Raw genomic sequence first — 72,089 nt, 5'->3', positions numbered from 1 at the left:
AATCTAATGTGAAAAAAAAGTCTCCTATTTTATAACTACCTCATTTTCCATTTGTCCTTTTTTTCTTTTTTCTAAACTAATGATATTTCTTTTTTCATTTCTGATATACCTTTCCTGGACTTTTCTTTCCAGAAAACAATAGCAGATAATGACTATCATCTGTTACACATTGATTCTATTCCTGACTTACTTTGGGATTTGGTTCCTTCCTTTTTTCAGTCTTGACATCGCTGTGGTCTTTCAAGTATAAAAAAAACTTTTTATTCTTTACTCGTTTTGCCTTCTTATGAACTATTTCATTTTGAAAGTAGACTTGCTCAAGTCTCTATGTTTTTATTGTTTATTTTTTTATGAATATTTTTTTTAAAATTCTTTATTCTTATTTGTATTGCTCTCCTTTGCTCTCTCTCATAGTTAAATGTTATCAAACATAGATCTATGTTTGACATTATCAAAAAGTATGAAAGAGAGCACTAAAACATAGAGACTTGAGCAAGTCTATTTTGAAAATAAAGGTCCAAGAAATAAGTGAAAAATTTTGACCTTAACTCATGTACAATATACAACGTATCAGACCTAGAAATTTCCATTTTTTCAATATGTTTTCAGACAACCGTGTGCTGGATGCGAGGCTATCAAATCTGCAAGGTTTAGTTTTTATTTTACCTAGATTTTTAAAAAAAAAACATGGTTTTAAGGATATAGTCACAATATGATCAAATTAACATATAAATCAGCTAGGGGGTGCATAATCTTTTAAAACCAAGTACATATATAGATATTTTAATGGTTTTAAAATCAAGTTTTTAAATGATTATATACTTTTTGACTACATGTTGTTAGATTTTTTTCGGTTTTAGACCAATTGTTGGAATGTGAGCAAAAAACCAAATACACCGGTTAAGTAGATAATTTTAAAAGATTTAATTCTATTAACTGATATGTAGTAACATACAAATAAGGAAGGAGCTTAAGAATATATTCACATTTTTTTTATGTTTTATACAATAAAGAACAAAGGACTGTAATAATGTGCGGGGCCGATGATGGAGAAATCCGATGTGAAAACTCCAAAACTCTAACTATTTTGTCTGCCAACTATGGACGCACCGAGCCTACAGCTCAAGTTTGTGTGTGTGTGGGGGGGGGGTTAGAGGGGCCGTCTAAGTCAGCTAAGATGGATGATACCAACTGCAGATTAGATGTGCTCAACAAGGTGTCTCAAGATTGCAACGGTAAAACACGATGTGCTGTTCCAACTAGACTGCATAACTTTGGAGGTCGCAGGGTCAACCCCTGTCCTTAAACCTATAAATATACAGAAGTTCAGTACACTTGTGTTCGTAATATGTTTTTTTTCACTTGTTTTTGTTTTCCATTTTCCCTAGCCATGGGTTTTTTTGCATGGGTTTTTCCATTATTTCTCTTTTCATCATATAGTATTTATTTTCTACTCCCCAGAAACCCTAGGCTAGCTAATTGATCACATATATTTGATGCTTTTTGTGTTGGAAAATGTGCAGAATTTAAATTAAAATGTTCTTAATAAACTGAATATTGCGAGATTGCAAAGGATTTTTTCCTACTTTCTCGCTTTCAACATTGATTCGATTTTACTTCTAACTTAGCATTTCAAATATATAAGCATTTCTTTAAGTACTAACAGAAGACTAATATATTCTGAAATTTGTTTTCATCTGTAAACTTTTGCTGAGTAAGATTTGTCTATATTTGTTATTTTATTGAAGTACATGTATTAATAAATATTTTCCAAGTCTATTTCATTTTCCAAGACTAAGGAGAAAATAATCAAGGAATTATTCACTTTTCTAAGCCTGTGAGATGATATTAAGTCTTTCAAAGAAAAAAGTTTTTCTCATCTGTCCTTAAAAGAATTTTTCAGTTGAAAAAATTATCAGATGATTTTATGTTTATGCAAGATAAAGTTTGACCAAGAAAAACAATCAATCATTGAAATAATCACTGTATAGAACCTGTCAATTCAAGATATATTGGTACACGGGATACATGTAATAGACTACAGCTGTAGAATATTGACTTTGATCAACAAAACCAACACTCACACTTTACACAATACAGTAAAGCATGATTATGGAGATAAGGAACAGTATTCAAGATCAAAAGACTGTAAAACAATACAAAATAGGAACAGAGCATACATGTACTCTATAACATCAAATGTGGGATCAGGTGCCATGGAGTAGTGAGCATCCCCTGCTGACCGGTCACACCACTTGAAAACCTTTAAATATTCCAATGTAGAATATACCTGACACGAGACCTCAATTTCCCGACGAAACATAGGGATATATTACAATTACCTTCCTTTGACTTCTGTCCGTTTTTTGCACATATTTACATCTTTTAAAGAAAGTTTACATCTTTACAGGTATCAATCAAGCGAGTGCTTCGTTCTGCTCTCATGGTTTTACCAGAATGATTCTGTCTTTAAGCTTTAAGAGGAACCAGATATTACTTAATTACAGGTATAAGAAGTTTATAGGTTGGGACGTAATGTCCTAATAAAACATAATATATTATTTCTAATATCTGCATTCATAATTGAATAGCGATAAAAACTGTTCTCATTGTTCTTGTGAATTGTTGAGCAAAAAGCGACTTTTAACTTATCATAACATTTCTATTTTATTTCCAATATGTCTACTTCAAGATTTCTAACATCATATGTCAGGTCATAACAGAATTTGTAAGAACGAGGGCGCTTTTGATTGGCATTCGGCAGGAATCTGGGCGTAATTGAAAAGTAAAAATTTTATCGACATGTCACATGAAATTTTATAATTCTTTTTATTTATTGGGTTTCTGTGCAACAGGAAAGGAAAATATTTTCCCGAAATTGAGCTTTAATTTACTAAAAATTAACTTGAAAATTGGCCAGATCAGACATTTGGTACAAAATAGTACATTTTTAAACACGTTTTTCTAAAATTTTTCCTTCTCTGGGTCTTCTCTCCATGATTTTGAAACGTTATTTGTGTGTATTTTAATTCAAAGAAACGAATACACATTTTTAAAAAATGGAGAGAAGACCCAGAGACCACAAAAATGTACTTTTCCCCAAAAAATCCAAATGTGTGAATGTGGTGCTTCTTTATCCTTTTTAAATCATCTGTAGACGTGCAGCGGTGATAGCTCAGTAAGTAGGGCTACATGTTCAGTGCTATCGTAGCGAAAAGGTTTTGGTTCGAGCCTGGCATGGGGCGTTAATTTTTTTATTCATGCAAACAACCATTTATTTTGTCAGTTTCCTTTTATGTCCAGATGTATTAAAATTTTAAATTAAATAAATTTTGGTTCACTTTGGTTCTCGAGCGAAATCAATCCAGTCTTCTATTCAGTCTGTAATGTACATGTTCACGTATCATGCATCTATGCATTAAATATTTTAGGTGTTTATTTTTTGTGAAATATTACTATGTTAATGTACCCCTAGGAGAAACAGGTATAGATGTTACAATATCACAAGTTATTTCAAACTAAATGAAAAAGAAACCTATGGACGTGTTTGTAAATTCTGACCAGCTATGTTCAGCCAACCAAATCATGGACATTTAAACCAAAAATGTTTCGTACAAATGATTCCTGCAGATCACACGCCAAATGCGCCCATCTTCTTTATAGTAAATTGACAGCAGTGCTTATTTTTATAGTATTTGCTTCGAATTTTGTCATAGAATATTTGTAAACCTTATCATCATAGAAAATATTACAAAAGGATGTTTTCAGTATAGTGTTTCTTAAATTGCCTACGACAAATTTTATTCTCCATATCATTGTATATCATAAAATGGTTTGAAAGTAACAGAAAAAAATGACGAAAGCGACACAAGTTTATGTAATTTATCCATTATACACAAATGTGGTTTTCATTTTTTTAAAAAACATCTACAAGTATTTGGTTTAACAAAGTACTCAAAGGATCTCACCTTTTGGCAAAATCTAAAGCATCTTATTAACGTTTACACTCTTGCAGTGATATATTTCTAATTTGAATTACATAAGCATGTAAAAATATTGCTTATTACGCTTTTTCAAGTGTCACAATGTGTGAATGATTGTTCATTTTGTCCCTATTCTTGCTGATTGATCCAACGTAAAGATGACAATATTCAAAGATGAAATGAAATATATTTACTACAATTATAAACATTTATAAATGTTTATGCCAGGTCACGAATTTTTTTTTTTATGATGCAAAATAACTTACTTGTTATAGAGCTCCTTCTAAAATCATTTGTCATGTTTATTGCTCGACACAAAATATACCTGATAGATTGAAGTGATCGGCATCTTCACATTCAAAGAAAAAAGACCCCGTAAATGTCATTATAAATTTTTTTTTCATTGGCGTCATATACCATTTTCTTAAAATGGTTCTGTCATTTTTGAGCCAATTAAGTTTAAAAGGAATGAAACATATGGAGATAACGAACGCTATTCAAGATCAAAAATTCATTTAAAAAATAGGAGCAGAGCAAACAAGGACCTCCAAAACAACAGAGGTGGGATCAGGTGCCATGAAGAAGTGAGCATTCCCTGCCGACCGGTCACACTCGCCTTGTGGACCTTGTTATGATAGGGAAATAACGGGAAAATTCGTCGTCAATTCAGTGTGTAAGCAGTGGACTTACAATTAGTATGAAAAACGTCAGTCAGCATTTGACTCAGTGATAAACTGTATTTGCTGACAGTCATTGTATCGACCTTAGAACTTACGAAATGATTACTTTAAACGAGACTGTTTGTTCCATCAGTCAATAATTTACCTAGTTTTAGAAATTTTTCATATTTAGGGCATGCTCTTGCGTAATGAAACAACTGAGTTATAATAACTCCGTATGCAGGTTGTAAGGTATTTTGTTGCACAAGCAAGTGATATCGACGATAGTTAACTTAAAGTCATCACGTTTATCATAGAGCTTGATTGTTAGATTACAATTAATGTCTTTTTTAAATAAAATATCCAAATATGAAACAAATGTGGCAGTCTATGTGGTATCTTTTATATCAAGCTCACCAGGAAACTGCAGTATATCGTATCGACATGAGAATGTATGTTACCATTGTTAATTGACAGTACGTCGTCTATATACCTAAATGTCGAGTTGAAGGGCATAGCAAGTGTTTCCTTCTTTTCACGTATAAGATTTTGATCAATTTCAGTAAAATTAAGGAAGCAAAGGACATTGATCCAATCAAATGACACACATGTACATTAAAGCATTATTCTACGAAAATCGTCTTTACAACAAAAAATTGCATAAGATTCTTAATTTTGAGAGTTTCGTTAAAATGCTTAGGTTGGTATTGCATAATTTAGATAAGCAAATGTCATTTGCAGTACATGAAGGCGTCCCTTTTCATCCAAGTGTTAATATTAAGTAAGTGATTGCACAAACCACTCTCAAATACTCAGCTGATGTTTCTTCTTATGGAGCATTATATAACCGAGTTAACTTTGTTAACAAACAAAGGGTTTGAAAAAAAGTGTCATTTATTAATTTTCTTTAATGATTTAAAATGATTATTCGACAAATCATGCAATAATTTTAACTTCAGAGAGAAAATAAATATATAAATATAACAAGCACCAAAAGATTTGCATGCATATTAAAAACTGCAAAACAGCACAGAATTAGTCATCGTCTAAATGTACCTTTAGTTAATGCAATTAATTAATGTTTTTCATCATGATGTCCACGAAAAACAGTGATTTTCAGCTTTAAGTTCTCCGATAGCCTTGATTTGTTTGAAACATTATATAAATGAAAACTGATTACAATACATGTACATTGCTTATTAAGTCTTTTTACTTCAGATTTTCAGTTTTTTTTCCTTTTCATGTACAACTAATTATTAATTCCGTTGTATATTGAAATTAACATCAAAAATCAATATTATATAAATATCTTAATTAATTATAGAACTAATATGGTTACTTAACTGGTCGTTTTTATGATCATTCATTAATATTAAGTTTAAAAGGAATCCTTGAAGTCATACTAAGTAATTTTCTTTATTGTAACAAAACAAAATATCGTTTGTTCTTTGACACAGAAGTTATGTCATCTGTTTCACTGACTGTACAATTTGAGGCTTGATTTCGACGACTCAGAATTGAATTAATCGACGAATCTACAGTGATTTCCGCCGAGATGATTTTCCTCTGTCGTCGAACTACAAACAGAACCCGCAGATAACACCCGAACAGCAGGAAGAAGGAACCGTGGTGACCCACAATTCCTATTACGATAACCATTTCTTGGTTCAACAACGGGTCCCAAATACAGGTGTCGTCTGCTACGTAATTCTGTACACGGTCCAGTACACACGGGGGTAACCATAACACCAATGAAAACAACCTGTTAACATAACTTAAGACATAAATATTTTCAAAATAACCTATCTGTAAAATTTTATGCTTTTTGTACAATTGCGTAAAATAAGATAATAATAATAATGATAATAAAGCAATTAAAAAAAGAAATTTTACAAATAATGATAATACAGCGAGATGTTTGGAGATAACAAAAAGTTTTAAAGTTCAAAAGCTCATAAAACAATTCAAAACATGAACAGAGCAAACATGGACCTCCGAAACATCAGAGGTGGGTCAGGTGTCATGGAGGAGTAAGCATACCCTTCCGACCGGTCACACCCGCCGTGTATTCCTTGTCATGATCGGGAAATAACGGGAAAAGTCCAATGTCATTACAGGGTGTAAAAATTGAATTAACAATTAGTATGAAAAACGTCAGTATTTGACTCAGTGATAAATTTTATTTGCTAACAAGGTCATTGTATCGACCATTGAACTTACGAAATGATGACTTTAAACGAGACTGCTGATATTCTTCTTTCATCAACTTTTTTGTCTATAATTTACCTCGTTTTAGAAATTGGACAAACGTATATCAAGCTTTTGTGTATCGAATCATATATAAACCCCTAATGCAGGTGATGAAGGTATATTGCTGCATAGGTAAGGGAAGTTGACGATTGTAAAGTGAAAGTCATCACGTTTATTTTAGAGGTTGATTGTTCGATTTCCATTAACTTCTTTTTCAAGTAAAATATCCAAATATTAAACAGGTGTCTCAGATTCTGTGGTATCTTTTATCTCAAGCTTACCAGGATAGATGGTATCGACATGAGAAAATACGTCGTCGATATATCCAAATGTAGAGTTGGAGGCCACAGCAAGTGTTTTCTTCTTTTCACGCATAAGATTTTGCACAATTTCTACTTCATATGATTACTTAAGTTTTTAAGCAGTTCATTTTGGTAAAATCTTGTGATGTGTGTAAATGTATAACTTTTGTATCAAGGAAACTTAAAATGTGTTCCCTGAATCAAATTCTTGCAAAATTAAAACCATTGTGTTACTTACAATTCGTCATGAATAAAAAATGAATTTTTGGTATATTTGTCTTAAATAAATAATCACTTTACTGTAAATTTATATATTATGTCTGCGAACTTTTACAAGAAACGATAAGTTTTTTGTTTACGTATGTTTGTAGAGTGTGTTAATATGGGATTCTTAAGAAACACTTAAAGTTCCTATTTCATGTAGAAAAAATAGATATGATAATATGTAGAATTTAATCGTGCAATTCTATAGATTTTAAACATCGAGTATTCCATGATCGAAAATAACATTAAATCACATGAACTTTTAAATCAAAAAAAAATGTTTGAATACTACTCGTATTACTGAAAGAAAAACTTGATAATGCAAATCTACCGGAAAGTTTTTCATCTTTAACAGGCATGTCAAAAAGTATTTTTTTAGACGTCAATAGTATTTTGTTTTAGTAATCACCATGTTAGCAAGCAATATCTTAGCGATTGAAGAAGTCATGAAATAAAAGATTTGTTAGGGTGTAACCCTTTAAAAAGTCCAAAACATGGTAATGTACATTGTTTTTGAGCGAATAGTTACTTTGTTTTTCAAAGCAAAAAATGATTAATTTGGAATATCGCTGTTTATAAATTTTGATAATTCAAATATATCACGTACTGCACCCATATAAAATTCTTGCAATGTAAAAAGTTACTAGTTTTAATTTTTTGCATGAAAACTTTTTGAGTGATTTTTTTAACATAATGAATTGATAATTTTACATGTTTTCCATTCAAAACCACTTACAGTTATCCCCAGCAAAGAGTCTAGCCTAAACCATTTTCAAAGTGGAAAAACGAACTGTTTCGATTTTCAAAAGGAGAAGTAGACAGTTATGTCTGGTTGAAATTGTAATTAGTAGAACACCATTATGGACACTTCCTGATAATCATTGATGATTGTTCTTGAAGAGAAATACTTTGATGAACACAGACATCAGAATTAAGCTAAGTTATTTGGTTTTGGACATTTTACCTTCAATGCAGAACGATTTTTTCTGAAAGAATAAAACTATTAAACACATCAAATGGAATTTAAAGTTCTTTGATTCATAACTCATAATTTTTAAATATTGTATAAATGCCCTTTTCACACGGATAATGTGAAGTAAGCTAAAGCGAATTAAATTTTATCTTTACAGTAAGGATACTACGATGTCAACTCATGCAGAGCAGATCTATTTAACATAATGTCATGGTGTCTGTTCACATTTAAGTGGTTTTCATAATTGTATTAGATTTTCACTCAATAAAGTATAGGTACCTAAGTTTGACCACCAAAATGTAGCATGTGACTTACACATATGCGTCAAAATTTAATTTTAATAGGTTTCGCTTAGCATTCACATGGATCGATGCAAAGTAATTTAATGCGAAGAAAACTAATTCGATTTAAATGAATTTGCATTTAATTCTTCGCGTGAACGACGTCATCAGGGGATGCTTTCTTCTATATGACGCCTGCTCCACCTCTGATATATTTGGACCTTAGTATATCCATACGGTTTTTCTTAACTTATTTTAGATATTATTGGATATTCATATGATGCATTCATTTACAGCAAACTTTTAACTCTAAAGCATCTAATTTGGATATTTTTTTCTCTTTCCTTGAAAGAATACAAAAAAAAAACCACAGAAAATAATTAAGATCTACTATCAACCTTTCAATGCTGAAATCATTATTTAATAAGGATGTCTTAAAGATCAATGAAATGAAATGTTGGTGTGGCATTCCTCCTCAAATGAATTCTGATGAAATAAAATATCTGCTCAATACAATAATTTTTTTTCCCAGATCTTATTTTGCTTACTTATCTATATATAGTTGCAACACCTATACCTTGTAAGTTAGTAGGAGAGATATATGGTACTGAAGGAGATAATGTATATGTGTGGTGTAGATTTTTGGCATGAAACCCAACGCTATTCCACATATAAATATCCACTGTATGCTTCTTGGAGACATTTGGAGATAATGAACACTAAAGACCATAAAACAATACAAAATAGGAGCAGAGCAAACACGAACCTCCAAAACATCAGAGTTGCGATCAGATGTCATATGAAACGAATACACTTTCAGATGCGGTAATTTTAGAGATTGCTTGGATGAGGTGGAACTTCAATACATGTATAACTGAATCCTGATTTGAAGACCAAACATGTATGTAGATTTTTTTAAACAAAATACATGTATGCTTCAAATGCATATTAAAGCAGATGTCCTAAGAACAGAACATAAGAAGTGCCAGTCGGAATTCCAACTGGTTTCTGGTGATTTTTAATTTTCTAGAGGTTCTTTAGACTTTTTAGAGTCCATATGTGATTTACACCACGTTCAGCATATTTTGTAGCACAGTATATGCATATGTGACGTTTCTGTATTAAAGAAGTGAATATATTTGTAAAATTAAATCGAATGGCGAATATTATTTACTACTTCCTAACTATATTTCTTTGCAAGAGGAAGCGATTCATAATTTATACAAACTTCAAATTCCTTCATTATGGACGTGTTTGACAAGTTTGGCTGAAATGCATCAGTGAATCTTGAAAAGTCGAAAATATAAAAAAAGTTTACGTACAACAAAGGACAGTTTTCGATCGGAATTGCAAATTAAATATAGCCCTTGGGTCTGGAATATGTACTTAACAACCTCTGCCATTCACGGTTTTTGGTCGATTATAAATGCTTTGATTTGTTTTCAAAATTAAATTTTTGCTGCATCTTAGTATTAAAAGTTTAATTTAAGAAATGTACGTTTAAAAGTCTTTTGTCATCGTAAAATTTACGGATTTTTTTTCTCGCAATTTTTTGATTGCCTCATCTCAATCTTTATTGCCTCTTTCATCATACTAGTACTTTCAATTCACTAATAATTTAATATTTATTGTATGGATTTATTGTATTAGAGCCAGATTTAAAAAGAGCACTTTCATAAGGGAATACCATAAGGTTGTTACATCTGTTTATTGTTGGAGGATAAGCTCGGAATGAAAGACAGCAGATAAAGTTAAAATTGTTCTTTTTTTCAAAGGGTGTATTCGCTTTGACAAAAGAATATATAAGAGAAAAATTTCCAAAAAGTTTTAAATATTAATCGTTGTTTTCTAGTTTAAATTTTTCAAATTTGTTTTTTATATCTTACATTTAAGTTGGAATTTTGTCCGTTAAAGCATTTTTGCAAGGTTGTAACATCTGTTTATTGTTGAAGGATACAAAAAATAAGGAAACCTGATTTTGAAAATCTGCCTCAAATTTATACCTATCATTTTTATAGACGGACTAGCTCATTTGATTTATGAGTTGGTTTTACACCGTAAAATGTTTCTTTTTAAAGATAAAGTTTTAAAGTTTTCAAAGACTATTTTAATTGTTTTATAAACTTGTGTATTTTCCTTCAATTATCTATCCTTGTTTCCTTCAATTATCTATCCTTGATACAAGAAAAACTAAAGAGATGTCAAATTGTAACAATCAAATGTACAGTTGGCAGTCAGGCGGAACAAACCTCAGAATAAACACACTTTCTCCGAGGACAAGGATAACTCACTATGTGTTCTATCAATTCTTGGAAGTGAATATAAATTTAATCACAATGCTTATATCAGTAACTGTACTCCCTTGGTTTTCATTTAGGCCTAATAATTTGCACACATTAATGATTTTTATTAATTAAATAGCCTAGACATTTTTTTTTTTATGCACAATGAGAAATAAAGACTTCAATTATTACGTTTAGAGATGACAAACTCAGAAACTCAATGGGGTACTCACTAAAATAAGATGGAAAAAACAAATTGTTAAATGTATTCAGCCTAATGTAATTAATCGGAACGGAAATCGACAAGCTTTTTGTAGAAAAAAAACCAAGCCCGGTCCTATAGGTCAAATCCCTCTTTGTAATGAAGTGATCCTTTAAAAGGTATGTTTTACTTCTCTACGGCGAATGTTTCTATCAAATGAAATAAAATGTTTTTGTGCAGTAAGACTAGCATTATTAATTGTGTGTGTGTTTTTTTTTTGTTTTTTTTTTCTTATACAATTTTGTGTTTCAACAGATTTTAAGATATATCGTACATTTTTTCAAACATTCGAAATAATGTCTTCCGATAGTATGGTAGATGAACACGTCGAGCGGGGTAGGCACTAGTTTTGTAGATTGATTTTGAAATTAGCAATCAAGTAAAAAAAAACTGTCGTCACATCGAATAAATCTAAAAATCGTACACAAAAAATAACTAAATGCTTCGTTTTCATCTCAATCGCATGGATTTTATGAAATGAATACTATTAATTTTATTTTCTGATTTATGCAAAAAAAATCGTAAAACCTATTGAAATGATTTTCTTTATCAAAAGTACAGAAGTCTGCATTACATAAACCATCAGTTTTAATATATTTCCATTTCTAATTTTTCTCTCTGTGATAACTCTTTGAAAGTTAGCGGAGTTGATATCTTCATAATTCTACCGGAATGTAAATTACGCAGGTCGATAGGTCAGGAGCTAAGGAGGCCTATCATGCATTCAAATCTCGTGCGCATCAGTCTTTGTGTCTGATGCTAGGGAGGCCAAATATGCATGTAAATGCGTCTGCCTTTGTGCTTGACGTCAGTGGACGAGGACTATTAAAATTGGCATCGGGGTCCTCGAGTAATTTAAATCTATGTCTACATTTTTAAAATCTAAATTTAAAATGTTTTTCACAATGAAATGGAAATATAAGGAATCACTGTCTAGTTAGCATAGTATGCCAGGGACATCAACGATAGTGGGAAACAAGGGATAATTTATGCAAAACGTTCTTCGCATACTATACTAAGTAGACAGTGATTCCTAAAATCATTCTTCACAGAGACTTGTTTAACAGAGCAAGCGCTCGCGAACATTTCTATTGCAGGTATAAGGAATTTTGGAGAGAGCTCGCGAACGTTCGCTCTGTTGAACAGGTTCACTCATGTACTGTGATTTCCTCAATTTTCATTGCCATTATTTTTTGTGGATTTTGTAAAAGAGACGTTTTCGAAGATACGTAATTTCCTGGAAAAACATTGCCTATACAAATGAATAATATATTTCTTAATTCAATGAACATTTAAATTCGTTAATCTGCTCAACAACGAAATCCTTGAAAACTGGTGCCCAACGAAAACTGATGAAATTACAGTATATATTTGAACTAGGTGAAGTGAGTTTGAATGCATGCTGGAATGCGAAAGAGAAAGATTGTTTTAATATTTCTTGGAGTATTGCTGACACCGAGCATTGCAGCTTAAATAGCGATTTTGGTCCTATACTTGACAGGTGGGATATTTGCTCGTTAATTTCATTGATTTAGATTTGATAACTTTTAACTAAAAATAAAACTGATTGTATGTATTTTAAATGGGATGGACTATAAGGTATTTTAAAAAGCTTATTTTGATGAATATAAATACTGTACAATTTTTGTGAGGTAAAATTTTCTTTTTTTGAGGGAAAACTATTGGTTCATTGGGATTTGATGTCTTTGATGAAGAATTTTGGGGCGAGTATGAAATTTTACATTTCGTGGTTGACGAATGAATATTTCGAAAACAACGATAATTAACACCCCCCACCCAACCCCGAAGAATAATTACTTTCACAATAGAATTTAACTTGGCATAACAACTGTTTTGCTTTTAAAGGCGCATTGAGCAAGTTTGAAAATATTGTAAAAATTGATTTTTGCATCATTGGTATTTTTAGTCTCTATGAAGATGGTTGAGTTACTACATGTATCTCAATCTTATACAGGTGGCTAACCGTTGATGTGAATAATTCTACGTAAATAATCAGTTCCTTTAATTATTCAATTAATTAGCAAATTACTTTTTTTGAAACCTTTGGTGTGAAAGATATGAAAATGACTGACAAGAGTTAAACATTATTGGCATTATATTTCATCTAAATTCAATAAAATATATATAGTTTTGTTGATTTTTTTTCTCATTAATGGTAAACAACGAATGTTTGCACAAGCTGACATTCTGTTTATTTCGATTTTTTTTTCTTTCTGCACCATTTTTTTATGAAATATTAAACTGCAAGACATGTTTTATGTTTAATTAAAGAAGCTTCTCCAACACCTGAAAATATCAGAGGTGGGATCAGGTGTTTATGGAGGATTAGTCGTCCACTCCCACGAAGTCGGATTGTATAATGCATCAGTTGTCGCTTTATTTCATAAAGAAATATTTCTCGTAGATAGGCAGGGTAAATGTTTAAACTTGATTTTGGATGTCTGTTTTTGGTGTTTTATGAAGTATTTTCTTCATAATAATTAACATTTATTTAACTTTCTTGAAAACTTTCTTATTCAGAATGCATTTTTATCTCACAAAAAACTAACAACAAGCTGGAAAAATTTTACCGACCCAAAATGATGCTGGAATATTGAAAAAGGAAGTGCAACCAAAGCGCCCCCAGGTGTTTTTATTAAAAGGGGCAATAATCAAATAAAATATTTGACAAGAACGATAATCACTAGGAATAAGTACTGAGATTTAGGTAACATAAGGCGGTTATGCACTCCCTTCGATAAAAGCAGCTAATTCAATTCAGTGAATTAGCTTTGAATAATATTCATGTGAAATATTGAATATTGAATTCACATTAAGTCATGAGATGTTTCGTGCATGTATAAGACACTTATTAAATTCCATGTATATTTCAATAGATTTAAGACTGAATAACCTTTTTTGGTTTGATGTTTTTGCCTGTTTGATCAGTATTTGTTTGTCAAACGTCCCTTAAGGATATATGATACAAACAAACTTATGTCCAAAAAATTGAAAATAACAACTTGGGTCATGTTTAATTGACTAAAATGAATAAGTTTCACCACGTAGTTTTTAATTTTTTATTCAAAATTTCACAAAATTGGGATTTGAAATGAAAAATATTTGTATAGATTAATAAGAATGGTTTCAGAAGGATAGACTTTTGAACTTCACAGAAGGTTTACAATTTCTTTATCTTCTAGAAATTTAGTATTTGCATCATTTGCAATGAAATTAGGCCAAAAAATGTATACCTATCCAGGCATCCATTTTTTGTTAGTATCATGTGTCCTTAAGAAAAATTCACATATATACTGAGAGGTAGCCACTTGCCGTTGTGTGGATTCAAATTGATACCTGTACACTGGCACTTAAGGCTAATGAACAATGGTGGATCTTTTTTTCGTGCCAACACTTACTACGATGATTGATCTCGGTTTAAATTCACATCATCCAAGGATCGGTCTCAACGTCCCGCAATAATTGGATCCAGAGATGTACCGGAAAAATCAACTTCTTACCTCGCGACTGTAGAACAAACACTCTAACCACTACGTTACAAAGACATCTGATGAAATTTGAAATACAGGTATTTCCGTTTTGAATTAATAATTTTGAACACCGGTCTTATAAGTGATGTGATCGCTGATGCGAGGTATCGTGAGGTCACACGTCCTGCAGCGTTCAGAATAGTTACATTTGCCATACTTTATTTACGTTACATTTTCATTTGCCTATAACATGTATAAAAAGGTGTGGAAATTTATGGCATTCAAAAGACCATAAACACGGAAAACGGGCCAAAAGGTTAAAGCATGCTTTTTATTTTGAAGTCACAAACGTGTAGCAGTGACGGAGAACAACGTCTTAAGCGAAAAAAAATAACGCTCACGTTGACAAGAAGCTGTTACATTGGCTCTTCTATTAAAAGTGGCTTACTCGAAAGATAATATATGGAATTTAAAATGTAAATCACATTGGCAGTCAAGGCATAGAGTTTTAAAAATGTAAATATAAGCAATGAATCATTATTTTAGAAAGATAGTCTCAACACAGCAACGGTGTGCTCAAACAAATTTTCATAACGCGCTGATGCGCGTTACTCGATTTGTTTGCACAAACCGGTGCGGTTATGAGACTGTTTCTTTCAAAATTTAATGAATCATTGCTTAAATGTACATTGGATATGGTAAATGTTTCGCACAAAAAAAAACCTGAAAAGAAATCCTTTCATGCTTCTTATTTGAACCGAATCTGCTTACTAGTCAAAAATCCCTTTAGGTATTAGCCTATAGGCCATTACAGTCAATGTCAAGACAGAACTACCACATTTTTCTTCGTACGAGACGAAAGATTGTTTAATCGGTGAGAAGGAACGTTTTATAGGTTACCCTAGGGAAGTGTACTTTTACGGGACCCTCAACAAGGTAAACAATTTATTCATTGCGACATATTTATTATATTCAACATCGATGTAATTAATGTGTATGTTAAAAAAAATGTCCTAACTACTCTTTATTTTTCCCCTAACTCCTTCCACACGGCTTTGGCATTATATCTTGAAATTGTGACATGAATGTATATCTCTACATGGTGCGTATATGATTTAAGAAAACGAACAATTTTTAAAGGATGGTACTCATGGTACCTGAGGCACAGATTTTTATTTATCCAGAAACTTCGTGTGACAGGCTGATTCACATAAAGAAGACCATATAGTAGATTCAGTAACCTGTATGTCAACAAATGAAATTAAACTAATTTGAAAAATGAAAAAAAAAATCATTCATACAAGGGACTTTTATTTCTGTGCTTTGATCGAACTTTTATAATCATTTTACGATCTTATCATTCCTAGCTGCAGAATCTAATATATAAAAACTTTAGAATAATTTCCATTTTCTTGTATTTCGTCACCATTTCCTCTTCCCATTTGTCTTTTTTCTAAACTAATGGGATTCCTTTTTTTCATTTCTTGTATACCTTTTTTTTCCCTGAACTTTTCTTTACAGAAAACAATGGCAGATAACGACTATCTGTTACCCAGTGATTCCATTCATGAATTACTTTTGGATTCGGGTCCTTCCTTTTTTCCAATCGGAATCGTTGTGGTTCTTGGAGCTTTGGTCTTGTCAAGTATAAGAAAATTTTACATTTTTTACTCTTTTTGCCTTCTTGATATGTGCTATTTAATTTTGAAAATAGAGGTCCAAGTAATAAGTGCAAGAAATTTGACCTTAACTCATGTACAATATACAACCTATCAGACCTAGAAAATTTCATTTTTTAAATATGTTTCAGACAACCGTGTGCAGGATGCGAGGCTATCAAATCTGCAAGGTTTATTTTTCATTTTACCTAGACTTTTAAAGAGAAAAACATGGTTATTAGTTTAGTCACTATAATCAAATTAAAATCATGTAGGGGTGCATAATCTTTTAAAACAAACTACAAAGGTATTGTTAGTGTATTTAAAAAAACTTTTTTAAAAATGATAATATAACATTTTGATTTGACTAGTTAGATTTTTTTTTGGTTTTAGACCAATTGTTGGAATGTGAACAAAGAGCAAACACACCGGGTAAGTAGATAATATTCCAAAAATTAAATTCTATCAAAAGATATGAAGTAACATACAAATAAGAAGTAACAGTCAAATCAGGAAGGGGATTAAGAATATATTCACATTTTTTTATTCTTTATACAATAAAGAACAAAGGACTGTAATAATGTGCGGGGCCGATGATGGAGAAATCCGGTGTGAAAACTCCAAAACTCTAACTATTGTGTCTGCCAACTATGGACGAACCGAGCCTACAGCCCAGGTCTGTCCGTCTACATCAGCTTCAATGGATGATACCAACTGTAGACTAGATGTTCTCAACAAGCTGTCTCAAGATTGTAATGGTAAAACACGGTGTGCTGTTCCAACTAGATTGAATGACTTCGGAGGTTCCAGTGTCAATCCGTGTCCCAGCACCTATAAATATACAGAAGTTCAATATACTTGTTCGTAATATATGCTTTGTTTTCACTTGTTTTTGTTTTCCATTTTCGCTCGTCAAGGGTCTTCGGTCCAAGTCACACCCTAAAAACCTTCGACTAGATAATATGTTTTATGTATTGAAAAATGTGCAAAACTGAAAATAAAATGTTTTTATGTACTGAATATTGAGAGAATGCAAAGGAATTACGTGATTTTTGTCGTACTTTCTCCCTTTCAACATATATGTTTTCGATTTTAGTTATAACTTACCATTTCAATATATAAGCATTTTCTTTTAGTTCTTTTGAAGGGTTACTAAATTATAACTAGAAATTGACCGATTTAGAGAAAAACGAAACAAAATGGTTATTTTCAGAGCGATGGATAAGGTCGTTGCACAAATTTGTACATTTAAAAAATATTTCTGTCAAAAAGAAAATAGCAGATGATTTTATGTTTAATGCAAGATAAAGATTGACCGTGAAAAAGAATCGATCTTTGAAATAATAACTGTACAGAATCTGGATAAACTGGTACAAGAGATAAAAGATTAGTATGAGTACTGACTTTGACAAAACCAACATTTACACTTTACTCAAAAAAATACTTATAAATATTCCAATGTACAGTATACTGTCATGAGACCTTCCATTATTTCCCGATCATGATAAGGAGCACACGTCGCGTGTGATCAGTCAGCAGGGGATGCTCACTCTTCTATAGTACCTTATCCCATCTCTGCTGTGTTGAAGGTCCGTGCTTCCTCTGCTCCTCTTTTATACTGTTTTATGAACTTTTGATCTTAAATACTGTTCGTTATCTCCATATGTTTCATCTCAATTTCCCCCCCCCCCCCGAAACGAAGGGATAAATTATACTCAACAAAAAAAAGAAACGCATATTCAGATTAAACTTTTCAGTTTAAACCTTAATTTTTAAAAGTGATTTTAGAGTGAGTGCGTTGTGATAAAAATCAAATAAGTTGTATGCTCCAAATTGAAAAGTTAAACTGATGTCATTGACGTCGCCTTCAAATTCTAGAGGCATACGTCTTTGCCAATCCATACGTCCTTTGCAACCTCTCAGCGCTAGTGGATTTCCAATGTACGTCGTGCACGAATACCAGCTCCTCTCAGTCTTTTACGAACAATTTGTGCACTTTATGCTGATTTCAGCAGTTTTTACAGCAGTTCCCAGTCAATTGCGCAGGTGCTGATTGAGGATCTGACGGCCCTTTCTGGGTGTGGTAACCCGCGAACGGCGGATTCTAGGTCTGCCATCTGTGTTCCTAACTGGTGGAGACGTGCGTTTAACTGCTGCAAAGCCGACCGATGTACACCAAATGCAGTTGCAACTTTCAGTTGCGTAGTTCCGGTTATAGTCTGGTCCTGATTTTTAAAAAGAAGGCTAGAAATGACTTCTAACGGCAAATAATTATTATTTGGTCCAGCAAATTTTTTAAACCTATTTCGAGTGTGTTGAATCCGAAAAAATATGCTGGCCTTCATGAAAATGACGTTAAAGAGGTCAAAAGGGTGATTCAAAATGGCGGACATCCAATTTTTCTAATTTTCTCTTAATGTCGTTCAAAATGAACAACTAATGAGTGAATATCTAACTGAGTATAACAAAACTATAAAAAAAATATAATAGAATGCTAAGTTTAACTTAGTTTAACTTATAAAATTTAATCTTTTCTACACTTAATTCGAATTTTCTCTGATTTATTTGTCTTTTGTTCCTTTATTCTTCTTTGTTCAGGATTTTACATTTGCAAACATCCGTACACTGCAGATTTGTATTTTTTCCTCGACATCTCACTATTCTACAATTGAATGATGGTGCAGCTGTAAGTTGAAATTCAAAATGGCGATTCAAAATGGCGCATATTCCTTTTTTTTAAAAATTATTTCTTAAATTTATTTACATTGGAGAGAGGATTTGTGAATATCTTATTGATCGAAGTACAACTATGCAAAATTCCAATAGAACACTAATATGATCACTTTAAATCAGGAAATTTTATTTGTTTAAATTTAAAATGTGTTATTTAGCTCAAAATGGCAATTCAAATGACGTTTTATACACTCGATTTTGTAAAATACCCAAACTGCTTAATTCTGACTCGTTTAGCAGATTTTGAAAATAAATCGCAGTTTTTTATATATTCCTGAAATAATGTTTAAATATGTAATGAAAGTTGGAGGATATTTTTGATGACTTATCAAAGAGAGACTTATAAAGATAAATTTTTACGACTATTCCGAAGACATTTTACCTATTATCCGTCTTATCATGCTTCTTCATATTAAAAGTTAATAATATCATACAATAATTGCTGTTTTTAGGACAATATGAAAATTAAGCTACCCAAGAGCAGTATTCCCCAAGCATTAAGGCGAGTGAACATTGTAGTTCGAGGGTTGCTAAATCATCTCAGTTGTTAAAAATTCTTGATCTATTTTTAGTCCAGTGTAGAAAAAAATAAATGTTTATGTTCATGTGGAAGGTCTAGTGCAACATAACTTAGTATGATTTTTAAAATGTTGAACCAATTAGAGGGCTAGTAATTGTTACATCATATAAATCTGAATACATTATAATATCCAAATATAAACATATTTATTAAGAATTATCAGTATAATATACGTAAACCATAAATTTTCTTGATTGTCCAGCTCTGATTCTGTGTCCCTACATTTGCATTTTGTTATTCTCAGTTAAAAATTCAACTGTATTCTCAAATATTTCATGTTGTGAACGGTCCTCCTCCACCAATTTTGTATTTAACAGTGTATATAGATTTAAAAATTTTGAAATTTACAAAATCTGAAAGAAGAAATGTTTGTGATCAATCCTCCATCGACTCTTGATACAACCTTACACTATCCTAACAAAGAAGTGTGGATCAAGTTGCCTTGTAAAGTTCTTGGAGTGTTCGACAAGAAAATTTTGTTGTCAAGAGAAGTGTTGACTAGATCGAAGTCAAGAATGGCTTAGGCCTATTGGTACGAAAGCTTATAAGTGATAGGAATCACGAGGAATCTGCAGGCGCACTTAAATTGCATAATTATACAACTTTTCTAACCAAAATATACACACAATTTGATTCCAGATGATAAAGTTTGAGAATTTTCTTGTTTATAGAATGACCTTTCTACCCTAAAAGACAACAAATATATACGCGGTCACGAAATAAAGAGCTACATGTCTTGAATATCAGAGATTTTTTATAACCCCCCCTCCCCCCCGCTTGAAAAGCGGGAGGATATAAAGTAATAGGTATATCCGTCCTTACGTCTTTTACGTTTTGGGATACCCATCTCTTATCCACAACTCCTCTCATACCACTGGATGAAACTTGATAAACTTTCACAGAATCTTTATTACATATTTTTGATCTAACGCATATTTTGGGTTTCACCTAGCAAAACATGGACACTGTCATTATTATATTCATATGGGAGACAGGGGGTATCATTTAGTGAGCTCACAGTACCTCTACTTCATTTTGCATAAGGTTTTGGAAAACAAAATAGACTTTTAACATTTGAACATAAATGTGTTGTTCCTTGAGTGTTGATTGATTGATTGTATGTTGTTTAACGCCGAATCGGCAATTTTCAGCCATGTTTCAGCGGACTATCAGTTTAAATAATCGGTTTTTGAAGGATGTTGGTTTCTCTGGCGGCCCCCAATGAGCTTACTCTTTTTCGAACTCCAGAGAAACGATCTTTTACGTGCCAAGTGGGTTGTCATCCTTGACACGGGGCACCATTTCTTGAGTGTTGAAAATACCAAAATTCCGAAGACAGACTGAAACATATAACAAATACAGTTGGAATAGAAGAAGTTAGGGGATAATACTAAGTTCTTATAAGTGCTAAAAAGCTAAACCAAAGTATTCGATGAAATCGGACAAGAATTTCTGTATATTTGATGGTGTGCTGGGGATGTTGAGGTAGAAATGCGAGTTGATAAACACAGGGTTCAGGAGTGATTTTAGGTGGATGGGGGCTCAAAGGCTTTGGAACAATCGGTCAATTACGAGGTGGAAAATTTGGAAACTTTTGAGTCGAGTTTGATTTAACTATTTCCAGAAAAAAATGAATCTTTTCTAGTATTCTTTGTTTTTTCATATTTAATGGACTAATCAATATACTATATATGTATAAAAGAAACTGTAATTTATTTTCTGCAAAACAACTCAAAATTAAGCAGTTTGACTGTTTTACGAAATTCGAGTTAATATGAGTCATTTTGAATTGCCATTTTGAGCTAAATAACACATTTTAAATTTAAACAACTAAATTTTCCGATTTAAAGTGATCATATTAGTGTTTTAATAGAATTCTACATAGTTAATTGTACTCGCTCAGTAAGATATTCACAAATCCTTTCTCCTAATATGTAAACGACATTAAGAAATAATTTGAAAAAAAGGAATATTCACCATTTTGAATCGCATCCAGCTGCACCATCATTCAATTGTAGAATAGTGAGATGCAGAGGGAAAAAATACAAATCTGCAGTGTATGGATGTTTGCAAATGTAAAATCCTAAACAAAGCAGAATATAGAACAATAGACAAATAAAACAGAGAAAATTCGGATTAATGTTAGAAACGACTAAATTTTCTGAGTTAAACTAATAATGTTAGCATTCTTATATCATTTTTATAGTTTTATTATACTCAGTAAGATATTCACACATTATTTCTCCTTTTTGAACGATATTGAGAGAAAATTAGAAAAATTGGATGTCCGCCATTTTGAATCGCCATTTTGACCGCTTTCCCGCCATTTTCATGAAAGCCAGCATATTTTTTCGGATTCAGCATACCCTAAATAGGTTAAAAAACTATGCTGGACCAAATAATAATTATTTGTCGATAGAAGTATTTTTTTCTATAAATCGGACCAGACTATTAGAATCATTGTTAGAGCTTCATTGCGTTCATCTTTGTTTAGGCGTGGCATTGCAGCATCAACATTGTAATCAAAGCAAAAATGTGGGTTTAATAGGAGTGTTTATTGTTTCTCTAAATCCAAAATTTCATTGAAAATAGACCCCCGATTTACAAGAAATCATACAAAACACTATTTTCATAAACATTATTAATCAATTTTAGGGAAATAATTCAATAATTTGGGTTTAAAAGCCCATGGTGTACTTTAAATAGGTCACAGGTATTTAATGGTTAAAAAGATAGTTGTTCCATATACTTTTTCAAAATTTCTTTGATGAGTTAAAATTATGCGTTTCTTTTTTTTTTTTTTTTTTGGTTGAATATATAATTAAGTTCCGTTGGATTCTGTCCGGTTTTTTTTATACCCCTCTGTCTTTTTTGTTAGAGTAGCTGTTTTACTTGGTTTCTGCAATTTTTTTTTTTCATAGTTACATGTACATCTTGTAAAAAATAAGTAAAAAAAGTAAAAAACAAAAAGAGTAAAGTACATCTTTATGAGGTATCGATCAAGTGAATGCTTCGTTCTGCTCTCATGGGTTTTACCAGAATTATTCTGTCTTTAATCTTTAGATTAGGAACCAGAAAATATAAAGACCCTTATAGGTCGGGACCCAATACAACATAAATATTTTATTTCTAATATTTCTAATATCTGCATTCATTATTGAATATCGATACAAACTATTCTCATTGTTCTTCTGAACTGTTGAACAAAAAAGCGTTTTCAACTCATCATAACGTTTCTTTTTTTATTTTCATTACACTCATTGTATTCTACAAGATTTTTAACAATATGAATTTTAATCTGAATTATATTTTTCAGCCTTTTAGCATGATGTTATCTAATCCGACAGGAAGACTATTTTGATGGATTAGAAAGCGGACTTTCCCTACGTTTGCGTAATGTTACATTTTTGATACTAACAACAGGAAAATGCCAAATATATGTGTAAAATACAGATCATATGTCAGGTCATAACAGAATTTGTCATTTATAGCAAACTGACAGCAGTGCCTATTTTTATAGCATTTGCTTCATATTTTATCATAGAATTTTTGTACACCTTATTGTAAAAGAAAATATTACACAAGGATTTTTTTCAATATAGTGTTTCTTAGATTGCCTACGACACTCTCCATATAATTGTATATCATCAAATGGTTTGAAAGTAACAGAAAGAAATGACGAAGGCTGCAAGTTTAAGTTATTTATCCATTATACACGAATGTCGTTTTTATTATTTTTTTAATAGATCTACATGTATTCGGTTTAACAAAATACTCAAAGGATCTCAATTGCAACCTGTGGGAAAATTTACAGCATGTCATTAGCGTTTACACTCTTGCGGTGATACATTTCTAATTTGAATTACATAAACGTGTAAAAATATTGTTTATTAAGCTTTTTCAAAGTTTTACAATGTGTGAATGGTTGTTCATTTTGTCCCTATTCTTGCTGATTGATCCAACGTAAAGGTGACAATATTCAAAGATGAAATGAAATATATTTGCTACAATTACATACATGTATAACTGTTTATTCCAGGTCATGAATTTTACATTTTATGATTCAAAATAACATACTTGTTATAGAGCTCATCTTAAAATCATTTGTCGTGCTTATTGCTCGACAAAACATATACCCGATGGATTGATGTGATCGGGATCTTTATATTCAAAGAAAAATACCAGGTAAAGGTCATTGTAAATCTTTTTTTCATTGGCATCATATACCATTTTCTTAAAATGGTTCTGTCATTTTTGTGCTAAGTAATTTTAAAAGGAATGAAACATAAGGCGATAACGAACAGTATTCAAAATCAAAAGTCCATAAAACAATACAAAATAGGAGTAGAGCAAACACGGACCTCCGAAACATCAGAGATTGGATCAAAGGCCATTAAGGAGTGAGCATACCCTGCTGACCGGTCATATCCACCGTGTGTTCCCTGTCATGATCGGAAAATAACGGGAAAATTCGTAGACTGTTCAGTGTATAAGCAATGGAATTACAATTAGTATGAAAAACGTCAGTCAGCATTTGACTCTATGATGAACTGTATTTGCTGACAGTCATTGTATCGACCATAGAACTTACGAAATGATGACTTGAAACGAGACTCTGATATTTTTGTTCATGGACTTGTTTGTCAATGATTTACCTCGTTTTAGAAATTGTTCATATTTAGAGCATGCTCTTGCGTAACGAATTAACTGAGTTTGTTAACAATCAAAGGGTTTGGAAAAAGTGTCATTTATTAATTTTCTTTGTTGATTTAAAATGATTATTCGACAAATCATGCAATAATTTTAACTTCACAATGAAAATAAATATATAAATAAAACAATCACCAAAAGATTTGCACGCATATTAAAAATTGAAAAACAGCACATATTTTTTTTTTTTTTTGATTTATTGTTTTTCAATGGTTTTACAAAAGGAAAAATGAGAGAGAGAATAAATTCATCCAATACTTCCAGTCCTCATCAAATTTTTCTTGTTCATTGTTTTTCTTTGCTATTATTTTATTAGTGTCATATAATATTTTTATAAAGGACATCAACCCATTCAAAGAGAGAGTATTGTAGGCACATCTCATTATCTAAACAGTTCTTGAGATAATATATCTAGGTATCTAAACTTTGATAAGGGCTTCTTTATTTTTTTTTATCCACTCTCTTACAACTGCCAAGACTGCATTATATTCAAGAAAATGAACTTTCATATCATATGTTTTATTAAAAGCAATCAAGTTCATACAGGAGCCATCTTTGTTCAATAAATCATTAACACAATAAATATTATTCTCAAACCATTTTCTATAAAAAATAGGTTTTCTATCTATTATGAAATTAGTGTTGTAAAAAATTGGTTCCATAGCTACATTATATGTTGAATCTGAGTTTTTCTGAAAAATAAGCCCATGATTCCAACACATCTTTCCAAAACAAATTTTTAATAAGTTTTAGTTTTCCTTTTACATATTCTGTACCACATAATGTTAATTTTTTCACCTCTAAGTCTAAAAGTGAATGTATATTGCTCTTTTGCATCATAATTTTCTTCACCCAGATTAGTTTTAAAGACATAATAAATTCCTTGATGCTAACCATTTTTATACCACAGTCTTTGTAATTTTTGATGTATATTAATGTTTTCACTCTGTAGTTATTTTTCCCATAACAAAAGTAAAAAAAGTATTTTCTAATTCCTTTAACTGTGCTTTAAAAGGATTTGGAAGTGAAGCAAAAAAGTGGTTTAATTGTGGTAGTAGAAGGATTTTCAACACTGTTAAACGCCCTAGTGGGGTGAGATTTCTGCGATTCCAGTTTATCATAGTTGTTTGAATTTTTTTCAAACTTTTGTTTAAAGTTTAAATCAACAATTTTCTGTAAATCAACATCAAAATCAATAACAAGTAATCTAAAAGTGTGTTTTTTCCCCATTCTAAATCTTCACCTACATCCAAGATGTGATTGCTATGTTTCATACTTCCAATCCATATGACTTGTGTTTTACTGTAATTGATGTGAAGTCCTGATATTTTAGCAAAATACTTCAAAGTTTTTAAACTTAATTGTAGAGACTGTGCACTACCATCCAATATAAGGGATGTATCGTCTGCTAACATACCAGGTAGTTATCTTATATTCTTTATCTGATACCTCGATTCCTTTTATATTTTTATTATTCCTTATTAAAATTGCTAATATTTCAGCACAAATCAAAAATAAATAGGGGGATAGTGGATCACCTTGGCGACACCAAGTAAGAAGAAGGTCTCAGAAATATGTCCACCTTGATTAACTGCTGCTGAAATATTTGTGTAAAATAATTTTACCCACTTCTGAATAGAGTTACCAATTGAAATTAAAAAAATTGGAGTGACTTTTGGATGATTGACCAGGATATTGAATCGAAAGTCTCCTCAAAGTCAATTAGAAGAAGCAGCCCTGGAATATTTTCCTCTTCTGTATATTGCATAATATCATAGATGGTTCGAATATTTTCTGATATATTTCTACCTTTTATAAAAGCTGTTTGATCAGAATGAATTATTTTGTCTAAATGTTTTTTTAATTCTATTTGCAATTATACCAGATGCAATTTCATAAACCAAGAAGTTTCCAAAACATTTTTAAAAATTCTGATGTGAAACCATCTGAGCCTGGTGATTTATTAGACTTTATTTTATACAATGTTTCCCCTGCTTCTTCTAATGTGATATGACCCTCTATAGATTTGGATTCTGCCTCTGAGAGTTTAACAATGTCTATATATTTAACCTCCTCCTCCAAATTAACATTTTGTATAGAGTCATCAATGTTTCGATATAACTTTTGATAAAAATGTTTTGTTTCTTTTAAAATATCAAACTGATTATAAAAAATGTCTCCGTTATCCAATTCTACTCTTCGGATAATTTTATTGAGGAAATTTCTGGATTCTAAACTACAAAAATATTGTGTTGGTTTTTCACCTTCTTCCACCCATCTTGCTCTAGACCGAATATAGACACCAGCCATTTTTTGTTTTCTTATATTTTCTAATTCTTTCTTTTTACTATCAAGTGCATCTACATCTAATGCAGTTGGTTCACACCTCACAAGATTTTGGATTTCTTCTAAGTGATTTTCCTCTTTTTTTATTCTAGATTTTTTTAAAGGATGAATAAGAAATATATTTACCCCTAATTTCCATAAGGAGAGTCTCAAGAGGGAATTGTTGAACTTCCATAACCCTTTACCTTTTTTGAAGTCATTAAAAATTAAATTTAGATTAATCATTGAATGGTCAGACCTATAACTAGGTTCTATGGAGCTTGATCTGACACTAGATAATAAGTTTCCTGATATAAGAGAGAAATCCAATCTACTTTGTTTCAATGGAGATTTCTTTCTCCAAGTATATCTTAAGGTATCTGGATGAAATTCTCTATATACATCTATATAGTTATTATCTTCAATGAGTTCGATAATCTTTTGTCTTGCATTTGGGTTATTCACGTTTTTATAATTAAAACAGTCTAATTCAGGTTTTAATACTAGATTAAAATCACCACATATTACAATATTCTCAGATTGAAAATCTTCAATATATTCTTGAAGTTTAGAATTGAAAGCTGAGTTATCATTGTTTGGTCCATAAACACAACACAGTAGTAATATCTATTTGATTTTTCTGTTTCTAAGCAGAAGGGTGATAGTGATGGAAATTACCTTTTATTAGAATTTACCACAGATGAAACAGCACATAATTAGTCATCGTCTAAATGTGCCTTTAGTAAATGCAATTAATTAATGTTTTTCATCATGATGTCTATGAAAAACAGTGATTTTACAGCTTTAAGTTCTCCGATAACCTTTATTTGTTTTAGACATTATAAAAATGAAAACTGATTAATTAGACACGTGTTGGTTAGCTTTTATGACTTCTGATGATAGGTCCAATATAAATGATGCACCGGCCATTGTATTTTCCTCGGTAATACATGCACATTGCTATTTAAGTCTTTTTACTTTAGATTTTCAGGGTTTTTTTTATCTTTTCATGTACAACTAATTAAGTCCGCTGTATATTGAAATTAACATCAAAAATCAATATTATATAAATATCTCAATTAATTATAGAACTAATATGTTTACTTAACTGATCGTTTTTATAATCATTTTTAATATTAAGTTTAAAAGAAATCATTGAAGTCATACTAAGCAATTTTTTTATCGTAACAAAACAAAATATACTTTGTTCTTTGAATTCAGAGATGAAATATGTGGAGATATCGAACAGTATTCGAGCTTAAAAATCTATCAAACATTACAAAATAGGAGCGGAGAAATCATGGATCTCAAAACATCAGAGGCGGGATCAGGTGCCATGGAAGAGTGATCATCCCCTACTGTTTTTAAACTGGAATTTTTCCAAGTACATTTTGTTCTCTCGTAATTCTAACGAAAGATTTAGAGAATGAATCACCGATAAAGAGGAAAAAAGGTCTGATAACCAACTCTTTGATTCGACACCATGCACATGTAAAGTATATCAACATGTCTGGCCACTAATCGGTGAAAAAAAATTCAAAAAATACTACAAAAATATATACTTTTTTATGTTTTATATGGTGTACGGTAAGTTTTATTGCATCGGACAGAAAACCACATGACTAGTACTCTTCATAATCTTTTGATTTCTTTTTGAATAAAAAATATATTCCTGGAATTGAAAATAATTAAATCACATTTAGTCCCACATTACTCAGTATCTTCTTTTAGTTATGAAAATGTATTTAAGTTGTTTTGTTTTTTTTTTATGAAGAAAATGATAATGTACAAATTGAGTGGATAGGATTTCCTAAATCCAAATGACTAGTACACTTCATTAACTTTTTTTATTTAATAAAATGTATTTCTGGATCTGAAAATAATTAGATCACATTCAGTCCAAAATTATCTTCCTCTAGCTAAGAAAAGGTATTTAAGATGCATATTTTTATAAATCATAAGAAAATAATAACGTGCAAACGGATACAATTTTAATGAATGTTAAATTTGAGTTTTAAGAAAAGTGGACATTTTTGCAAAGCTCAGTTAAGATTCTTACTTGTTTCTCTTCAACAAAATTGAAAGCTAATACAAAAATTCTAAATATAACAGTATTATTTGTAATTTCATTTTTGGTAGGATTTGAATTACATATGTTTTCCACGTAGTATTTCACGAAAGGCTGATCGGAATTCTGGACTTCCGAAATTGTAGAGAAATGGATTCAATGTAGAATTTATGTAGGTCAACCAGAATGTTATAGAATACATTGTTTCCGACACTAAATCTGGGCGAATTGCTGTGATGTCATAGACAACATGAAATGGTACCCAGCAAATGATGTATCCAACAATGATGTAGGTCAAGGTTATAAAAACTTTGGAATCTTTTATGGCTTTAGAGCCTGTTCTTGTTTCTTTGATTTGATTTTCAGCTCTTCGATGGTTATTGTTACTGCTTCTAGATTCTGAATTTGTTGAGTTTGCCTTGTAGAAATTGGGAATTTGAAGATGATTATTGTCCTTTTTGTTGCAGATTACCGACACAGAAGGTATGTCATCTGTTTCACTGACTGTACAATTTGAAACTTGATTTCGACGACTCAGAATTGAATTATTCGATAAGTCTGGAGTGATTTCCGCCGAAATAATTTTCCTTTGCCGTCGTACTACAAAAAGAACCCGGAGATAACACCCGAACAGCAGGAAGAACGAACCATGGTGACCGACAACTCCTATAACGATAACCATTTCTTGGTTCAATGACGGGTCCCAAATACAGGTGTCGTCTGCAATATAATTCTGTACACGGTCCAGTACACACGGGGGTAACCATAACACCAATGTAAACAACCTGTTAACATAACGTAAGAAATATAAATTTAAAAAAAAAAAACAAATCTGTAAAATGTTATGCTTTTTCTACAATTGCGTTAAATAAAATAATAAACGAAAATATGACAATCAAAAGCAATTAGAAAAAAGAAATTTTAAAAATAATGATAATACAGTGAGATGTGTGGAGATAACAAACAGTTTTAAAGTTCAAAAACTCATAAACAATTCAAAACAGGGACAGAGCAAACATGGACCTCCGAAACATCAGAGGTGGGTTAGGTGCCATGAAGGAGCGAGTATACCCTGCCGACCGGTCACACCCGCCGTGTATTCCCTGTCATGATCGAGAAATAATGGGAAAAGTCCGTTGTCATTACAAGGTGTAAATAATGGACCAACAATTAATATGAAAAACGTCAGTCAGCATTTGACTCAATGATTAATTGTAATTGCTGTCAATGTCATTGTATCGACCATTGAACTTACGAAATGATGAATTTAAACGAGACTGCTGAAATTCTTCTTTCATCAACTTGTTTGTCTATAATCTACCTCGTTTTAGAAATTGGACATACGTATGGCATGCACCTACGTATCGAATCGTATATAAACTCTTTTGGCAGGTCATGAAGGTCATGCTGCATACATGTAAGTAAGGGAAGTTGAAGATTGTAGTGTGAAATGGATCACGTTTATGATAGAGCTTGATAATTAGATTACCATTAACGTTTTTTTCAAGTAAAATATCAAAATATGAAAATGTCTCAGATTCTGTGGTATCTTTTATCTCAAGCTCACCAGGATATATGGTATCGACATAAGAAAATATGTCGCCGATATACCGGGTAAATTTATCTAAATGTAGAGTTGGAGGCCACAACAAGTGTTTTCTTTTTTTCACGCATAATATTTTGCACAAATTCTGCTTCATTTGAATACATAAGTTTTTAAGCAGTTAATTTTGGTAAAATCTTGTGATATGTATAAATGTATAAATATTGTATCAAGGAAACTCAAAAAGCATCCCTGAATTAAATTCTTGATAAATAAAAATCACTGTGTGGTTTAAAATTCGTCTTGAATAAGAAATGAATTTTTGGTATAATTGTACTAAATCAATACTCATTTACATGAAATGCAACATAGTCTGTAAAGAGCTCAGAATTACTTCACTTTAAATCAATATATGCCTGTAAATTTTAACAAGAAACACGCAGATTTCTGTTTACTTAAGTTTGTAGAGTGTGTTAATATGGAGTTCATTAGAAACACTTAAATTTCCTATTTTATCTCGAAAAAGTAGATATGATAATATATAGAATTTAATCGTCCAATTCTAAAGAATTTAAGCATCGAAGATTCCATGATCGAAAATAACATTCGAATCACACGAACTTTTAAATCAAATATGTGTGTTTGAATACTACTCGTGTTACTGACAAAAACTTTATAATACAAATCTACCGGGAAGCTTTTCTATTTCAGCAGGCATGTCAAAATGTAAAGTTTCTGTAGACGTTATTAATCGTCATGCATCCCAGCTATCTAGCTATATCTGTGCGATCGAAAAAGTCATAGAAAGAACAGATTTTTTTTAGGTTGTAACTCTTGGAAAAGTCCAAAACATAGCAATGTAAATCAACAAATGTTCTAAGACAGCATTTTAAGGAATAGTTAATTTGTATTTTAAAGCGAAAAAATATTTAATTTCCAATATTGCTGTATATGAATTATAATAAATCAAATATATAAGGTCTTGAAATGTAAAAATACTTAAATGATATTGTTTTTTAAAGATTTAAGATTTTGTATGAAAACATTTTGACTGATTTTTTTTTAACATAATGAATTGATCATTTTACATAATTATGCTTTCCATTTAAAGCATAACCACTTAAAGTTATTCCCAGCAAAGAATCTGACCTAAATCATTTTCAACGTGGAAAAAAATTAACTGTTTGGTTTTTTAAAAGGACAAGTAAACAGTTATGTCATTCTGCAATTGTAATTAGTAGAACACTGTAATGGACGCTTCCTGATAATTAATGATGATTGTTTTTTGAAGAGAAATACTTTGATGAACACAGACATCAGAATTAAGCTAAGTTATTTGGTTTTGGATATTTTACCTTGATTGCGGAGCGATTTTTTCTGAAATAATAAAACTATCAAACACTTCAAATGGAATTTAAAGGTCTTTGATTCATAACTCTATGAGGTTTTCCATTCATGTTAAAAGAAATGTTACAAATATAATTGCATCAATAAAAAGTAAATTTCATAACAGATACCTTTATAACTTCTCTATGTGTTGTCGTTTGAATGTTTGCTATAGAGACATGCAGAATTCATGTATTGTGGTGCTCAAAGATATTCGTTTTTTTTTTTTTACTTCAACAAATAATGTTATGTGGCTCTCGCAAGAGAATGGATTCAGATTTAATTCCATTATTTCCTTGTAAAATACGGATATTATTTTAATTGTATCATTCTATTGTAATTTTCTTTTTCATTCATTAAAAGAATAGGGAGGGAAAATGATTTATGCCTTCCATATGATGATAGTGCAAATTTAAAACCAAGTTTCTCTGTTATATTTCAGTAATTGTTTTTCAAATATGTCATTTATTAATGACACAAATGAAACATGTGAAATTTGGGAGATCCTATGACTTTCGACAATTTTTATCTACACCTTGTTATGGATCTCCCAAAACTTAAAATAACATCACGACAATACTAAAAAACACAAATATATCATTTTAAAATAAGGTGGCAACAAACAATAGGCCACGAGACAAAAGAAATTATCAAAATACATTTTTAACCTAAGGGACGGTTGTACGGGGTGGCGGTGACAAACACTTGCAGCATCCACCAGCGATAACAATCACGTATATCTCTGACGTTAGCTAACGACTAATCAACGCAAAGCCCCAAAACCTAAATGCATTACCTAACGTCTATCTCTGAAACCTGAGATATACAAAAAATATACTTTTTCTAACCACAGAAATGGAAAATTACATATGTATGCATAAAACATATTATTATCAATAATATTACAGCCTAACACCGAACTATGTACACTTCATTTTAAATTTTTTTTTTTATTATTTGAAATAGAATTATTTGTTTTATGCATAAAGATATTCTTAACGTTTTATTTTTTTTAAAAAATACACTGTAAACACTGTCTTGTTTTCGTTTGTTTTTACCCGTTATTAAGTTCAAAATGGTGTGCTTTCATATAATTAACAATTTGTTTTGTCAGATAAGATTTGTTAACCCGTCAGAAGTTTGTAATGATAGATATATATCAGGAAAAATCATCGACTCATTAGCAGCTCAATCTGATTTGTTCTGTATGAATCTCTCTGGTATTAAAATATAAATCAAGACTCTGGGGCATGCTTAAAACAAGTCCTCTGAAAGAATGGAATGATGATGTTTCATACGAATTGCAGAATTTATAAAAATCCTTCGTAAGTAGAAATAATTAATTCATGAAATCTATGGTCGATACAATGCCCTTGTCAACAAATACAACGTTACATGTATACAAAGGATAAGAAATTTGCTACGGAAATTAAAATGTTCTGTTTTATAATTTATGGGATATTTATAATCACTGCTAGTACTGCGCGTCAATGTAAAGCATCAAATAAAATACTTCTAATTAGATACTTACCATACGCCACATATCATCCCAAGGGCTTTCTTTTTATTATGATGGGATTTGTAATGTATCGGCCAATTTACCGCCCAGAATCGGTCAATAGAGATAATACAAAGCGTGAAAACGGACGCGAACGTCATTCCATAATCAAAAAATATCCAAACACCACACATTATCCTTCCAAATGGCCAATAACCAAGAATATTGTCCAAGGTGTAGAAACTCATTGCCGTAACCGCTACTAAAACGTCTGTCAAAGCTAAATTCACTACGTAAAAATTAAACACCGTCTGAAGACGTTTGTTACTTTTAACGGCGACCAGTACTAGGATGTTACCAAAAATAGTAACAAGAACAATAAAATACAGGAACACACCAAGAACGATTTTATTCCACGGGACATTTGTTTCGTTGGCGGTTGAAGATGACGACTGATTCATTGTTTCTTCCAAAAACGGATATTACAATCTCTGGCAACTTAATCTTCAGATACACGCTCTGTTTTATACTGTTATATCAATACTCGAGAGAGTAAAAATGCATATATATCATCAGGCTGATCATTATAGGATTTCATCTTACATAGCGTTCGGAGCTTTAATTTTCCTTCTTCTATTATATAGAATTAAAGAGATAATAGATTCAGGAACACGTAATATCATATAAAATATGTCGATCACAAAATAGTAAATAGCAAATTTTTAAATGTTTGAAATGAATTGAATTTTAAAATACGAGATATTGAATTCAGATAAAATCACATCAGCACTTTTATGCCTTGACTGTTCAATATTATATAATGCAATATTTACAATTACCCCCAAAGCTGATGAAAACGATGGATAAAATTACGTTGTATTACGTTTTTAAGTTTTTTTTTCTTTCAAATCATTATGTAACTCTTTTCTGAAGTCCCTTACACTATCTTTTTTATGAACATTAACCAGATTTCTTCAACGTCCAAAGGTTTTGCAAAAAAAAATTCTGGGCAAGCACTGCTTAGATTGCCTGCCAAAAAGAAAACTGTGATATTCCCAGAAACATAAGAAATTTTAAAATAAAAACTGGAGTTTTCAATCTCATTATCACAAACTAAGTAACTGTTAAAATAGAAAATGCATACGATTTGTAGCATCTTAATGAAAAGCCAAGGAATTTATGTTGTCTAGAGTAATGGGCCGGAAACCATTACGTACATATTAGACAAAAAAAGGACCCAATGATACTTGCTAACAAGGTCATTGTGTCTTATTTGCTAACAAGTTCAATCATACCAAACTGTTGACTGTCTGGTCAACACAGTTGTTGAAATCCCCCTAAACATCTATTTTTCAATCAGTAGCTTATTTAAAATGATGATTAGCACTTCAACTAAGCTTTTGAATATAGAACTGGGATTTCAACCATCTTGTTTTAAGTCGGCTATCGTGCATTTACAATTGATTGATAACGAGTCTTCCTATGAATGGATTAAACTAAACGTAGCGGATACATCTGAATGTAAAAAAAAAAAGTTTCTTTTAATTCTTATGTGGATTTTTTAAAATCGATTTTACTTCATGGGAATATAAGAATGGTCACCAATTAAAAGAGCATAATTAGTGTCCATTATAATTCCAATAGTTTGTTGAAAGATTCAAAATAGAACGTTTGTAATTGATTAATGACCAGTTACATGGAAAGAAAAATTCCGAAATCCATTTTTATTAACGTGCCAGGTGTCTATGTTTTTGAGAAGCTTCGATTTAATTCATCGTAAGGATTGGTTGTGTTAAAAAAAAAGAAAATTGTACGTTTTGATGTTATGGAGATAAACAGTGCTCAAGTTCAAACAAACGTCCATTAAAACAATAAAAATAAGAAGCAGATCAAACTAATTGGTTACCTTGTAATGATTGGGCCATACGGAAAAATTTGTGGGCAACTCAGTGTGTGAACTATGACCAAACGATTGGTATGAAAAAAAAATCAGTATTTGGTTTACTGATAAAAGTCATTTTATCGACCATAGAACTTGCAAAATTATTACTTCAAACGAGACCTTTGATTTCCTTGGTTCATCAAATTGTTTGTCAATATCTTGTTTCGTTTAAGAAATTGTTTTTCACATATAGCATGCTCTTGCGCATCTACGCAACTCATCTGTGATATATAAACCCTATACTCAGTGATAAGAGTACTGTTAACGAAGTATTATTCGCCTCCATTTTTTTCGATGATTTATTTTGATATAAATCTCCCACGATTAATTTTTTCGACGAAGGTATTACTAATTTCTTTTCAAATACAAAACAAAATAAGTACTTCGCGATGATTTATACAAGTTCAATGTAAATTAAAGTTGATTTACAGTATATTGCTACAAAAGTCCCTCAGATTTATCATAAAACAATAAAATATTCAAAACCGGATGCATCAGTATTTGTGTTTACTTTTATTCCAAGTTCACTTCGATACATATACATGTACATGTATATGGAATGGATAAATGAATGGGAGTGGCTATTGTTTATTGATGATAATCGTCTATATATCTAAATATCGAGTTGAGGGCAAGTGTTTTCGTCTATTTCTTTTGAAACTTTGGAATTAATTCTGCTTCATATGAATACAAAATTGGTCTTCAAAATAATGGGATTCATTTGGTACCTGAATGTTGGAAGACCTGATCTCCATAAACAGCATAGACATTGTTAATCACAAACTCGTTTATCTTTTAAATATCAATTACAGCGTACTTATGTGTACAAATAGAATGTTTTTAAATTTGCAAAAAGACTAATGACAAGGTACGTTAATTTACGAGTTCATTTTTTCATTGAAATCCAGTTACCTATGACTTTAAAAAGCCTGTGGCCCTTTTAACAAAACTTTCTACTGCTGTTTATTTTTTAAACACATTTTATCAATATCTTAAGATATAATTGAAAAAAAAAAATTATTTAGAAAAATATATTACTAAATGAAAAATTACAGAGTAGTGAAATTTTAGTCTTGGTCGTAAAATATTTCGTGAAAGGGCCATTGGACGTTATAAATATTGTAGGGATTAGATGGATACAGTGTTGGTATATAAGGTCAATTTTTAGAAAAGTTACTCAGAGTTATTAAATATCCACATCTGATTTACATTACTTCTTGAATAGTAGTATGTCATTGTACAGTTTTATTGTAAAGTTTCTCCTTCCCTGCTGTTACATGTAATATTTTAGTGAGAAGTAAAGAAAGAGGCTTATAATACATGTAATTGGTGGAACATTTTCTGCAACCAGTTATGAAAATCTTTGCTTGCAGGGATTTTTATGAAGTTTAGAATCAGTTTTAGGTATTGTAATTCAAAAACAATTTTAATGTTGGAATTATGAAAAATAAATTAATTGACATGTACTTGAAGAATTTCTTTCTTAGAAAGGGGGCCAAGAGTATGAGTCAATCAACGAGTTGCAGAATTTAATCTCAGTTCCTCTAAAATACAATTAAAGTAATGAGCCTTACAAACAAGGGCAATATTGTTATATGGTTTTTAGCCAGAACCATTACATACTGATTGCAAAATTTATCTAAATTCTTCTTTCACTTCTGAATTATTGAACATTTAAAGACAGATGATTTTCATAACTCCCTTACATGCCCTAGATGGCTTATTTGACGATAATGCGAAATTTTGACATCATTTGATACTTTTAATACTTTTAATCCATTCTAACAAAGTTTCAGGGTCTTCTTTTTTTAAATTTTGGCCAACTTTCTGACGTAGTTTTTCACAGAATTCGTAACACTTGTGATACATTTGGCGATAACCAAGAGTATTCTAGTTCTCGAAAAGAAACTATAGAAATAGTAGCGGAGCAATCACAGACCTCCAAAACACCTGAGGTGGGATAAGGCGCCATGGAGGAGTGAGCATCCCCTGCCGATCGGTCACGTCCGCTGTGTACTCCTTGTTATGACCGGGAAATAACGGAAAAATCCGTCAATTCAGTGTGTAAATAATGGCCCAACAATTAGTATAAAAACCCGTCAGCCAGCATTTGATCAATTCTATTTTCTAACAAGGCCATTGCATCGGCCATAGAACTTACGAAATGATGACTTTAGACAAGACTGCATATATTGCTGATATTCTTGTTTCATTAACTTGTTTGTCAATAATTTACCTCGTTTTAGAAATTGTACATATGTAGAGCATGCTCTTTAGTATGGATCAATTGAGAGATATAAACTCTGAATGCAGGTGATGAAGGTATATATTGATACATATTAAGTAAAGGAAGTTAATTGATGATTGAAAAGTTAAAGTTATCACGGTTATTATAAAGCTTGGTTGTCAGATCACCATTAATATCTTTTTTTTCAAGTAAAATATCCACATATGATACAGATGTGTCAGAGTCGTGGTATCTTTTATTTCCAGCTCATGAGTTATATCGTATCGGCATAAGACATAAGAGAAAATGAAGCCAGTTGACAGATCAGGCCTCCTGGGACCAAAAAACGAGCTCACGTTTGATCTCAGCCTCACTTTTCCATTGTATATTCCTTTTGTTAAAGCGAGATTGAGATCAAAAGTGAGGTCGTCCAAGTTTATGGCCCCAGAGCCTGGGTTCACTTAATTTTGGCATTTTAATAATAAGTTATTCCAGGTCCTCATTATAAAGTAAAATTTGGATACGGTAATCATGTGTCTATCAGAACTATAGTAGGAGGGTGATAAAGACCACGAACAAATTGTAGAATTTGTTTGAGATATTGTATGTAAATCTACTCAGTGCTTTATTTAAAAATAAGTTTGAAAGCAATAGTCGATGTATATAATTATGTAGGAAATACAAGCTTTTGACTTCAACTCCAAATACACGTATGACGGAATACAAATTACATGTAATTTGACACTGCACTATTCCAGGCAATTTGCTTAAGAAATAAATCTCCAAGTGGATTAGTCTTAGATGAATGCATTCAAGAAAAATGTAATGAATAAAGCAAGAAAACTTCCAAAACTCCAGAGTATCTTACTCATTTTACTGTAACAACAAAAGAGTACGAAGAAGCCTCTTTGTCATTTTGAAGAAAAATTACTGCGAAACAGAAGGATGGAAAACGTAATGATACAATTGAAATGGGGATCAATTACTGAGAAATGTAATTTATTGAAGGCGTTTCTATATCCCAGTTAAAAATAACATCTTTTGCAGAAAAAAATGGATAATTACATTCTACAATTTGACATTTTGCGTCGAGAATAACACAAAATGTAATAAATATATAATTATCGGTTTTATTGTCATGAAGTGAAGACCATGACGTGATGAAACGTCTGGAAATATGATTTGCTCGATGAATTAACTCAGAACGTGTACCTACACCAAAAACAAAATTAACAATTCCTTTATCCGTCGCCATTTTATCATTTTGCGTTTTAACAGTGGCGACATTACTTTATTCATGATAAGTTCCAATAAACTGATTTGTGGACTTTATAAACTTAAAAAATTAAACACTCTAGTACTATACTCTATACTCTTCTCCCTTATATTCTAGGAAAACGAGCATAAGAGTAGTTTCAATTCAATTTAATGGAGATTATTAAACGTTTTCGTCAGAATTATTTCTGTGGTAGCTACATGTAGATTCTATTCAAGTCACCTTACTCGTCGAAGTGCTTTAATTCTTTCTGGTGCAAACATATTGTTAATTGTTAGGCCAATTTTAAAGTAATGTTTGCTAGTCCTCTCCTGAGTCGGGATGAAAAAATCGGGAGGGTAGAATTTTTTTTCAAGATAGCTTCAAATTGAATGCTGAATTTTCAAAATTTATGTTCATGAATGCAATTATTTTTCAATGTTCATGAATGCTTTGAAAAATAATTGTTTCCTAGTAGTACACTGTTAAAAAGGTTTTAGATGGACAATTTTTAGTCAGTCGGTCAGGAGAGGGCAACTAAATATGTTATTAAAGATGGTCGTAGTAATATTTTAATTTTCTTTTCGAAGAAATTTTATACACCGAAGGAAAACATTTGTTGAAAATTTTACTGTGTAATAGTTTCTGTTTCATTAGTCCTTACGTACCTGCTCCAAGAATAATTACTGTTTATTTCAAGGAATTTTTTTAAAATAAAAAAAAAATCGAAGCTTTACTTCTGTGAAGTTTTATGAAATCTTAGTGTTTTCTGAATACTAGAGAAGGGTTATTAAAGTATTTTAGTAGTAATTTCGATATAAATTGTAGTTTTATATTACGTAATGACATTTAAAAAGACGGGCATTGTAAATCTTCAAGCTACAATGAATAGCATGCAACACGATTTATTGTTTGGAAAGGGAAAAAAGATTTAGGAGGCCTAGTGCTTAATATGTTTAAGATGTATTTCCTAAAATTAATGTCTCTCGTGATCTTCATTAAACCAGTGAAATGAACATGAAATACAAGAAAATGTATTGATTTCTTCACTTAAACAAAGAAGCCATTGACGTATGGAGTCATTTAATGTCAGTAACTTTTTTTTCAAGTTGGTATTAAAAATGAACTTTTCGGACTTTGTGTAAATTGTTAAATTTAAAGATGTTTTGGGTTTTTTTTTCTTGTAAATTCAATATATTCCGTACAGCCGTTATCTCACAATCAGAGATGGACATATAATTCCTTATTTAATTGGCTTCTGTTTATATTAATTTTTCATCTACATTCACACACATGTCGCTAAAATATCAGCATTCGCTCAGTAATGTTTGACACCTGTTTTCTTTATCCTACCGCTACTTTCTTGTTAATCCTTTATGTTCTTTGTCCACTATGAACGGAATCAGACCTTCGGTGCCGATAGTTCAAAACTCATGTAAATAGAAATGTGTCCATAGAACATGAATGCCCCGCGGAGTGTTTATTAGTAATGCGACATGAAATTTGTACTCATGTATGAAGTTTGGTGATAAAATCTTGAATAGTTAAATTAAAATTGAAAGTTTGAAAATTTGATAAAGAAGATAAATTCCCACCATATTATGTATAAGTCCATCAACTTTAATTTTTTAAAAATGATTTTTTTAATTATGCAAATTAAAGAATAGTGAAGTCAATGTCACATAAAGGTGCAAGGTCAAAAGTGTTTATCGATAATGCAGTTGAATTATCCCACTAATACGTACCAGCATATTAAGATTGATACAAACTATATTTTGAATGATTTATTTAAAACTGAGCTAAACACTATCAGGTTCCCGAAAAGCCGAGGGGTCTCGGGAACCTGACTATAATTTAAGAAAAGTGAAGTCAAGGTCAAAGGAAACGTCGGGGTCAAAATTGTTGAAGTTGAAAAGCTAACATAAGATGGTAGTTATCAACATACGAATGTTGACAAAAATATCTTGAATGGAAGGATGTAAGGACGGAAGACGGACATGATAAACTATATATATATACCCCGGCCATTTTCATGACAGGGCATAAATATTTATTCCATGCTATAGGATTATATAAAAGTACCTATATTAAGGTGGTATGGGATACCAAACGAAATTTCTCCTATATATTCATTTACCCAAATTAGGAGGATTTGAAATGCCATCACGCTTCAGTATGTTAAATCGTAATTTTAATAATTTTTTATTATTTTAATGAGAAATACAAAACTGATTTTTTATCATATAATTCTTATATCAAAAGCTTAATATTATAGGCAGGAGTTTTCTAATATCAAGTGTATATAAAAACAAAAATGACAAGAAATATGTCTTCGTATTTTTTTTAATTAAAAAAAATAATAAGCTAAAAAAAAAACTGGGAAAACTTCATTTCTTGAAAACAGACGGATAAAATTGCATGAAAATCTACAATTAGAATGTATGTTAATATGTCGGCAAATTGAAATAAAGAAATTGAAAAAATATATTTAAATGGAAAATATCAGATGCATTTAAATATTTTTGGATTAAAAGATCCGAACGGAAGAGTTATCTTTCTTTATTTTCCAGGGGTTGAAAAAATCTGGGTGCTATTTAAGAAATCATTCAGCATTTTATCACCGATATAAAAAATCGCACTTTCTTTCATTAGTAGTTTTTAACTTGGAACTGTTTTGAAGACAATGCCTGGACAATCGCTTTCAAAACGTGTCTCATTCAGATCGAGCCATTACATTCATTTAAAAGTATTCGGACTATATCCAACAGCTAGCTGATTTGTGACCAAACAGTTACTTCTTGAATTAAATAACAAATAAGACCAGCCCTGGTTAACGTGATAATTGATTGGTAATTATTAAGCACAATGTGAAATCCTCATACTTATCCATGCCTCATCGCGCACCTTGGGTAGTGGACAGTTAAACAATTGAAAGACAGCTTTTCATTAATAGTGTTCAAAAGCTGCAATGTTTAAACTATATGATTTACAGAGTTTGCTTTTTAAATGTCCATAGTACAATTAAAAGTATATTTATATACTTTTTTGTCTATAGCTAAAATGCCGACTTATGAGAACTTGCATTGAATTAGCTACAGTTTGTTCTTTTAAACGGTGTATCTACAATTTTTGACCCGATAATAAGCGCTCATGCAAATCAAAACAATATTTCAAACGGAAGTACGTCATAACATGGAGATATCCCATTCTACCTTAAATATTTGGCCGACTTGTTGGAGGTTGCATAAGTCTGGGTGCAACAATAACAATTAAATCATGGTTGACCCAGGATTATATTAGTGTTGGACAGACAATTCATTCCATAATATTTACTAGTAGACTTGAGGAGCAGATCCAAAGAACTTTATTCGGTAATAACCAATATTTGCCCCCCGAATCAAACTTTGATGGAGATATATTTGATTAAGTTCTTAAACAGGGGAGTAGATCTATATGCTGACTTCAAAGTACCGAATATTTTCATAAGTAATGACGCCATATGTACGTAATGACGTCACAAACCTGACGTAAATTTCAGTTTTTGATGAATTTTACAGAAATATGTACATATTTCGTCGATATTTTGAGTAAAAGTCACCGAGCGCATATGTGTTCAGGATCAATATTTAGATATAATGTGTAGAATGATAATATCAATGAAATCTGTCAATATTGTCCCTGAACAAACTTGCGCTCTATAAATTCTAAAGCTAAAATTGTTGAAATTGTGTCCATTTTGTCCTCTTTCTGAAAAAGGATATAAAATTGGACTAGTTTGTGACGTCATAAAAACAAAAATTGTGAATACACTGCTTTGACACTATAATATTTTTTGTTAATTCATATTTCTCATACAATTTATTGAATTCAGCACATTTCAGGAAGTTTTTAAAATTTGACTTTTATGGGGGCAAATATATGCAATATACCGCATATAGTTCTTTCATTTAGTATTAGTTACAGTGTATTTCAGAAAGCTCTTTACGTCGATGGTTTGTTTTTTTTTTTTTGATATAAAGCTGTACATTGGATGTGAAACATGAAAACGTTGTAATTTTAAAATCTGATATGACAAAATAAAAAGGAATGCAAATTGCGTCATGCAATGCAAATTTCCGTTTAATACCTGACAATTGGAACTCTTTAGTGAGCAGTGTATCCTGGCTGCCCTTACCATTCTTGATAAATACGATTTAATGTTCCGGCCTCCTACAAACCGCTGACCGACTTCCCTTATCCTTGAATTCATCAAACCTGTCTGTAAATTTCAGTCATTAGTAGACGATTTCTAATACCTAATTTTCAGATTACATTTCGTTACTGTCTTTAATAAAGCCATAATGAAAGCAATCAGGTTCGTTTTGATGAACTCATCGCAGTGTAATTAACAAATCAATTAGAAGTCCTTTCCATCCTAGAATCCTTGCCCTAGGGAAATGTCTGCTTTTGAAAATATAATGCAACTCTTAATTTTTTGCAAGTCTTGCTTAAGCTCATCCAAGCGATGCAGTGATTAAGGTTACATTTTGCGTCTTATGGGTTACCCAAAGATAAGGAAACGGATCTTTCTTTGTTATAAATTTATTGGAAATAGGCCCTGAATATAAAAATTCGATCTGATATGTTTTAATGTGCCTATACAAATATACTTCTACAAACTAATGGAATGTAGCAGGAATTATATGTCTAATTAAAAATATACAATACACATCACGTTAATAATGTCAATATGGAATGATTTGTAGATGTTTGAACAATCCCTTAAAAAATTCAATGTAAATATAAAATACATCTCATCTAGTCTTGCAAATATACAATTTAAGAAACCATTTATACCATGAATTAATGATTATATACATATAATGATCAGAAAATGGCACTTATACTTCGTATAAAAATATGATTCATGTGTAAAAAAAAAAAATGTCCATATATACAAAAATACGCTAAAAAATCTGACTTGTAATATATCTCCAACCTTGATTATGAAACAGGTCCCTTGTAAAATTGTCTCAGGCATAAATATCAAAATAATTTGGTATATTCTGTCTTATCCTTGGAATCTGGCAAAATACCAACTTCTGCATAAAGTTTGTCTCTTACAAGTTATAAACTTCAGTCATTCAAAACGAATCTCCATAGATATGATAATTGCGGGAATGTCAAAAGTAAATCGTTTGTAATTAATGATTTCATTTTTACACAAAACTGGATGTTCCTGGCACATGACCAGACCCGTTAGCGCCGCTAGGTGGCGGTCTTGGGCGGGTGTTGATCGGGTTTCCGTCATGATCAAACTTGCCTGGTTCCCTATACTGATCATAGTCGACGTCATCAATGGGGCGTTTCTCGTAGCTTGGGGTTCGGTCGTAGGTGCGTTTTTGGTAGGGTTCATAATTCCTGTCATCATCCGGGTAATAATGATCATCCCTGTCGCTGGGGCGACGGTCGTGGTCCCTAAATCCGCCTTCGTCGTCATCGTCATATTGCTTCCTATCATCACTATATCGATCATCGTCATATCCTCTCCTATCGTCCTCATAACGGTCATCGTGATAGCGATCATCGTAATAACGATTGTTGTAAGCGTTGTCATCGTATCGATCGTCGTATCGTTCATCGTAAGGCTGGTCATCCTGGTCGTAACCATCGCGATATCGATCGTATCCTTCAGAATCGTCGTAGTACGGTTTATCCAAGGAAGAGGCACTTTTCTTGTGCATACTGCCCTCATAACTAAAACAAAAAAGATTATACATAGAAGTGCGCATTAAACAACACCGAGTTTAAATTTAAAGTTTAAGGATCACTTTTGTTGTTTTTTTTTTCAAGGTATCAAATCTAAATACATTATTTATTGTAACAAGATGAAATTCTTAACAATTTTATGGGAAGAAATTAGTATTATAAAAGTGACTACGTAAAAACAATATCTGTTCCCCTTTTATTATTTTAAAACGTATTCATATCAGATCAAAACTAATACAATTACTAGTCCTGTTCTTAAAATGATTTTTAACAATAGACCAAAAATAAATTTTCAGTATGATGTTAATCAAAATTTATCAGTATTGTAGATTTAATAACTGTCTAGCTTCGCTACGTATTGCATGTTATTAAACAAAATGCAAGTACTAAACTACATCAAGGCAAAATGTTCCCATACATAGTTATTTTTTAACAGACGTCAAATAAAGTTGGCATCATAGCAGTAATACACATTGAATATTGCGAGTAGCACAACATATATGCGCATTTGAATAATTTAATAAAATTCACATTCAAACAAATGCAATTTTTGGTTAAATTGTAAAAATATCATGCTGTTGGGTCTTCCTGCTTGACAAAAAATATTGGAAAATTTTCACTTGTATATTTAATCCCACCGACTTGAGCACTGCAGATGACTTTATGATACAAAATCATATTACGATTTCGACACCTAATACAATAAGTATAGTTTAATAAAACCCCTTATATTGTGTTTAGCATGGTTTAGAATAAATTGTTGTGAAACTTTGTCTATTTGTTTTTTCTGCGACAACTCTTTGAAAGTTCGGCATAATAAAGTTGATTTCTTGATAATTCAACCGTTATATAAATTTCGCCAAGCGAAAGGTCATGAACTAAAAAAGGCCTAATATGCATGTAGATCTATCTTTGTGTCTGATGTCAGTGGGCGGGGGCTATTGAAATTGACATGGGGGACCTAACTCGTCTGAATTTACAATTTTATTTCAAAATGAAATGTAAGGAATCGTCGTCTAGTTTGTTTGGGTATGTCAGGGACATCAATGCTTGTTGGATACGCGGGGTAATTTAAAAAACAATTATTCATAACTTTTGAAGCCTTTTATGCAAATTATCCCAAGTTGGCACGTTTTGCCAAGAATTAGATGATTGTAGAAAATTGTATCTATCATCAACATATATAAGATGATCAAGTGCTTTTAAGTTATCAAATTTCATTCCATGAACAAAGGTATATCGGATATCAATAACCTTAGTAAATTCATCAATAGTAGTTAAGAGAGTTACACTTCCAGGTAAATGTTAACTGTACACTCTATAGTGCCATGTATATTTGTTTGATGTTGTATTTCTCCTCTGTTATTTTAAACAAAGAGTATCAATTGAATTTAATTGGAAAAGCTCAATAATTATCATCCATAACCTGAACACATCTGTGCGATTTACTTGCAACAAAAGATTGGAAGAGCCCCCTCTATCTCTGTTAAATATACAATATGTAATGTAATAATTCAAAATATAAGCAAGGACTTTAGTCTGCTGATTCCCATTTTATCTGAGCAAGCTAGTATCCTTGGTTAGAATTGAGAAGTGAAATGTTTCATTCACTTCCAGGATCCTCACATACTTGATGTTATAACATGTACTAGTATAAAGTGCATTAATTTGGACATAACCAAGCAAAACTTTTCCTCCAGAATTTTTGTTTCAAGCAGGAATAAGATTACAACATTGAACCTCATGCAGTTTAGCAGGTTTCCATCACAAATAATTAAAAATAAAATAAAATTTCACCTGAGCAAAACCAAGGCACATTACTGAATGGAAACATAATTGCCTTGATTTAGATGACACATTTTCAGTAAAACATTTTTTTGTACCAAAAAGCTTTATTATACATTTGTAACATTGATGTATAACATGATTTCATGATATAATTACATTTAACATCTGGCACAGGTAAGGCGTGATGAGGGATTTACCTAGCTTTACCTTGGGAAATGAATACATTAAGCATGTGCAAAGTTTAGGTCGTTCCTGAGCATAAATCTTCTCTTATCTAATTTTTTGGCACTTCAACAAGTGTTTCACTTTAAAACTATACTATATTTTTGATAAATTTTCTTAAAATTAAATAGTTTTTGAAATTTGTTACCTCAATGTGTCATCATAAAAAAATAAAAATCAACACACATTTGAATACATGCTTTAGAGATAAAGTATATAGGAATAGGATAATATACCAATACAGATTGTCATGGTAACAGTTATTTTATTAAGAATAAACATTACACATTTTCACACACACACACCCTCCTCAAAGGTTTATATGTAGAGTTTAAATAAAATGACATGCTTAAAATGTAGTCTTTTGAAAAATTGTATAAAGAAAACTAGAAAAACATTTCTCAATGCTTTTATTCTCTTGATTCAATGTAGTTTTGTCAAATGATTTCACAAAAAAAAAATTTTGTTTATTTCTGTAACCATGACAACCTGTGACTACCTGTGGCTAGGGCACGAAACATTTACCTTCCATACCTGTAATTGTATTCCCCATCCTGTCCTGACATGGCCGAGACGCTGCGAGTCGGAGCTATAGTTCAAAATCAGTGTCATTATCCACATACAACTGTACTTGTGACAAGCTTTTTTTTTGCATAGCATTTACTGCAATCATTCAAAGATTAATATCCCACTTCATCATTAAATTGTCCTGGTTTAAATTACATGTATAACTAAATGTCTCCCAAAACTTTCAGTAATTATCTAAAGCAATATTTTTTTGAATTTATTTTTGGTGTCTTCTGTATCTTTCTTATGTAAATTACAATATGCTGTTAAAACTAATTTGAAGGCTATATTAAATTTAGACTCCCTCTACAACTTCCATTCTCAGAGTAAAAAAGAAAATTTCAAATACTGAACAAATTTTTTTCTTTTCTTTTTTTTTTTGTTAAATGAAATCAAAAAGGGAAATAACTCACGAAATGGCAAAAATTTAGTTTGATGATATCAATGCCTATCCCCTAACCTCCCCTTCCCATATTCTGTTTTATGTGGTGGCAGTACTTACCGTTGAGTTTGGACTGAGGTGGAGGCTGGTGTTTAGTGACCTTGCGGCACATAATAATAAACACCACCACCGCAATGATGATCAACAGAGACAGAACGAGACCAATAAACCACGCAAAGTTAGCTCCCAGACTGTACGCCGCCGCTGTAACAGATACAGAAAATTGTCAGTCTTTATATCTAATACATGTGTAATATATTCTTTTCTGTTACCTAAATGATGTAAAAAGAAATATGGTTGTATCTGTATCATTTCATATATAAAATAAATACCGTAAATCTGGAAATTTTTACGTCGATTTATTTTTGCGAATTTGGGTCAAAAAGCTGTTGATAAATTTTTACGCTTCAAATTTTTGCGAATTTTCACTGGTGCTAAAAATAAAAATCACTAATGATTTTCATATCAGGTTATGTTTCAAATAATATGCCCGGTTAGAATACCACCAATATACTTGCAACGTGGCAAGATATTGCAAAATCGCTCCGAAACAATTTTGATAAAAATACAAAAGGATTTGCACTGAAAATAATTTCTTAATCAATTATAACAAACATTTTAGAGGTTGTGTATGCCTTTTAACCTGAAGTATAATCCAAATGAAGAAAAAATACCGGTATAACTAATTTTCTCAACGTTTGGTTTTTTCTCACCTAAAATTTACACGCTACATTTACATTTGGAACTTTCTAGTAAATGCACTGAGTTTGAGTTATCGCCCGTGTTGATACACGGTTAGATAAAATGACAGTTCTCTCTTTATTGGCAAATTAATTGATGAAAATAATTAAAAACGGGCATACTGCCTCAGTGCTTGTCAAATCATAGGACGATATTGCATATAATGAGGGCAATTTACACGCACGGGTAATTAACTTGTAGTTATATAGTAGACTAGTGTAAACAGGTTTCCAGTGCTTACCGACGCCTATTCACCGAGTTAAAAAATGACACGCGTTCTCAGAAAAAAATTCTTCACATGTTGATTTATTTTTAAGAAAAATATTTTTGCGAATGCAATGTATGCGCAAATTTGCTAAAAATTTATCTACAGTAAAAATTTCCAGATTTACGGTATCGTATAAACTTTAAATATGTTATATCTATGACATTTATCTTGTCTTTATCCTTCAACTTATAATTTACTCTCTCAGAAAATGAAAGTTTTGGAATCCTCATTTGATAAAAGTTTCAGATTTCAATATTTCTATATCTATTGAGTGTTGTAAAAAATATGTTACTTACCGACTCCAAGTGTACGAACAGTCTGAATGGCACTTGTGGAGGGAGATTTTCCATCGGTCAAGACAAGGCGGACTTCGTATGTTGTGCCATCATCCAGTTCTGTGATAGCTCGCCATTGTTTAGCCACCTCGTCAGGAGTACGCTGGAATTCATACACGCCTGGAAAAAAAAATCAGCTCATGTATTTACTTTCCAAATTTTGAAATGGCCACAATGAAAAATACAAAAATACCAAAACATATTTTGTAAAAAAACGTATCCTGTTTTATTTTATATTTATTCAACAGATTTTGTGATCATTTCAAGCCAAAAATTTAGTTTATATTTTCAAAATAAGGCATCTCAAAAACTAAAAATAGACCTGTCAGTGGGTTATCCTCTGTTTTATTATAAGGTACATGTACAGTGTACATGTAGGAAAGCCTTAATTTGCAAATGAATGTGAATAATTAATAACCACTATTTCTGCAAGTTACTTAGGATAAATGCTCACCTTCTTTTCTGTACTCAATGTAAATGACTGTGCCAGATTTGGGGTCCATTTTTAAGTTCCATGTCACATTAACAAAAGTCTGGTTGACATCTTTCATTGTGAACGCTGGTGCTTTTGAAGCTGTAAATGGGAATTTATTCACTAAGTATGATTTTAAAATTTCTAAACCAAACAAGAGGCCCAGGGGCCACAGCGCTCACCTGAGCACATCAGGCTTGAATTTACTCCCCCCCCCCTTCCAGGCGATCATCATTTGAACAAACTAGAATCTACACTACCTGAGGATGATTCCATATAAATACCCCGGGTATCACTAATCATAGCTTTGAAGTACTTGAAAAGAAGATTTTAAAAGGTTTCCCTATATATCCCTATGTAAAACTTGGGTCGGCCATTTTGGCCCCACCCTATCCCCAGGGCCAGGGGGTCATGATTTGTACAAACTTGAATCTACACTACCTGAGGATGCTTCCACATGAGTTTCATCTTTCCTGGCCCAGTGGTTCTGGAGAAGAATTTTTAAAGATATTTCCTATATATTCCTATGTAAAACTTGGGTCGGCCATTTTGGCCCCATCCTTGCCCCGGGGGTCATGATTTGAACAAACTTGAATCTACACTACCTGAGGATGATTCCACATGAGTTTCATCTTTCCTGGCCCAGTGGTTCTGGAGGAGAAGATTTTTAAAGATTTTTCTGATATATTCCTATGAAAAACTTGGGTCGGCCATTTTGGCCCCACCCTTGCCCCAGGGGTCATGATTTGAACAAACTTGAATCTACACTACCTGAGGATGATTCCACATGAGTTTCATCTTTCCTGGCCCAGTGGTTCTGGAGAAGAAGATTTTTAAAGATTTTTCCTATATACTCCTATGTAAAACTTGGGTCGGCCATTTTGGCCCCACCCTATCCCCATGGCCGGGGGTCATGATTTGAAAAAACTTGAATCTACACTACCTGAGGATGCTTCCACATGAGTTTCATCTTTCCTGGCCCAGTGGTTCTGGAGAAGAATTTTTAAAGATATTTCCTATATATTCCTATGTAAAACTTGGGTCGGCCATTTTGGCCCCATCCTTGCCCCGGGGGTCATGATTTGAACAAACTTGAATCTACACTACCTGAGGATGATTCCACATGAGTTTCATCTTTCCTGGCCCAGTGGTTCTGGAGGAAAGATTTTTAAAGATTTTTCTGATATATTCCTATGAAAAACTTGGGTCGGCCATTTTGGCCCTACCCTTGCCCCAGGGGTCATGATTTGAACAAACTTGAATCTACACTACCTGAGGATGATTCCACATGAGTTTTATCTTTCCTGTCCTAGTGGTTCTTGAGAAGAAGATTTTAGGCCCCACCCTATCCCCATGGCCGGGGGTCATGAGTTTCATCTTTCCTGGCCCAGTGGTTCTGGAGGAGAAGATTTTTAAAGATTTTTCTGATATATTCCTATGAAAAACTTGGGTTATATTTTGGCCCCACCCTTGCCCCAGGGGTGATGATTTGAAAAAAAACTTGAATCTACACTACCTGAGGATGATTCCACATGAGTTTTATCTTTCCTGTCCTAGTGGTTCTTGAGAAGAAGATTTTTAAAGATTTTTCTTATATATTCCTATGTAAAACTAGGGTCGGCCATTTTGGCCCCATCCTTGCCCCGGGGGTCATGATTTGAACAAACTTGAATCTACACTACCTGAGGATGATTCCACATGAGTTTCATCTTTCCTAGCCCAGTGGTTCTGGAGAAGAAGATTTTTAAAGATTTTTCCTATATATTCCTATGTAAAACTTGGGTCGGCCATTTTGGCCCCATCCTTGCCCTGGGGGTCATGATTTGAACAAACTTGAATCTACACTACCTGAGGATGCTTCCACATGAGTTTCATCTCTCCTGACCCAGCGGTTCTGGAGAAGAAGATTTTTTAAAAATGCCATTAATTTTTAACAAATTCATGATTATCTCCCCTTGGAAAAGGGCGTGGCCCTTCATTTGAACAAACTTGAATCCCCTTCACCCAAGGATACTTTGTGCCAAGTTTGGTTGAAATTGGCCCAGTGGTTCTTGAGGAGAAGATGAAAATGTGAAAAGTTTACGACGACAACGACAACGACAACGGACAAATTTTGATCAGAAAAGCTCACTTGAGCCTTCGGCTCAGGTGAGCTAAAAATGTTACACATGTATGCAGGTAGTCATTAAAACTCTACAAACAGAAGTTAGGACCTCCAAGTAACTCCATTATATCCAAGATATTAGTGTTCAAGACACCAAGGTTTAATAGCTTCTTTACATGTATTTTCCTAAAAAAAAGTATGTTAAAAATACTTTAGCTCCTTTTTAATTAATTTTTTTCCCTCCCAAATCCTTGAATTACTAGAGTAATATAATCTTAAGATAATTAGCTATAAAATATCATTACTCATATAAGTCACTCTCAAATTTTCATTATAAAATATCATTTACAAAATGTTATGCATTGAACTGTAACACTATAATTTGCTGGTGGACATATGTAAATAAAGTGCCCCGCCACAGCATGATACGCCCGTCAAATATATTGTTCAATAATCATAAATTGGTTAAGGTGCAAGAAAATCAGATAACCTTGATTAACAGATTGACACAGATTTCAATGATCTAATTTCCATTTCTTATCATGTTTAAAATATTGTACAAACATCTCTAAGAGACTTACAGTGTAGGAATTAATTATAACAAATAATACATCATATAATTCTAAACTGGCTGTGTTAGAACTTAACAAATATCCATCTGGAGCTTAAATTGTTTATTGCATATTTAATGGAATAATGGAAATGCTACAATCTAATAAAAAAAATCAAAAATAAATTATTTTTTAGACTATAAAATTCTAAGTGAGGCATGGTGACTGCAATTTGTTGCAAATATATAAAAATTGAAATGTACCCCGGTAATTTTATTTCAATGAACACATGTATAATAAGTTTTCATTATATTATACAATACTAATTTAGTTTTAATCATACATTAAACATCAATTTGTTTTAATTACATTACTCCAATTGAAAGATCTTTATCTGGACTATAGCCATCAAGAACTCTTAATTAACACAAGCAACTATGAGGCCATTTCTTTTTGCCCAACTCCCAAGAGATTAAAGATAAAGATAACAGCTGCATTTTCAGAGATCTGCTCTACCACTTAGCACCTGACAATAAACTCATTAATTTCTCTCTATTTCTGCTATCAAAATTCTTCTTGACCAGTGCTTGATAATTATGCCCATGGGACAAACTGAATTCCTCCTCTCAAAACATTAACATTTGTTACAGATTGCTGTTAAAGAATATGATGAAAAATAAGTTTTTACTTAATTTAACATCTTTTCATAAGGATTAGTTTTAATTATATTATACAATATTAAATTAATTTTTATCATACACTGTACTTTAAAGCATCAATTTGTTTTAATTACATTACACCAATTGAAAGATCTTTTTCTGAACTAACCATCAAGAACTCTTAATTAACACAAGCAACTATGAGGCCATTTCTTTTTGCCCAACTCCCAAAAGATTAAAGATAAAGATAACAGCTGCATTTTCAGAGATCTGCTCTACCACTTAGCGCCTGACAATAAACTCATTAATTTCTCTCTATTTCTGTTATCAAAATTCTTCTTGACCAGTGCCTGATAATTATGCCCATGGGACAAACTGAATTCCTCTCAAAACATTAACATTTGTTACAGATTGCTGTAAAGCATATAATGAAAAAATAAGTTTTTACTTGATTTAACATTTTTAAACAAGGATACAACTATATTTTTACATTTTTTAGGATTATGAAATTTAAAATTTTAAAGACTTAGTTTTTTTAAAAAAATCACTTAAATTAAAGGTCACAGTGACCTTGAAATAGGCCGCGACACACCTTCTACCTAAGATGCATAAACTGGCCAAGTTTGATGATTTTAAGTATTATAGTTTTCTAGTTATAGGCCGGAAAGGATTTTTCCATATTTGGCTATAACTTCTTAATTAAAGGTCAGAGCGACCTACCTTTTGTGCGCGACACACCTTCTACCCAAGACGCATCAGATGACAAAGTTTGATAATCCTAGGCCTAATAGTATTAAAGTTATGAGCCGGAAACGAAAAAGCTAACAGACGGACGGACACGAAGCCTATAACATAATACGTCCCGTCTGAAGACGGGCGTATAAAAATTATCAGATGAAATACCAAATCTCAATACTCCCTATAATGTTGCTCTGCAAAAAATCCAATTTGTTGTTAATACATGTACTACTAATATACTTAGTTCAGACTACTTACACGCAGGTCCTGCTGTTGAGGCCTCGATGAAGGACACTTCCCCTCGACCTTTGGTATTCTTTGGCCACACATACAGCCTGTATTTGGTTTTGTATACAAGTCCATTTACATAGGTTTCATTGGTCCTAGGATCAGTTATGTCTGGAATCTTCTCTTGTAGGTTTCCAAGGTCCAAGCCACTCACTATAGTACAGATTTGGTCATTTAACACATGTAAAATTATTTATAAAAAAAATTGTTACAAGTGAATCAAACAATTTTTCATATTCATGCTAGCAGAAGATTGTAAGAGACACTAATACATGAAATTATTCCCCAACGCATCAAAATTTAAATTTATAACTAACAAAATTTTACAAAGATTTTTTTTTTTTACCTCTAGCAAAGCATTTTTAATTATTAAAAGTAAACTGATGTTAGGAAATTAAATACACATGTGTAAAGGATTTTGCACATAAAGGCAACCTTCTTTTTGATATCTGTGAATCTTACCTGTTTGGTATCCTATGTCATACCCAGATAACAGGTTGTACCAGTTACTGCCAAATGATTGGTCCACGACCTCTGGGGGTTCCCAGGCTAGCCTTATAAAATTTGTCCAAATTATGTTTGATACCCAAGCTGTTTATTTACGCAGTTTATTTGGCAAACGAAATTACACATTATGTGTACCTGTGTACAGCATACATGCATAATATTACTCCCTGTTACTGTCAAAAGAAACCAACAATTATCTATTATGTCCTGTCTAAATCTTTCTTCAAAAACAACAACAACAATTATGCCTGTTATTAACACTCTCCAGAGCTCTGTCAATTTCTTCAAAATCAACACAACAAACACGGAGTGAAAAGATTTTTGACAGAATTTTTACATCGATGCAATGTTTGTAAGAAATGGATTTGTGCTTTGAATTTACAAATAAGCTATAAACAAAACAAATTTAGTATATCATTCATATACATGTAAAGTATTTCATTATCTAATATGTAAACTATTCACTCTGAATTGCTTTGAAGCCTGACAAAGAATATCAAGGCCTTTTTTTTTAATTAAAACACAGGAGATGTTTTCTGTCAAATAATAACAAAATGACTTACCTCCAAGTGTTGTCCTAAATGACACGATGGCACTAGGTGGGCCTGCGTAGTATGTGTTCATGACCCTCATCTGAGCCTCGTAGTCCTGATATCCAAGCAGGCCCTCTAGGGTGTATTTGTACGACTGTATGGCCCGCTTCTTGCGTCTTGCGTATCTAAGAGTGAGTTCACTGACGGGAATCTCGGCCTCTTGGAATGTTTGTTCCTTCTGACCTCTGACCCAGTACTGAATCTGATTTGCATAAAATTCCATTTAAAGTACAGTCTTACATATCTCTAAATAGTGTTGAAAATTTAGTAAATTTTCATAATCAATCATCAGTTATTATTGAAAATACTTAAAACTGATCACTGATCAAAAACATGTATAATCTCTTTAGTCTTTTATTACTGTGTTTTTAGGAAAAGAACAGGAAAAGTCAAATATTCTTATCTTGAACTTGATGGGAAACAGATTAAAATTCTAGATATCTGTTATTTTTAAAATAACCAAAGTAAAATATGCATATTGTATGTGGGACTACCAATTCACTTTACTTACTGTGGTATTAAAGATAAAGTTCAAATGTCCATTCTTTAAATATATTTTACTTAAGATAATCCTAACCTTGAATCCCCTGAAGATGCCCTGTACGGGGGTGCCTGGCTGTGGGGTGTTAAGGTTCTCGTCCCAGTCCCAGTAGAAGGTGACAGAGGACTCCGTGACAGTCGAGTCTGTGGTAAGGTCTCCAACACTGATGGTAGGGACTGAAAAATAAACAGAACATTTCCAATGGATCTCAAACACGTACAAATTACAAAAAGGATGTCAATCATGGGTTTAACAATCTCTAAATAAAATTTAATTGTCTTGGACATTTCTCTCCTTTCAAGTCCTTAACTTTAATTTTTCTAAGCAACATATTTCTTAAAAATGTAAATGTGTCACATATTTATACAATTTTTTCCACATTACAGAATGTCAGTGAAAGAAAAATAAAAATAGTGTTGAATATAAACCCCTTACTTTCCTCGGCCGAGTAACCTTTGACCTCCTGAACTGGAGCAGTGGAGTCGCCAGCCTCATTGTTTGCCTTGATTGTGATGAGGTAGGGCACGAACACGTCGCTGGTCTGTTTCTCATAGCGGAATGTCCTCCACTCAGAGATAGTGACCGGAGAGATATCACTCGTGCCTTGTCCCTCCCTCTGAATGGTCAGGATGTATTTGAACTGCTGACCATTATGCTCTATAGGAGGCATAGGCTATGGAAAAAAAGTTGAAAAATAAGTGAATGTGAAAGTGCATGATCAAGCACATGTAGATGTAGTTAATCAGATTGAAAAAGTTTGATAAGACATGATAAGAATCTTCACTGCATGCAATTCCTAAAATATGTTATTACAGGTATAAGATGTTATCAATTTAGTTTAAATTTTATCGGTTTTGAGTCACAAGAAAACTGGGCCTTAATTGAATACCGTTTGTACATTTCAACTGTAATTATTATTTCAGATATGCAGTACCACGCCATATGTTAAACATTCTGATGACTTTGTTATTTCTAAAAATTTTCAAAATTATAAATCTTTCCTGATTTATCTTCTACATGATGAAACATTTTCATACCGTCCATTCAACGATCAGATAGTTTCTCTTATCCCCAATGGTGCGGACATTCTCGGGATTTTTCGACGGCCTGGCTGCGTTAGTCTTACAGATCTGCTCCGTGTGATAGCTAGGTTCGCTGGCACCGATCTTATTTGTAGCCAGCACACGGAAGCTGTACTCCACCCAAGGGGTCAGTGTGACAAACCCATTGTTCTGGGTCGCCAAGACATTGTTGGCTCCGATAAACCACTCGTCAGGACTAAAGGACGTGTTGTACTGAATTATAAAATACTGAATGGGAGCATTGTTAGATGCCCCTTTGGTCCAACCTATCTCAGCCTGTGTTTCGCTGCACGTGATTAATGACACTCCTATGGGTGGGTCTGGTTTATCTGTAAATAGAATTGTACATTTATATGAGTCACTTTCCCTGTGTACATTCTGATACTGAATAATAACAGTGCTTATAAATTCTGTGTTGATCAACATGTCATGCTTTTTATAATATTTTCCATAATAAAACCAAATTTGCATCAAATTTTTAAGAACGCTATGACTAATGATATCTTTCATTAAAAGAAAAGTTAACTCTATAAAATATTTTAATAAACAATTTGAAAAGCAGGCTAACACGTACCCTTTACTGTTAAAATGGCCCCTGCTGTGGCACTGTCTAAACCATTGGAGATGACACAAGTGTAGGTTCCCGAGTCTCTAGCGATAGTTCCACTAATAGTCAGGGAGTTGTCCTGGAAGTTCTGGGTCATTCGCTGGTCATTTGTCGTGATGGGTTTGTTATCCTTCAGCCAGGAAATCTTCAGGTTCTTGATCTCCGCAAAATCTGTTGTTCCAGAGCAGGTGAATTTAGCGTCACTTCCTGCCGTCACTTCTAATCCTCCAGGCCTTTGTACTGTCCTAGTTTTGGCTGTAAAATAATTTAAAACAATATAGAGAAACTAGTTTTAAAAATTTAATACAGAACAAAATCCCTCATGTTCACACATTTGATTCTGAGTAAAAATCTGAATTTGCAAAAGAATTTGGAAATAACAATGCACTCTTTTCAGCAATATGTTTGAACATTGCAAATACTGCATAACAACTGAAACCTTTTCAAAAATAATTTCCTTGACCCAGACTCTCTTACCTCGTACGATCAGGACTCCCCAGGCTTCATCAAAGTTAAATTTATTGTAGGCATGACACGTGTAGTTACCAGCATCAGATAAAACCACACTCTGTAATTAAATTACAAGAACATCAATGCATTATACAGTCATCTCAACATATCCAAGGTACTCAAGTTATATGTTTTATGGATAATAAGTTCCACTGTACTGTAAACCAACTTTTATTTGCGCGTGAGAAATTTTCGCGAAGTTTGCGAGAGCCTTGTCATTGCCAATATTTCTCACTGTGAACCAGTCCTTAAAGCCCCTGTGTCTATTGACAACAGATCCAGAAAGGACTTGATTGTGAAAATAAATCGCCGCGAACTAGTTTATCCCCGGTAATCGCGAAATAAAGTCGTCATGAATAATAGTTGGTTAACAGCATCTCTAAGGTCAAGTTATCTATGTTATGGACAATCAAGTTCCCCTGTACCTCTATGTGAAGGTTTCCGTTGGGTTGGATCTGGTACCTCCCCCCTGTAATCTGCTCCCCTTCTTTTCTCCAGGTGATGATGGGTTCAGGTTTTCCGCTGGTGATACACGTCAGCTCGATGTCGCGACTTTCTGCCACCTTCAGCTCGCGAGCAGGCGGGACAATGATAGCAGGTTCTTCCTCTGGTATGCGGAAATAAATTGCATTTTAATTGTCAGCTTGTTTTAGAAACTTTTTGTAATAAAAAATCTTGGCATTTAAAATCGTATAAATTTAAACTAAATTATGACAAGATTAAGCCTGTTTCACCCCATGTCAAAATATTGATCTTAAAGCTATGGCTTAACTTCTATTAATAAAAAAATATCTCTGAAAATAACAAAAAAAGAAGAAACAGTATTTACCCAAGACGTTAAGATAGACATCAGAAAACACATAACCGTGGATGTTGGAGGCGTTACATTGAATGACCATGTGATCATTTTTGTTTAGGTTCACAAAGGTCAAATTGTTGGCATCTGGTTTCAGGAATCTGTCACTTTGAAAGATTGGAACTTTAGATTCTGGAAATAAAAGACATGTAACATATTTAATAATCAGAAACCAATTTAAAAAAATAAATCACACTTTAAATTATCAGCTAAAATATAATGAAATCTTAGGCAAATTGGTTAAAATTGGCAAATTAGTAAAAATTAACCTTTATGCATTTTAAAATTAAAGGCATACCTTCCAGCTTGACCCCATTAATGAGCCATGCTATTTTTGGCTCAGGGTAACCTTTGGCCTTGCAGATGAAGGTCACAGCTGCCCCAACACTAGTCTCCACATCTTTTGGCTCTTCTTCCCAATATGGTTTGGCTAAAATAAGATTTTACATTGACTTGAGGGATAAAATTCATTAATTTTGTAATCAATTATCAATAAAAATAAATCAAAACAATTTTACTTTCATCAGATTTACAGCTATTTTACAATTATAAATATTTTTACAACTGCAGTTGTATTAAATTTTACTTTTTTTTCTTGCAATACTTCATTTAATTGCCACATAATGGATCATGAGTTCTGACATAGTGTCAAAAATGGTAATCTAAAACCAGATATAACAATACAAGAAATTCAATATCATTTAATCCAGACTTTTCTTATGACAACCATGATATTAGACAGACTAAAATAATTTTAATGCACTGTATATGAACTGCGAAAAGCTTACATTCTACTCTGATGACAAAATTTCTGAAGGCTCGGGGTCCCTGGGTGTTTGTACCATAACACTCGTATGGTCCGGCATCGTCCTCCGTCAGGTTAGGGATCGTGAGTTCTTGTCCTCCGAGAGAGACCTCGTAGTAGTCCGGAAGGTCAGCCTTATTCTTCAACCAGAACACCTCTGGGGTAGGACTTTATAATACAAAAACATATTTGGTGTTTACAAAGCTCAACAAAATAGAAATATACTAGGTAAAGATGAGATATAAGTACATAGATCAAAGAAATTTTTTTTTTTTTTTTATGCTAAGCATTTATAGTTTCCATCACAGATTAAATCAAGTTTACTTTTCCCTCTGAACTTGAATTAATTAAATACACAATTTTAAGGACGGGCTACATGTTGATTAGTTTGAGCTGAGTTGGATGTTTTTTATCAGCTTTGAACACAGATTTAAGTTTCTAGGTAATAAAACAAAAATGTACACTGGATTTAATATGTTAAATGAAATACAGAGCTAGTCAACTTACTTTCCACTGAAAATACACTTAAGTTTAAATGTATCTCCTCGCAGACCAAAATGATCAGAGGGTGAGGCCCAGAGGTACTCAGCAGGTCTCTTAACAGGTGAGCCTAGAATCAGCAAAAAATTACATTAATGATATATATTCTAAACAGATGAGCTTAAAAGCTGCAAATAATTATGCAATTGATCTATAATGTACTATTTCACACAAATGTAATGGAATTATAAAAAAAAAAACCCAATAAATATTATGATCTAAAAATTACAAATTATCATAACTATTTATATCATTTCATATACAAGTAAATGTTAGTGTTAAATAAGAAACTGCCAGGAAGTTGCAGTATCTGCATAAAATATATTGAAATTTGAATAATATCATGCATAACTTCTATTGGTAAAACTTTAAAGCCATCAATCCATGTTACTTAAATGAAGAATAAATAAATTAATAAAATAATTTATTCTTACTTCCGCTCGGGACGATGTAGTTGGCTTTGTCATAAGTGTTTCGCCTCATGAAGTAATTAATGGCCATACACACATAGGCTTTCCCTTCCTTGTAATCTTGTTCTTGTACATTGGTGATGTATAATCGTCCTGCAAAGGAAAAACAGATTAAAATTTGATTCCATTTGACAATAGATCAATATCAGTCAGGGTTCTTCAGGGCTTGAAATTAACAGTCGCCCACTCGCAATTTGCGACTAATATTCCATGTGGGCGACTTAAAATTACGTTCAAGTAGCCCACTTAAATACAATACTAAATATTTGTTTTTCAATTTTGTCCGAATGTTTCGTATTCTTCTCTTGAAAAATTTCGTAATCAGTAAAGTGCTTTATATTTCCAAAGCATCTCCGTAATGATGCAAAAATATTTTTTAGATACGGGCGACTGCAGGCAGAATAAATTTTTACCAGTGCTAAATACTTATAAATAAAGCATCTGAGTGATTGTGACGGACACAATGTGGCAATGACGCGTTGACGAGCCCAACAAACCAAAAAGTATTGTTGTTATCTTTGGAAAAAACCTGCCATGTGCTTGAATATATGATTTTTAATACATGTAACCATGTCGATCTTTTTAAACAAAAGAGTTTGACTTCAAATTTAGATAAGTCATGCATAATGTTTTGCCAATAGTCAAGAAACACAAAACATGATAAAAAACAAATAACGAAAAACTGAGTTGTTGTATTTTTATTCATTAGAAGGAGTGATAATTTGTGGGCGAATAAATTTTGATGTGGGCCCCAGAACTGCAAGGTTTAGTAGCCCACATGGCGATCAAGGATTACAAGTTAGTTTAAAACCCTGGTTCTTGTTTAACGTGGCGGCCCTGCAACAGTTAAATTCTTTTGCACCAGTTAAAGAAATCAGTGCCATAGTTAAAATCTTTTGCACCACAATTAGAAAATCACCACCATAATTCCGCCAAAACTAACTAGGAAATGACTGTCAGATTATGATTTGCAATTTGTGTAAATCTTGCGCCACAGTTAAATTTGAACTGATGGAGAACCCTGATTAGGGAAGCATGAGACTGAATAAAACAGGTACAGTATGCATATTTATGGTACATTACCTTGATATGCATATTCATGGTACATTATCTTGATATGCATATTCATGGTACATTTTCTTGATATGCATATTCATACAAGTAGAGAACAATTCCTAATAACAATTACTTGTGCCTTCTAATATTGTCATATGTGTTGCTCCTATAATATATCATTTCTCTTGGATCCACTCCTGCATAAAAAAAAAAACAAACCTTCCAGATCCATTGAGATTCTATTGTTGTAGTTTATGGGCTCAATGTGACCCTCTGACGTCTTCAGCACCCACTCAACATCAGCTGGGGGAAAGCTGGTGGGGGGAACACAGTTAAGAGTGACCGACTCCCCCAGGTGTGGACGGTGGGTCACAGAGTCTGCTACCTCAAATTCGTCCAGCTTTCCCTCTCTAAAAGATTATTTAAAAATACAATACATGCAGGCAATACTAAGAACGCAACCCAGTGAATGAACAAGGTACAACACAAACATACGAAAATAGATTTTAATATATTTCATAATAAAGATTATTGTGCCTTAAATTTCTTTTCCAAATTTCATAAAGAAAATAAAGTTTTTTACCTAAAGTTTACATTAATGGAAACAGAAATCCCAAAGCCGTTGTCAGCGATACACTGGAAAATACCCTCATCCTTATCTTCCGGGGCATTAATAACAATGGTACCCTCATCTGAGAGCTGGACAAAGCGGTCATCATTACCGCTGGGATTCAGGTCTCTGCCGTTTCTTTTCCATCTGTACCTGTTCAGAGAAAAAATGCAATCAATACTTTTTTTTAAGTTTCACATTAAAATATGAGCATTCAAATATTAATTTATAAATACATGTATATAATTATTTAAGTCACTGACTGAATCTTTGAGTTCAAAATTTTTACAGGGAAGAAATAAAAAATAAAAGCAGAATAATTTTATTCCAAAACATGACAAAACTGCTCAAGCACACTAGTTTTATATTTGTTTGATGCATTTATATTCTAGAGGAAAAAAACTAACAGCATATCTTATCATTCTCTTGCATGTATAAAAATTTAAATAAATTTTGTGACATGGACTAGCCAAGGTCACATGACTTACGTTGGTTTGGGCACTCCATCTGCCCTGCATGGCAATTTCACAGATTCACCATCTTTATAATAAACATCGAAGTCGGGCTGCATATAAATACCCGGAGGTCTATTTGGAATGACCTTCTGTTTTCCTGTTTTGGAAAAAAAATAATCAAGATCGATCTTTAAATAAATTGCATCACACCCATTTTTTTAAGCAGTCATATGGACCAATATTTTGTTGCAATTGATTAATAAGTTTTTTTTTCCACCTGAGTACCAAGAAGGGGTCCGTTAGTGGTTCAGTTGGGAAAAATAATATTGAAATAGAACAAGGGAAAATTTTCTGCTGTTTAAACAAATGAAACATACATTACTGTAATACATTAATTCATTCCAACCTCATATTAAGCTTATACTCCATGTTTAAAAGAACAAACAACAATTATTTCACAGGCCTGAATAAAGCACACCAAATTAAATGCAATTATTTTTCTACTTCAATAACTTTTAGCAAAAGAAAGTCCATAACAAATTAAAAAATTCAAAGTTCATAGTTTTGTTAATTATTTTTGTGGTAGGAAAATGATTGCTTTTTATTTTCTGTGATTTTGTTTAGTACAGAGCCGTTGTTACATGACGTCAGCGCATGGCGGTGGCAAGGTGTAGAGAATTCTGAAAAACAGAAATGGTTGATTGCGTCTATATTACTATGCATTTACTTTTGAAGCGATGGAATTTGAGGAAAATCAATTTTGGGCACAGTTCTGCATGCTAAAGGAATAGACACTTTCTTTTTCCCCCTAAAATTCAGCTCCGAATAGAGGAGGGGGTTAAAAGTCGTTGCATACCTGGTGTATTTTATCATACATAGAGGGGGTAATTCAGAGGCCTGTGATTACTTTTTACATGCTATTATTAATTAAGCTATCAGTGTGTCAAAATGTATGACACTTATTTAATACTCTCTAAAGCACACGCCCTTCTTAAAATTTATGCGTGATTGACATTCCCTAATGTAGATTTTCCAAAGGGTTTGGAAAAGTTTTGGAATTCCATGGAATTCCAATCATTTCTATACCAAACTCGAAAAGAGTGTCTGGAACATGTGGAAGTTTTTGGAATATTTTGGAATTTGGAAAAAAAATTGGACTTAGATATTTTTTGGTTAGGAAAGTAGTGGAATTCTTTGGAAAAAATGATAAAATGAAAAACTTAGCCATTTTCTGCGCCGGAAAACTGTGGAAAATTACTTAGAATTTTTTAACTGTTCGACTAATAGTACAATAACATCGGGATCGAAGTCGGGCTCGATGAACAATTAATTTAATCAACTCGCCGAAATTCAAAAATATCGAATGCCATGTTGATGTTGCACGGAATGGCAGTTGGAAAGAGAGTGTCTAGAACAGAGGAATCATGATTAGCAGTGGATGGAAGAAGAGGAAGACATTTTAAGACCCGGTAGGTTCAATATTGTACGGTATTTTTATGTGTCCTTGAATGAAGAACGCTTCTGCTACTGTTCATTAGTCTTGACACCACACATAAATTGCCCGACGGTGAAATCGTTGGTGTACTATTTCAATTTTGTAATAATTATTTCACAACTCTAAACATCTCATTAAAATCATGGATTTTAAGCCGAATTTCCTCGTTTGGGATCGAACTGATGTAAAGAATTTTACCTATATGTTCCTTTGTTCAAGCCAAGATAACATTTACAGAGTATGATGTACAATGTAATTAATTATATATATTTTAATGCATGTTCATGATCATTTTCAGCTCTTATTTTAATTATTTTATAGCTGTTGCTGCATTGTGCCTGAGATGATCCCCTCAGCGCTGGCGTTTGATAACTTGGTGGATGTAGATGCTTAGCCAGTCAGTCACTAGGCTTGTGAATATGGTGAGAACGAAAATTATCGTCTATTAGCAGCTCAAATCTTTTTTTTTATTAATAAAATGATCGTAAAGCTAAAAATAAAGCAAACTCAAGAAAAAAAATGTGGGTTTGTGGGCTAATTTTATTAATCCATGTCTATTAGCATAATAATATGTTCTACAGTGCGACCGTTGGGGCGAGCGCAGTTATTTACTTTCAAAAAGCTTTATACAGATTTTACTTGCACTATATTAATACATATAGCCTATCCTCAGTTCATTTCTTCCTCGGACTTGCCTAAAATTTACTCTGTAAGTCCTGGACTTGACCATGACAAAAAAAAATTTGAACCCCTGACAGTGCGACCGTTGGGGCGAGCGCAGTTATTTACTTTCAAAAACCTTTATACAGATTTTACTTGCACTGCCTATCCTCAGTTCATTAAAAAAGAAGAACAGAATAACAAGTCAATTCCCAGGCATCGGGATTGAGATTCCGAACTTTCGGAAGTTTCCTACAAAATCTGAAATACCTGAGCCGTTTAAGTGACGAAAGTATGACGTCAAATAAAAAGTCCTGTTGACTGACTGAACGCAAACAATAGTTTTGTGGCATGTAGATTGCATTAAATCGTTGTTTGTAATTTTTTCAAGTAAGTTGTTGCTATATTTTAGCGACAATGTTGCTATTCACCGCAAAGGATTATTGGGAGTTTAGAATTTTTTCACGCTGTGAGATAAAAATTTCTTGGAACAATGTGCAGATTTCAACCCGAATTTCCTCCTTTCGTACACGTTGGTATATTAAAAAAGGTTTATATTCTTAACACGCTTAAATTCCTTATTCTAATAATTTATAACAATGCATTCTGACAGGTAATCTAAACATGAAAACTGCACAGACATGCCTAATTATTTTAGATCAAATAGCAATCATCTACTATGAAGTATACATGCATTTTACAGGAATCCGGATGCTCACAAGGACAAGAGGTGTATGAAAAGAAAAAACATAAAGGTAAGAATTCTGAATTATTTTCAAAATCATTAAAATCACATGAATTGAAATTATCTTTTTCAGTCTTAGTCAGGCTTTGAGCTTGAGCTCAAACCTTTTTGATTTAGCTTACCTGAACCATTTTAAGGCCTAAGTGAGTTTTTTGATCAGTGCGCCCCTGATGTTGACTTGTCTGTCATCTATAAACTTTTCACATTTATACATTTATCAGAATTAATCCTAATTTGAACAAAAAATTGCAAGATAGTGAATTAATTCATATTCCATAGTAAACTGATTTGCCAGGTCAAAAAAGTCAATTGTTTTGTATAGCTTTTGTCATATATTTATATGGATATCAATAATGATGCATCTTAATGGTTATCTTTTTCTTTCAGAAATCATGTAAGGATCGAAAGTTTGAAGTGTCTGTTGGAATGATCAACATCGAATTTTCTGAGCCTTCGTACTGAAAGTGAATCCGTTCGTGACACCAATTAACTGTCAACCTTCTAACATAACCATTTACTTATTTCATGGAATATCAGTGAGGAAGTGATTCTCTAGTAAACACGTCAGAAGTTTTGGATCTTCATTAATTTGGATCTTTGGCACGTACGTTGGGGGGAAATAGCATCTGTTGATTTTATGGGATCAATTTGTATCAATATAGTTGTGTAGTACATATTTTTTGCATGTAATACATGTGTTTGTCACTCTAGTCAATAACTTTGTACCAGTACATAAACATGATAAGCCTGACTGGCAGTTCATTGTAAATGTAAACCCTGTTGAGGTTTCAATGACCATCCCAATTCCATGGCCAATTTCATTTAATAAAACTAACTTCTTATTTTAGAAAATACAGACTGGAGTTTACTAAATTCATGTATATCATGTATATCATAACATGATTATCATTAATTTAACCAAGGTGACTGATTCTCCAGTAATCATATTTTCTCTGTAAATAACCTTTAATGTAAAATACTTTCCGTGAGAATACTTTATGAAAGTGTGCTTATATTGTACATCTGAGAGTTATATGCAATATTTGTCTCAAAAAACATTGTAAAAGAAACAATTAATTTTTAATTTTAAAAATATAGATTTGATCTATGTTTTGTGATGTTATCGAGTTTTTTTTTTATGTAACTATTTGGCACTAATTATTTCAGTTTTCATTGTACGTGTATTTGGAATTTGGAATCCTGGAATTCCATGGATTTCCGTAGATTTACAAATATCCTGGAATTCCACGGATTTCCTCCGCAAATTTCCATTCTGCCATTGTTCCGCTCTTTTCCAGGCTAGATTCAAAATTCCAAATCATTCCGAAAAAAGTTCCGTCCCAATACTCCGGAGAATTCTAAAGAATTCCGCGGAACAAAAATTCCATGGAATTCCATGGAATATGCTTTGGAATTCCATGGAAGTTGCGGAAAATCTACATTAGGGTTATCAGTGGAATAACTATATAATTTATTTTTTCGTGTTTTTCTTCCGGGAATAGTTGTATGTTGATCATGTTGATACACACTTTAAATGTTATTTGTATTAATTATAATCTCTTACCTATACATGAACAAAAAAAGCTGAGCAAAATGACTGTGATGTTCTTGAAGGCTCTCATGACTAGATGTTTCTCTGAAATTATTTGATATGTTATTAGCATTTTTTTTAATCAAAAAATTCATACTTGAAGGAATTTTTGCATGTTTTGCACATTATTATATACATATACACATAATTATATACAATCACTTTGAAAATTGTGTAGTTAACTGCACCTCAGTCAAGATGGCATATGACGCATTTACCTGTTTACCTTCACGCTTTGTGAAATTAAAAATTACTTTGATCATTGCCATTTCCTTGCTCGATTTAGTTATAAACCTTGCTTTTATGAATAATGATACCCGTAGCAGACAAATTCTACTCCATGTAAGTTTAATACATCTACTCCTACTATCTCTTTCAAGAATTAAAAATACCGGAAGTAGGAATTCAAATATTTTTTCGATGTAGAGGTAAACAACGCAAAATTTGATCATCATTTCACATAAAATTAAACTGTAAAACTTATATGTAGCAGCATACTTTGAAAGTTCAATTAAACTAATCTGTTTGCGCTTGAACATTTTTCATTTGTTAACAATTGAAAATACCTGTATTTACCTGTAAATTCTTCACGTCGCCATTTTACCTATGTGACTCATTTCCCACTTTTCGGAAGTCCTCGGGAGTTTTCATGTCAATCTCGTTCACGAAGACACTCGACTGTCTCCGTAAATCTCCGACGAGCCCATTCGGAGATTTACGGAGAGCCGAGCGTCACCAGTTACATGGAAGCGTTACGGTTATATAAAGCCTAAATCACGTAAATTTATACTGTGTTTTGATTTGATCTATATCAACATAATGAACATTATCAATACAACTATCAATACTATACTCGCCCTCTGCAGACCCGTAGGCATGGTAGGAAGCAATTTAAAATGGGTCATCAGACGTTTTTATTCAGGGGGGGGGGGGGGGGGGGGGCACGAAAATAAAGTAGCACCAGACCTCGACCTACTGGCTACTAATAATTATATACTAGTAATAGGTCTTTGATAGTAGCTATGTTTTCTATACTGGAACCCACATATATATCAGCAAAATATTATTGGGGGATTCAGCTTTCTGTTTAATTTTTCAATTCAATAGAGTTATTAAAAATCATAGGTAACTATCCAGGCTTTTTAAGAAATTCCAAAATTTTTATAATTACATATAATGTACTTTTTCTTTTATTTACTTCGATCATTTTACAATGCAAAATGTTTAAAGATTAATCTCTTGTCATTGCAATGCTCCATAAATCACTTCTAATTTCATATCTATGGTTAGATTAAAATGAACATCAATTTCTTCACATAATTTGTAATTTTAAAATGCTTTAATTACAGGGTAAAAATTTCGACTTTTAATTAGATCTTTCTGAGAACTTTAAAGAACCTTGAAGCACGTTGAGAGGTATATAATGAAAATTATTGCATGAAAAGATTTAATTTTCAAGCTTCATTTTGAGACTTTTTGAATTAAATTATAAATTAAAGAGTTGTCCTTCCTGGTTGAGGATCGGAGTCCCTTAATGATTATTTATATAGATATATAAATTCAAACTATAAAATGTCTTTCTTTGGTTGTTAGTATGGAATTATAACGTTGCTGCTATTGCAGAAAAAATTAACATAAACTGCTTACGCGAGTTATGTATTTTTTCTGCAATATCTGCGACATTAATTTCTGTACTAACAACCAAAGTAAGCATTTCATTGTTTAAGTATCTTATGATTATGATATCACTACACAATATATGTAATCATATGACTGATTGCAGATAAATGAAATTTTGGCAAATCTTTGTTTATAGGTTTGTCATTTTTAGCTCACCTGAGCTTTGAAAGCTCAAGTGAGCTTTTCTGATCACCCATTGTCCGTCGTCCGTTAAGCTGTCTGTCCGTCTGTTAACTTTTCACATTTTCAACTTCTTCTCAAGAACTACTGGGCCAATTTTAACCAAACTTGGTACAAAGCATCCTTGGGTGAAGGGGAATTAAATTATTAAAATAAAGGGCCAGGTCCCCTTCCAAGGGGAGATAATCAAGAACATACAAAAATAGGGTGGGGTCATTAAAAAATCTTCTTCTCAAGAACCAGTGGGCCAGGAAAGCTGAAACTTATGTGGAAGCATCCTGGGGTAGTGTAGATTCTAAATGATAACAATCATGACCCCCGGGGTAGGGAGGGGCCACAATATGGAATCCAAGTTTTACATAGAAATATATACAAGTAGGAACAATCTTTAAAAATCTTCTCAAGAACCATTGGGCTAGGAAAGAGGAAACGTATGTGGAAGCATCCTAGAGTAGTGTAAATTCTAAATTGTTAAAATCATGACCCCTGGGGGTAGGGTGGGGCCATAATAAGGAATACAATTTTTACGTAGAAATATATATAGGAACAATCTTTAAAAATCTTCTTCTCAGGAACCAGTGGGCCAGGAAAGCTGAAACTTATGTGGAAGCATCCTGAAGTAGTGTAGATTTTAAATTGATAAATTAGGACAGGGCCACAACCTAACGCCTCGGCTTTTATCTTTCAAACATTTCAGGGGCGTAGCAACGGGGGGGGGGGGGGGGGGGGGGAGCCTCCCCCCACTTTTAGTGATGTACCGAAAATGTAGTATTAGAATTGGTACTGAAAGTTGTTGACACTGAAAAAAAGTTTACCCCCCCCCCCCCCCCACACACACACACACACACCACGAAATAGGATTTTCGACTCTGGGCAACCTTTTTCCTTTTTTTTTTTTTGCTTGTGAGCTTTTTCAGGTAAGTAAAAAAAATTTTCTCTGGCTGCCCCCCCCCCCACTTTCACGAAGCTACGTGCCTGCATTTCTCGACCTCGGAGGTTATCCTGCATCATTCACGAAAACGCGGACTTTATTTCTATTCTACCAAGGTCGATAAATACAACTGATCGTTTTCTCTATAGAGAAACGAATTAGGTCACTATTTCTGGATTACGCTGTTCCATTTAACACCAGAGGGAAAATTTGTTTGCTTACCTGTACATACAGAATGCAGACGATTTAAACTTTCGTTGCATTAAAAATAGTCTTTTTTAAATTACAAATTTGTTTGTTACATGTATTGATTAATTTTTATGAATATACAATAACAAAATCAAGTTCCTGTTTTACTGCTTTACTGGGACTAAAATCACGTTGTTTAAATATGTAGGGAGGTCCGCGGAATAGCCCCGCTTAGCTATAAAAACCGACATTCATCAGCAACTTGATGCAATTTACAGTGTTTATACTGCAAAAGACGACACATCGATGTGGTTTAAACAAGTATTTCATTCTACAGCCAAACATACATTTGAATATTGTTCAGGTCTGATACGTGTTTCTGATCTGATAATTTTTTGATGACGTTCGTGATTTATTGGAGAATAATGTCCGCGGCATTTCTTTGATCTCCGCAATAATCGTGGTAGAACGCTAAGTATTATGTTACATTAGTAGAGAACATGCTGATGGAATGTTCGGAATTAAAAAAAAAAAAAAATTGGTGAAATTTGGAGGAGAGGGATATTTCCTCTTAACAAAGATTTAGTTAATAAAATATGCAGATTTTGACTGATCATAAATTAATATCATTCAAATGAATATTGCAGTGATTCTTAAGAGATGTTGTTGCCATGTTTGCTGTGTTGCTAAGCAACTTTATTGTATAGTTACCAAGGAAAACTTACATTTCTTGAGTGTTACAGTCAATACTATCTCTCGGACTGATATGAACATCTTTGCAGAGGGGGCTGAATATGACCCTTGCCCTATCTTGTTCTTTGATGTCAACTTCCTGTTTATCCATGCGTCTGTCAGTATCAGTATTTTCACGTCAGAGTGGGGTATAACGTTTACAAATGAGCATTGGCTCACAGACTTTTTGTTGTGAATACAAAATTACAATAGCTTTTGTTTCATTTATGTTGAACACTTACAATCTTATATGGCTTCAATTTTAATGACATATTAATTAATGCACACTTAGTCTACATGATCGACACGGAGCTGAGGTTCAGCATCAGGATGGGTTTCTTTCTGAAGAGCTAAATCAACGAGGGGCTTAAATCGGCCTAATATTTTAGGAAAATCAAAGTGAGAGGAAGAAGAAAATTATTTACAGAGATATTATCCTTATTTAATTTGATGACTGGACCGATTTTTGCACTTCGTGGATTTAGCTCTTTGGAATCCATCGTATTCCAATGTAGGGAATGGAAAATTGTTTAGAGCTATTAGTTTCTACACAGGAGTTGTTTCTCACTCTATGGTCATCAGGATAGTCATGTATATCTCAGAAATTTGGCTATTGAAAACTGAAGAGCTTACATTGAAGAACTTGCAGAATATTTTTTATGAGACAGAGGAACCTCTTTAGAGCAGCTTCAAAGATAAAGTCATCTTGGGACTTGTGCAGGACATGAATGTTTACTAGTATAATTACATGTATGCCTTGGTAAAAGCTTTAAATCTCAACAGTCCGGTAATGTTTGGTGGAGATGATTAATATTCCTCCTGAGAAGTCACAACCATAATACTTGCACTATACTGATCCTAGCTACTCACACCAAATTCATATACTGTAAATAACTTTTTATTCACGGGTTCTAACTTTATTTTCGCATAATAACGGTTACCCGAGACTAATGAGCTTACTAAAATTTCATTCTCACGTACTATAAAGTCAAAATATTCCTTACGATTATATAGAGGAATGAAAAAAATCGTAAAAATAATGTTTCGCTAATAAAGAGACAATGACTTTCTCGCAAAAATAAGATATCGCGAAAATTTAGTGATCTAAAGTAATATGAAGTAAATTTGGTGGAGGTTATTATGAGGCATGCAGTTGCAGACATGGAAGTTCATGATCGAGGCTTCAGCTCCACCCATGTATCCTGTTATTGCCAATATTGGAATTCAGAACATTATCTCCACACAAAGCCATGGAGGAAAAATCCCCTTTTCCAAGCCAGTAAATGTGACATATTTGGGAGAGGCGAAATATGGTAACGTGTGCAGCTCTAGGTAAAGGTCATACCGGGTATATATACACTGTATCAGAACTTTACAGTTATACATGCACCAAGCCAGAACTGCCTGTATCATTTCTTCTTCACTTCTGTTAAGTATTTTAAAATATCTTAGTGAGGAGTAAAGAAAGAGGCTTAGTTGAACATTTACTGGAACTAGCTATGCATCTTTGTTTGTAAGGATTCAAGATTATGAAGTTTTGGAATTGAAATATGGTAGTACCATCATTAAAATATTTCTGTTTGATGATTTCCGACCCACAATTTTCAAAGTGGGTAGGTAGGTAGATATTTATTTATTTTTATTATCATTCTTTTTTTT

General features: G+C 32.5%; 3 protein-coding genes and 1 long non-coding RNA gene across 5 annotated transcripts; 2 read left to right on the top strand and 2 right to left on the bottom strand.

Annotated features, from left to right (window-relative positions):
• Positions 1-15,184: 15,184 nt before the first annotated feature.
• LOC134259368 (adhesion G protein-coupled receptor L3-like) lies at positions 15,185-17,467 on the top strand. The gene is made up of 5 exons (XM_062741957.1): positions 15,185-15,683; positions 16,269-16,392; positions 16,558-16,596; positions 16,799-16,837; positions 16,969-17,467. The coding sequence occupies exons 2-5, from the start codon at positions 16,275-16,277 to the stop codon at positions 17,271-17,273; spliced, it is 501 nt and encodes a 166-aa protein (XP_062597941.1). The 5' UTR covers positions 15,185-15,683; positions 16,269-16,274; the 3' UTR covers positions 17,274-17,467.
• Positions 17,468-28,884: 11,417 nt separating this feature from the next.
• LOC134259371 (muscarinic acetylcholine receptor M1-like) lies at positions 28,885-33,709 on the bottom strand. The gene is made up of 2 exons (XM_062741960.1): positions 33,282-33,709; positions 28,885-29,606 (listed from the first exon to the last, which is right to left on the bottom strand). Exons 1-2 carry the CDS (start codon positions 33,707-33,709, stop codon positions 28,901-28,903), a joined length of 1,134 nt encoding a protein of 377 aa, XP_062597944.1. The 3' UTR covers positions 28,885-28,900.
• Positions 33,710-43,237: 9,528 nt separating this feature from the next.
• LOC134259376 (neuroglian-like) lies at positions 43,238-67,353 on the bottom strand. Its single transcript, XM_062741968.1, is given in 26 exon segments — positions 43,238-44,408; positions 46,956-47,019; positions 47,500-47,643; positions 48,745-48,903; positions 49,238-49,357; positions 53,566-53,748; positions 54,058-54,186; positions 54,267-54,275; positions 54,666-54,897; positions 55,273-55,412; positions 55,672-55,909; positions 56,274-56,647; positions 56,893-57,180; positions 57,403-57,493; positions 57,861-58,042; positions 58,265-58,423; positions 58,590-58,721; positions 59,080-59,264; positions 59,604-59,706; positions 60,071-60,199; positions 61,382-61,572; positions 61,746-61,925; positions 62,261-62,384; positions 66,692-66,763; positions 67,285-67,320; positions 67,323-67,353. Coding segments are annotated over 26 exon segments (4,215 nt in total). The 5' UTR covers positions 67,336-67,353; the 3' UTR covers positions 43,238-43,870.
• LOC134259378 (uncharacterized) lies at positions 63,480-65,760 on the top strand. Of its 2 annotated transcripts, none has more exons than XR_009990339.1 (4): positions 63,480-63,696; positions 64,044-64,144; positions 65,086-65,137; positions 65,515-65,760. It is a non-coding gene; the product is annotated as an uncharacterized LOC134259378 (long non-coding RNA). The 2 variants fall into 2 exon arrangements; XR_009990340.1 differs by having other exon boundaries at positions 63,480-63,700.
• Positions 67,354-72,089: the final 4,736 nt, after the last annotated feature.

The sequence above is a fragment of the Saccostrea cucullata genome, unplaced genomic scaffold, assembly GCF_032062105.1.
Source record: "Saccostrea cucullata isolate Sc308-1 unplaced genomic scaffold, CSIRO_AGI_Scuc_v1 ctg1423, whole genome shotgun sequence".
NCBI classification, from domain to species: Eukaryota; Metazoa; Mollusca; class Bivalvia; order Ostreida; family Ostreidae; genus Saccostrea; species Saccostrea cuccullata.
The sequence above is the reverse complement of the archived record's forward strand: the minus strand, read 5'-3'. Positions and strand labels throughout refer to the sequence as shown.

Excerpts from the sequence above, each read along its gene's own strand:
- LOC134259368 (XM_062741957.1), top strand. The coding sequence starts at position 16,275 with ATGGCAGATAACGACTATCTGTTACCCAGTGATTCCATTCATGAATTA. Across the intron at positions 16,393-16,557 it reads TGGAGCTTTGGTCTTGTCAA|ACAACCGTGTGCAGGATGCG; the intron begins GTATAAGAAAAT and ends AATATGTTTCAG. Across the intron at positions 16,838-16,968 it reads ACAAAGAGCAAACACACCGG|AACAAAGGACTGTAATAATG; the intron begins GTAAGTAGATAA and ends TATACAATAAAG.
- LOC134259371 (XM_062741960.1), bottom strand. The coding sequence starts at position 33,709 with ATGAATCAGTCGTCATCTTCAACCGCCAACGAAACAAATGTCCCGTGG. Across the intron at positions 29,607-33,281 it reads GGGATGATATGTGGCGTATG|GTTGTTTACATTGGTGTTAT; the intron begins GTAAGTATCTAA and ends TTATGTTAACAG.